The sequence below is a fragment of the Lissotriton helveticus genome, chromosome 5_1 (genome assembly GCF_964261635.1).
Source record: "Lissotriton helveticus chromosome 5_1, aLisHel1.1, whole genome shotgun sequence".
In the NCBI taxonomy this organism is placed as follows: Eukaryota; Metazoa; Chordata; class Amphibia; order Caudata; family Salamandridae; genus Lissotriton; species Lissotriton helveticus.
Genome location: NC_136065.1, coordinates 214,529,847 through 214,594,625, shown reverse-complemented (window position 1 = coordinate 214,594,625; position 64,779 = coordinate 214,529,847). Strand labels below are relative to the sequence as shown.

Sequence of the window (64,779 nt, the reverse complement as noted above, 5' to 3'; positions counted from 1 at the left end):
TTCGCCTTTGAGGGTATAATTACATTTCTAGAAGAAATCTTTCAAAGGGAAGGTAAACCATGCAAGATTTTGACTGATATTGGATCTCGATTCTGTTCAAGGTAGCGTGAAAACTTTCTGAAGCAGTATGGAACTACACATTAAAAAGCAACTACTTTTCATCCAGAATGTAATGAATTATTTAAAGGTTCAAGAAACCTTAAATTAAAGCATTCAGCTAGTGAGAGCTAAAGGTTTGGATTGGAAAAATCAAGTAAAGGAGAGAATAGCCGTGCATAGACTAACTCATCATCAAACCACGGGGAGCATGCCATTTGAACTCTTCAAAGGGAGAAGGCCTAATTGTCAGTTAGTTCCTAGGTGGATAGTTCAAACACAAATTGGGTGGATGTTTCACCTAATAGGGCATTGAGAGAAAGAGAATATCATTTTCAAAAGAAAAGCAAAGAGAACTAGGATGCACGGAAAATGGTTGAAGAAAGCCAATTTAAAGTTGGAGATTTTGTAAGAGTTAAAGCTTCAAAAAGTGCAGAAATTTAGTCTAAGTTTACATGTGAACTTATGGTGATAAAACTTTCCAGAAATGTTTGTAAAACAGAAGATGGGAGGATATGGAATTTTGGAAAAACATCCATATGGCAGGACAATGATTGCTTTTCTCTACCTCCTGGGGAAGAGCGGTGTAGTGACGGTCACAAGATTGGAAGTCATGGAGAGGAATTATTGGGGAGGAGAAGAACCAATTGTATTTAAATGGCTGTGGCTTTATGAATATATTTTTTCTGCATATTCTTGCTAGACAAATATTTCTATATGTTTCGCTTTACTAAGGAATGTCCCTTCTAATGTTTAAATACTAGGGTATATACGTATGTGGATGGAATGTGATGATGTGTTGGGCAGCGGATGAGTGTGGAAGAGAATTTGGCGATCAAGGCAACAGTTAGGGAGTACTGATGATGCAGGTCTGTGGATGGGCTGCATTAAATAAACCTACCTAAACTCTTCTGCATTGCAGTGTTACTTTTTCACAAAGGACTACTACCGTAACTCCAATTTCGCATATCTATATAGTCTGCTTGCATCCTGTAAATCTCAAAGTACTTTCAAAGTAGGCTCTGTATATCCCTGCCTATTCTCAAAATTGTAAACTGTGGCGTCTTAGATGGTGCCACCTATGTCACTTGTTTTGTCAGAATACTCAGCTTCTTCCAACCTGACAACACACAAAGCTGCATCCTCTGCGCATTTTTCAGATGTTTCCAAAACTAATGTTGGCGACTCCTCCGTGTCAGAGTAAGCTATTTATTTTCTGCTTCTTGTAATTGTCACAACGTTTAAACCCCGTAGGTTCTTTTGTTGTACATAAAAATTTATATTAAGCCAACTTTTTCTTTTTTTTTTAAAGAATAGCATAACACGTGGGTCTTAAGGGGGAATGGAAGCAGCCAAGTACTCTGGTGTGCCTACTTTTCTGATGGGCTTTTTGCAACAAAAGTACCACATTCTAGAATATTAGTAAATGAAAGTAAAAGTGGTGCTTTTTCGGGTCACAGCCTTTGAATCTGTAGAGGCAATAGACAATTCAAGAAATTGATTACCATAACATTGGTTCGTTTGCCTTAGAAACATCTAAATTTGTAGCTTATACCATCATGCTTCTGCTCTAAATGGAAAATAAAATAACTAATTGGACTCAGAATAAATGGGCACCATAGCACAGCGATTACGGAAGGGATTATATCATCAGTGGTTCCCAAACTTTTTCAACCTGCTGCTCCCTTGACCAATTGGCCATTGCCCGTGGCTCCCCACTGTTACTTTTTGGGGAGATTGGGGGGATATAAGCCGAGCCCCGAGAGTACTTACAATTTTCTCCCTGAAAATAATTGGGATGAATCTGATGAAGGTATTATAATCATATACGCAGGGTGTTTCGTATTACTAAGGTGGCGCCTCTAATAACATTCCTGGTTACACTTCTTTGCCCATGCCTTTTTAAGAGTACCCTCTCAAACTTTTTTATCCCACTTGCAGTGCTAGATTGCACCCCTATGCATGTAGGCCCCACTGCCAAAATGTTTCTGCGCTTGAAGAAAATGTGCATGCACTTCCATTTCAACCCACGTCATACGTGCCAACACACCTATCTCAGCAGGGTGCCTCACAATTTTTTAAACCACACACAGCTTTATTTTTGCTGTCTCCTAACTAAAATTACCTTCAAATCAATGCAAGCCAAATAAATTCCTCAGATTTTTTTTTAATGTACCTCTCTCTTGCTTCTAGATGTTGGCATTATGCCGTATATGGTGTTTTACTTTCCTGTGCTCAAGGAATCACATGACCGAGTATATTGAGCAGGACGAAGGCTGTATTGTATTAGCAAAATGTGGAAGAGAAATATGCTCCTATCCTGTGGGTTCTGCAAAGGACAGCGCATTTACAGCACTTTGAACTCCATAGGGACAGTAGGGGGCAAGCAGATTCTAACAAAGCGGAGCCAAATAGGACGATAGCGCCCAATATTAGAGGCTATCCTCGAGACATAAGGAAGTAGGCTGCAGTTCAGCATCTTAAAGTCTGCTACCACTGGACTAGAATATAGGAATTCCATTCGATTTCTAAACAAAATTTGAGCCATCAAAAGATCTTTTACAGAAGGATTATTAATATTGAGGTAACAAGATATGGAGAAAACCTTATGAATCTATTTGTCTTGATAAAGATGGGAGTATTTTGAAAAAAACATCGAAACGAGTCGACGCTACTCAGATGACATAATCTCTAAAGGGAATATGGTTGTGGTATTATACAAGTAAAAGTTTAACCACACCATACTTTCACTGATATAGATGATATGTCTGTGTAAATGACTAATTTAGGAGTCTGAAATTGTGTTTTGTCTTTCATTTGTGTCTATAGCTGTATGTTCTATGCGATGGTGCAATATATATTGTTGTGATTTTATGGAGCATATGTAATGTATCAATGTAATCTTTGTAATAATGTATTGTTTTTTATGTGATTTTAATTAAAGAAACATTTTGTACTGCTTCAGTTGATGTTAGATTTAAATTTTATTTAGCTTATGAGAGCTGAGGGATTTTATTCTACAAATGTTATGTTGTAAATGTGTTATTCGTTCTGCATGTAGCTATAGTATATATGTTACTCGGGTCTTTTCCAAAGGGAACTTGTCTTTAACTCAAGGAGAGAGCAGGCCTGTCTGGAAATGTGTGTGTTTTGAAAGAAATGTGTTCTGTAAGTACCTACGGTTCAAATACAAATGTCAATACTTAATAATACTTAGTGAGTTTAATATACAGGACAATTGTACTTTCCTGATAACTTGCATTGGTGTAAAATGCATCTGGAAAAAAAAAAAAACTATTAACGAGTCCAACAAAATAAATCAGGCATCTTCCGCTTAGTTTGGGAGTGTTGGAACGTGGGGATCCAGTGAAATATGGAGGTCATCTCCCTCGACATGCCATCAATTAAAAGCACTACATTTACAGCTTTAGGAATGTCACTTACAAATCATTTACATCATGTGTTTAAGTCTAATTATTTTAACTGAAACCAATAGACCCTTCAACATTAAATGCAATAAAGTGCTTGGTGCGTGGCTCCCCAGGCTAGGTATGGCGACTCCCCAGGGAGCCCCGGTGCACAGTTTGGGAACCATTGGATCACATAATACTGCCATAAATGTCACAGCGTGTGTATGGTAAAAATATTAACATGTCATTCAAGTATTTGTTTTCCTGTTTTCATCTCTGAGATTTTCATTCTCAGAAACAAATGGAGAATTAGCCTTAAATCAACAATTCTGTAATTTGCAGTATACACGTTTTTTATGTCATAGGTTACTTAAACCTTAAACATCTGCAAAGTACTCTTTGAACAGTTGAATTATTGAACACACAAGCGGTTCATTATTAAAAATAAATAAAGTACCAGAATTCAAACAAATTCCAGATAAGAAAAGAATAGACAAGGTCTCTGCACATGGAAAGGCGATGGAAGTACTCCTCCTAAATCTTAGTCCTTAGTGGAGATTTAGTGTGAGGAGAAAATACCATAATTACTGTCTTCTACCTCTGAACTAACCTTTTGTAGATAAACTTAAACAGCCTTTGGCATGTACAGGGCGTCAGTCTCCCACATTACAACTAACCCACTTCTCAGGGTGGGGACATTCCCACCAAGCCTATATGCCAAAATGTTCTTTTAATTATTTTTCTGCTCATAATTCTAATCCTCGTCCTCATCCTCTTCAGTGAGTAAGATTTTGGGGATGCCTTCTGGGACTTCGTTATTTGTCAAATCTCTTTTGAATGAAAGGGATAGATCAACAATTCTGTGTAGTGGATGGATTTCGGGTACTGGGTGTGAATGTGCTTCATTGCTGCACCGTGCATGGCAGGTACGGGCCCCTATGCCATTGTCACTACAGGCACTGTTGGATCTATCCAGTATTGATCTGCTTAATACTGTTCTATTGAAGCTGTTTGGTAGAGCACCACTCTGCAACTCGTCTACCTTTATATTGTTCATGTTCAGTTTGGTGAAAGAAGACACATCTACACTGTTGTCAGGGGTAAATTGCAGATTAAGCTTTGGAATGTAGATGGGTTTGTCATCCAAACCCTGATATGTCACCAATGACTCATGACTTTGTCTGATTAGCGAAAGGTCATAAGACTGTCCGAGTAGTTCGACTTTCTCTAGTAAACCATGAGACCTCTTTGGTGAATCACTGCAAGCATCGCTGATGTCTGTGTTTTCTCCATAATAATTGGACCCTGTTTTGCTTTTTGGATTCGCAGAAGCGGTAGTAATCGTAACACAGTTGGAGTTTGCAGATTGGGCTGTGAAATACTGTTGATCCTTGCTTAAGGTTAAACTTTCCTTGTTTTTATTGGTTTGTGTAGACTGTATCTGGTTCACACATGATGCTTCCAATGTGATCTTGATGGGCAGTGAATTACCTTCATTGCTCTGTCTGTCTGCCTCTATGGGTTCTTTCCTTGATGACAACAACTCGCAATTGTCTGAGTGTACTAGATTGCTTAGCATGGTCTCTGAAATGGGCTCATAGTCTTTACGGCCCTGCTCCTGTGCTCCTCTGGGTGTTATGCTGGAATGAGACTCCATAGTTCTTTGTTCCTCTGCTTGACTGGTAATTTTCTGTGTGCAGGGTTTTTCACATTGATCTTGCAGTTTAAGTATATCGTTGAACATAATCTGAGTGGATGATTCTTCCTCTTGCACTTCTATTTCTGCACACACATTTTGTGTTAAATGTTTCCCACCATCATCTTGCTTACAATGTTCCTCGTGTTTTACACCTAAAGCTGGATCTTCTACATAAGTGGTCATATTGTGGATGGATGGTGCCACGTCTGTATTTTGTTGTTCTTCAGCCTGAAGGAACTTTTTGTCATGGGAACTTTCTACAGACACACCTGCATTTGTCAAATGTTTTCCAGAAGATTGTTCTTGTGTTTGTTCTTTTGTCTTAGTAGGTACTTCCAATGAATGTAATTCCTCGGCTTGGCTCTTTTCACTAAGAACATTTGAGTCTGGATCTTGAGAGGTGGAATTACCCTGCAAGTATTGCTTCACATTGTTCTCCTGGGTGTGTGTGACATCCACTGAGGCCATCCTCTCTTCAGTGATTAATAAACTGCCCATCAGTTGAACCACTGATTCATGATTGCTCGACTTTCTGCGGTCACAGTCTATGTGCACAGGACTTCCTTCAGACAGCTGGGGTGAATGGCCAATATGTGGGGTTTGTATATTTCTGTGGAGTGACGAAAAGAAACTGCGTTAACATATAATGTACATTTTAAGTTAACATTATGATTCTAGTTGTACTCCCATTAAAGGAATCCGGCATGAACAATAAGGGAAGCTTTAGTTGTGTGGGAGGGCTCCTGAAGAAGGATACAGAAAAAATATTACACCAGAACTCAACAGTCATGAGAATGACAGTATCTTCACTACAGCATGTTTGCCTTCCCTTACCCTCCTTTTTCTTGTTGCCATCTTCTCTGTGTTCCTGTGCCAATGTCATGATGGCTTAGCCACGGACCAATAAATAACATTAGAACATGTTTTTTAAAAACAGCTTGGTCTACTTGCTCTCTTTCAATCTGCTGCAGGAGTCTTACTAGACACTGCTTGTTGGCTACAATTGTTAGACCAGCCAACATCTTCATTATTAACTGTCTTTCCCACTTCCAATCCACTCCAAGTTAGTAGGCTACACAAGTTCATCTCCACTGATAATGACAAACCCGTAGTAAATTATACAGAGTCAATTTATCAAGTGTGGTGACAGTGTAGCAAAACCCAACATGCCACTGTATGATTACGGACGAATTGGTAGCTGGGAGCTAGGTATTGTCATTACTTTGCAAGTATATGTATTACATTGCTTATGGTATGGTCCTGGAAATTCACGTGGTGTTGTGCCTGCCTCAAATCATATATATATATATATATTTATATATATATATATATATATATATATATATATATATATATATATTTTATATATATATATTTTACGTTGTGACCCCAAAAGTGCATTCGAAAGGCAGTGATCTTCTCGGGTGATACAATTCATCCGACAGGGTCACGCCTGTCAAGTATCCTTCCAATTGTTACCAAAGTAGTGCAAATGAAAATCACAGGCAGAGATAATTTTCCTTGGTTTATTTCATGAAATATTGTTGGGTGTTGTTTGATGAACTGTCTGTTATTTAATTAATTAAACCGAGCAGAATTATCTCCGCCCATGAGTGCGATTCTCTTTTGTGCTACTTTGGTAACAATTGGAGGGATCTCTATATATATGTATATTTCAGTTCTGTATTTTTGTTCATTTGAAATTAAGTCCAAATGTTTTCATTACTGTGTATCTGCTTTGCAGTACTTCTTTACAAGTCAGCCACTATGTAGAATTGTACGTACCCAGCTTTTAAAGGAAAGCTGTCATATGCCAATCGGACTTTCAAATATTAAATTAATATTAAACTAATTGTCCCTCTGCAACTCATTAACTTTATTTCTCACAATAGTTACAAGAAAGAGCCCCGGTCTGGCTTTGTATCGAGAAGCCCATTCATTTTTTGTATATCTAGTCCTCCTTCCCCATTGAGACATCCAATTCCCACCAGAGCAGGAGCACATTTTTGCCTCCTAGAAAAATAGTTGAAGATTGCGACCCAAGCACACTTGCGACCTATATCCTAACATGGCTACTTCCAAAACTTTAACTGCAATAAAAATTGCTTCCTCTCGGCATACAGTCCTACCAGCACCCACCTTTTTTCTCTGGGCACCTCAGTGTATTTTTCTGCAACCTGGTTTCCTGTTGGCAGGCTATCCCTCACAGTTCTCTGAACTACCACGCCTGCTGGCGGTTACAACCTTTCAGTGATACTGGGACTGCAACAACCACTTTTACTCGTTGGATCTGCTGAGATTATGCCTGAAGAGTCTGTGTTTTATACCCATAATTCCATCTGTATCCTTGCCTGGTTCTGAACGCTAATTCTCATAAATCAACTGGTGGGACTACATCGTTGGCTTCTGCAATACGTGAGCGGTACTGTACATTGTTAAAATAGAGAACAATTGAAAGAACTGGCTCAGCGTTTTCGGGTAGGAGGCTTGTTTACTGAACTTCCATTCAAGTTGTTTGACTTTATTGTCAAATCAAGCCTCTGCTCTAATGGAATTGCCACCTAGGTCTCATACTGCCCAAGTCTGATGTCGGCTCAGAGATCCTTGCATGACCTAACACTCCAGTTTTCAAACATCTTTTATCTGTGGTCTTAAAACGTTAGTGCATTCTGTGAGATTCCCTCTTATCCAAACAGTGGGGCATGGCAGCATGCTCAAAAATACCTTCTTTACCAAAGCCAGGAATTGACCCAAAATAGTTTCTGAAATGTATGCCTCACATAGTTGGAAACTGTATAGCCCATGATGCAGTGACTACGTCTTGAGCACAAATCTTATGGATGCGCGGTTATGTATGCATTCACATTACCTACAGTGCGAGTCATTTACACTGTGGTTTCTCCTTAGAGAAAAGAATGATGGTTAAAACATGCTTAAAACCTTTGGTTGATCATTAGACACGAGAAAACAAGATGTTAGCTTTGTGAGATGCACTTGGTTCTAGTAGTTTGCTTTCTGCCAGCATCTCCCTACCCCAGTGGTTCCCAAACTTTTTAGAACCACACCCCACTTTTTTAGAACAACAAACTGCCGTTTACAGACAGCACATTTTCCATTGATCTGGCCTCTAAATTTTTACAGACATACAGGTTTACTATATAACACACAAATGATCATTTTTGCTTTCCTAAGTGCTGAGTGCATAGTTAATGTACATGTATTTACATTTTGGTGTGTATTGCAAAAAACAACATCCTACATTGTCACATTATTCACTTTAAAAACTCTCACTTTGCAGTCAGAGAAAGGAAAGGAAACAGCAAACCTCATGTTCAAAGAATAAAGCAGCCTGACATTTAACCTTTGTGTTTGATTCACCTGCAAATGGGACAAGTAAAACACAGAATTTTAAGGCATCTTTATTTATTACTCTGACTTTCGTGGCCCACTTAACATCAGTTTACTACCCACCAGTGGGTCACGACACAGAGTTTGGGAAACACTGCTCTATTCTTTTGTAGAGCTTGTTCGAGCAGATTTCGGAGCATTTGGTATCCTCCTACGAGAAAGCATCATTTTCAGAATCTGTCACCATCCCAAATGATTGACAGATCAGCCCATGTTGAATCGGAAACACCAAAGACACTCATGGAGGGGCACCCTTGTTTACTGCATCAATGCAAGAACCATTCAGAGAATAGCCCTGACAGTGTTTTGATTTACCCTTTAACTTAGCCTTATCTATTTCATGCACGCAGTTCAATCACATAATTTCCTCTTACATACCATAACTACAACTTCAATCAGAACTGACTCATTGCATTCATTCCTCCTACAGACCTTCCGATGGCCTACTACTGCAGCATACAACCCACAAGCACTGCTCTCAGGGCTCCTAGCCCAACTTTGTCTTCGAAGTCCTTTCAGTTTCCAGCCTTTGATTTGTTGTGGGAAGTGGGATCTCAACACCAACGTTTCTGCCACTTGCTATACTGAATTATGCACATTTACTCTAACCTTTTAGTCCTTGGTGATGTTAGGTTTGCCAAAATATTACTTTTTTGCCAAAAATCTCAAGTGCAGCTAGAGGCCCCACCCTCTCAGGCTTTTGCACCCCAGGTCCTGAGACCCAGCACCCAGTCTACTACTCACCTTAGCCAACCAGACAAATCCTAGTATTAGCTGCAACAGACATATGCGGAGGGAGTTATCAGGAGACTCCCTTTCTAAAGCTAACCTTTCTCACTTTCGATTAGATACTGTTGCATCATTTGTAATGTCTTCCAAATAGTAAAAGAGAAGGCTTCCGTTGTCTTGGATAGGGGATTAAGGAAAGGCCCACAGCATTGCCTATATTGACATGGTACAGCAAAATGTGTTCATTGGTCTAGAAATGAGGACGCTTACAGATATGTTTGTGTGTCAGGGTGTGTAGAGCAGCTTCTTGAATCCCAAAAGAAAGTCAGCCTAATTTGGTTTTCGACTCTTGAGATGTAGTAACAGATTAGAGTGACTTGGGTTTGGGGTAGAATCGGAATTAATACCTGCAGCAGAGTGTTACCGTAACAACTGAAGCTTTACACTTTTCTAAGACTCCTTATGTTAAAAGGATAAATCTCCTTATGTTAAAGGAAAAAGGATAAATCCTTGACTTGACTTTGTCCTAAATACCAATGTACTTACACATATTTAAACATAATGTCACATGCACACAAAACAGTTCATGCCTCTTGCTGCAAAGTCAAACATGTCTTTACTTGCCAGTACAAAATCACTTATTTCCTCCCAGCCAAAAAATACATTATTCTGCATCCTAAGCCAAATGTTCTGCAAACCTGTGAATTGTAACGTGCCAGTACAGATACCTCACTGATTTAACAGAGGCTTTCTTTAAATAGTATGTCCCTTGCTATTGCTCGGCTTTCACCTCCTACCTAAAGCAGAACTTAGGGATGATCTTAACATTTATCTGGTGGTGCTGTGGCAGTAGCGTATTGAGCTGGCAAACTGCCTAATAAAATGACATCAAGAATGGTTCATCGTTGGACATCCTATACTTGGTGACCTATGCTTTGGAACAGAAACTTCTGAAAGAAGTGTATCCCGTGAATGCATGTTCAATCCAGGATGATTCAAACCCAGAAAAGTTGTTTTTTTTTACAGTGTCATACTTAGAAGGAGGGATTAGATTCAATACCTCTGTATCCTTGGTACTCATACTTTGTAATATGGAAGGGTTCACTTCGACACCTCAATCAGTAGAGTCAATATCTGTTTCTACCTTCGCTTTCTGTGACATATAGGCCAGATTGGCTCATTTATGTTTGCTGTGGATTGTATTCTGATACATGGTGGCATTCAATAAGAGCAGGACAGGTTTGAACATAGTCAGTGGAATGTTATCCTTGACACAAAGAGCTAGGACATAAAAAAATGGTCCAACGTCATGGACACCATTGAGGACTTTTTGATCTGTTTTGCCAGTTTAATAATGTTCAGCTGGAACAAGGGGAACATCCTCTTCAGAGGACATTCAGTAGCCCTTAGTGGTGACTGGTGATTAGGCAAATTAGAACGTGTGGATAATGAGTTAGGTATAAATTGAATGCCAAAAGCCATGGCGCCCTAAGTTGGAGAGGACCCTCTCCCACGAACGGTGATATTACATGTCAAATGTAAAGGCTGGTGTTCTAATCTCTTTCAAAGGAGAGCCACAAAGCTGAGCAGGCTGCACCGAGAAAACAAATCTGAAACACTTAATTGCTTCTCCAAGTCAGAAATATCTATGGGCTCTGAAAGAGAAGGCACTGGTTGAGTTGGATGATTTATTTGCTTGATAGGTACCCAGGTACTGGCACTTTATTTTCTCTTTAAATACCATTCATCCCCAAAGCAAGTTCTGTTACCAAACTATGTACTAGTTTGATTATTATTACCTCCTTCTGCTAAACATTATATGCATCAAGAACATGATGAGGTTTTCTGTTTTAGGATACTTGGTATAGCCACATCCTGGCCCCCGTGAACCAGTACATACAAAGTGGCATTGCGAGCCAGACTCAGCTTATGACTAGAGAAATTTGATCAGCAGCCCCTCAACCTCCTTGTGACCTCATCTACTTCAGCGTATTCTGATCCTGTTTGATAAGATATCTCATCATTTGCATACAGGGAATTAGGGTTCTAAATAGCTGCTTTCCCTCTGAGAAGCATTCTCTAGCATGCGCTCAGTGAGGTTCGCCATCATAAATGTAATGGGAAGTAGAGATCCCCATTACAGGGTAGGCCAACATCTGTCCCGTTCCAATAGGCATTACTGATTATAAACTGGCACAATAGTGAAACCCTCTGACCTAATTTCAATAGCTTTCCTCCCGTCCAGGGTCTCCTTCTGCACAGTTCCTGCTTCAGTAAAGATGAGAGATAGTGTCCCTCTGGTCTTGGGTGGACTCCAGTACAAAATGGGCAACAACTGAACAGCTGGTAGTTTTCAAAAAATGCTCTGAGTGGTTTGTTGGTGAAGAACTGCTTGCCGCTTCCAGTGCATTCCATTGATTATTGACTTTAATTCCTTGGTGTTAGAAGACACTTGCATAGGTTTTAAATGCAGTTGAAACAATGCATCTCTGTTGAATATTGAATAACTAGTTGAGGCGGGTGAAAGCCTACTGAAGCAGCCACCACAATCTCTGTCTGGGTGAAATGCAAGCAAACCCAATAATAACCTATGCTTAACCATCTGGCAGCTTTGCACGAAAGCAGTCAGGCTTAACTTATGGTCAATGTGTAAAATATTTATGCAGCAGTAATAAAGGGAAAACACAACACAAGGAAAATACCACACCAATAAAAAAAAATAGTTACTTTTATTTAATAATTTGACACCAAAATGACAAAATTCAATCCGCAGAAGCGGAGATATGCAATAAGATTTCAGGTAAGTATATCGGCAAAAAGCACAAAGCGCCACTCGTGGTTATCTGGTCATGCGAGACCGGTGAAAGTTACAAGTTCAGGCCCACCATGATGGAGCATGGGCCAGAAACAGGAACCAGGTTTCTCACCCTAAAAGTGTTCACTTCAAAGCCCAGCGTGAAGAGTTCTGTTTATGGTGGAAGGGGCTGCAAACAGCAGGTCAGTTGTCATGGGTGGTCATTGCTGGAGCTTCGTGTTGGCAGTCACCGGTACTTGTTGATCGATGTGCTGCGAAGAGTCAGGTTCACTGGAAGTTCACATTGTTGGGTGGCAAGATCATGGCATGCCCAGGCTGTTCACCAAGAGCCCAAAACCTCAGTAGTTCATCTGTTCTCGTGGTGAGAGTTCAACTGATGCCACACCAACGGTCCAAGACCTGAGGGACACCTCTTGGAGATCAGGAACTCACTCCAGCAGAGGCCAGCAGGGTACAGTGAGATAGAGTTACAGGTCTAGGTAGCAGGTCAGCAGTGCAAGGAGCCTCTGGAGCTTGTTATGTCCCTGCAGTCGAGAACAGGAGGACAGTCAGCTGACATTTGGAGTCACTTAAGCCTGGGATGAGCAGAGTGGCAGTCCTTCTGACAGAAAAGCAGCACAGCAGTCCTTCTTCTGTAATTACAAGTTCAAGAGTGTACTGAAGAGTGAGTCTGATGGTCCTGTTTTTTTTTTATACCTGATGCCTTCTTTGAGTTTCTAACAAATTCCATTTGAAGTCCTAGACGTTTCCTGCCTCCCTTACCTCAGCTCCAAGCTGGCTGGTGAACAATGCAGTGGTGACAGGTTTTTGTGTGCAGGCAGTGCACAGCCTATCCAGTAGCAAGCAAGGCTGTGCCCAGCTCCAGCCCCCTGTCCTGCCAGTTGATGGCCCATCCAGGCACACCGAATTCCTCTATTTTGTGGCTGTCGGGGAGAAATAAACAAAGTCCAACTGCCAACTACACCCAGTCATGTGACTCAGGAACAGGCTGCAAGTACCAAAACGTTAGGGCAGAAAAATGCCAAATTTCTAAAAGTGCCATTTTCAAATTGTAATTAAAAACACAACTTCAACATAACAGAGGATTTTTAACCCGTTTCTCAGACATCAACGCTGATAAGTTGACCTGTTTCCAATCAAATGTTATGATTATTAAATGTAATAAGGCAATATTATCCTATGGGAGAGGAAAACCTTGCAGTAGTGAAAAAAAACGAATTGAATTTTTCACTACCAGGACATCTAAAAATTAAAAGTGCATGTCCGACTTTTTAAATACACTGCACACTGTTCTGTGGGCTATTTATGGCCTACTCTAGGTTTTACTTATATGGATTGAAAAGGGAGGTTAGGCAGGTTGAAATGGCAGTTTAAAACTGCACACACAGACCGCACTAGCAGGCCTGAGACATGTTTAAAAAGGAAGGCTGCTTAAGTGGGTGGTGCAATCAGTGCTGCAGGTCCACCAGTAGCATATAATTTACAGGACCTGGGAACATGTTGTACCACTTTACTAGGTTCTTACAAGTAAATTAAATGTGACAATTGGGTGTAAACCAATTTGAGCACACGCACTTTAGCACTGGTTAGAAATGGTTATATGTGCAGAGACCTAAAAGGCAACACAAATGGGTTCCTAAAAGAGGAGGGTAAAGGCAAAAAAGCTTGAGGATGACCCTGCAGAAAAGGGTCAAGGTCAACAATCTATATAATTTAAAGTAACTCATAGAATATATATACCTTCCATTTTCAAATGTCTCAATACTACCCAGCTGTTCACTTAATATACAGGTCTCATATACATTTTTTTTATTCTCCAATAGGAACATATTGCTTAGAAACTCAGTAATTTCGATATGAAATTGAACCACCTTTTCATTTCCCACTAACTCCTGCATAATTGACCTACTGTTCCCCTTTCCTTCATCACAACAACCTCCTACATTCCTGCCACTTAAACTTCATATACAAGTGCAGCACAAAAACTGCTTCTAAATATCTAAACACATCACGCTGATCTTGAGAACGATTAACAACTTATCCTCGTACCTTTCATAAAGATCAAGGTTTATCGCAGGGTCTAGAAAGCCTTTAATACCAACAAGATAACCTAATTCCACCAGTAAGCTAATCAGAACCTCATAGACTCATTGGGCAGATGTTCCAATAGTACATCTGCGAAAAGTTGAGAAAGTGGTTGTAATTGTGGACCAACTTTATCCAAATGGCTTCTGATTTTGTAAAGTGAACAATGTTGTATTACATCTCATTGCAAAATCACCTCTCATAGCACTTTACAGAATGACCTTCCTAATGCCTTTTAAATAGGCATTTTGTAATTGTGGACCTCCTCTGATTGGTTACAAAAAGAGCGCCGGGTGCAGTGTGGGTGGAGTGCCTAGAGGTGTAGAAGTATATGCACAAATGTGCGGTGAATGTGTGGTGGAGGGTATTTAAAATGGGTAGCCAGTGGTGCTCCAGAGAAACCGTTTTAATCAGGGGAGCCCACTGGTCCCAGTTAAAACCAGATAATGAATGCCACTTCAGGAATAATGTCCAATAGTGGCTATGGATTTGAGGTCGACCTGTTTCTTGCCTGTTGTGTCAAAATGATCATGTGGCAATTCTTCAGGACCAATTCTGTATGTTCTATCTACACTGTGGTTAGATCACTGATAGTATCGTGGACACAACAAGTAAAACCTAACAGTGAAGAACCTTAAATTATGTAGACCAACCTAAAAAATAAAGCAAAAATGAATATTCATTAAGATAGGATCATCAACTAATTGTTCGTGATAGTCTCCTCTTAACTCCGTGCTGAGAGAGTGCGAGAAACATACTAGTGACTTTTGCAAAGTGAATTAACCAACATGAGGTGCAGTGGCACACATGCAGTAGAACCAACAATACAAATGCAAGCGGTGGAAAGGAACCACCGTGGTTTACATCTAGTGCCAACACTCACCCAATTAGGGCGAACAACTTGCTCCTTTGAGTCAATGGCAGAGGAACAACGCTATTTTTTTAGTGTCCTAAAGGAGTTTTGCAGTAAGAGAAATAAAATCATTAAAAGTACAGGAGTAGAAAGATATGAGCAGTAAGGATTTGCGATGTTTACTCTCCCTGTGGGGAAGAGAACACGGCACGCACCCCAGGCTCGTATGGAGCAGAGAGATCCGTAGTGTTGTAGTTCTATCTAGGACCCTAAATTCGATAGTCCTGATTTATGCCCTTATGTGGTTATAATCAATAATATCCTTATAAAGGCATAAGAATCATATCCATATTTAGTCATAGCCCATGCTGTCCAAATTAAGCAAGGCTACTTCCCCAGGCTACTAGCAAGTACAACGAGTTCTGTAAACAAACCAAACCTCCAGCAACCTGGGAATTCCCCATTGCTTTTGTTTTGATTTCGTCCTAGAACTCCTGTGAGCACTCTAAGAACGGCCAGTTCTTAGTGACATCTTTATTGACGTCTTATGTCCAACCTTACGTCAAAACCCGGCACCTTTCAGGTATAAATATACCAACGCTGCCTTAAGCAAATACACAGTGGTGGTTTTGGAGCAGAGCAGCTAGCTACTTGCCCGCGAGCCCAGCTGATGCGAGAGCCCACGGACGCTGCCCCTCCTCTTTGACGCACTGAGAGAGAAGCTGTCTTTTCTCCTGCCGAGAAATCCAGCTCCGGTCTTTCCAGATACCTTCGCGGGTTACTGGGATATCGAGTCCTGAGAGAGAGATACAAGACCTCCTGCTTTCTATTAACCCTGGTACGGAGCTGACTAAAACCTTAGAGAGAATTCTTGATTCAGATTCTTGGCAAAACCAACTTAACTTAAACTGCTACTTACTTACTCCTTCCCACGTATTAGGCTTAGGTCAGGTACACCGGGGTAGGCGTACTTAGAAGCACCAGTTGAGTACGTTAGTCAATGTATATAAGTATGTATATATTTGATCTATTTTAAAGTATCTTATGGCTAAGAAACCATATCAATGCTTTTACAGTATTATTTCTTAATCCTCCTTTTACTGTACGCACTTTACTTTACTATGAGTATTGCAATTGTGGCAATTCATTTCTCTTGCATGAGAAAGAAGACTGCTCAATAAATAACAACCTTTTATTGAAAACGCCCATCTCTCTTTTCTCTGCACTCTGGTGAAACTAAGTATGCACACTTGACTGAGTGAAATAGCTGTCTATTGTTTTCACACGACTCTAGAGATACACTCTTATTCTGAGGGAGCAAAGTTGTCATGTTATATGGTTGTCAGAAGCTAATCCCTTCTTGTCTATCCAGGGAGGTTAAACTCCTCCTCGTTTATTCGAGAAAGTTTCTAGTGACCTCTGAGCTAGCTGGCAAAAACTTAAGTCTAATATAGTCAGTAGAGACCTAGTCGACCTCAGTCCTACGTCTACACTGCTGAATATATTATTCCAATGCACAGAGCCTATTGGGAATATATGAACTACACTACATGGCGCCCAACGTTTGGTAAGGCGATAAATCTAATGCAAGACTTTAGAGTAACTCAGTCGTGCTTTTTCACACAGAACCCTTTTCCCGTAAATACTCCAAAAGACGTCTGGAGTGGGTAAAAGGTTAAAATCCGCCGGAGCTTAGTAGGAAGAGATTCCTATGTTTTGTTTTTGGTTTAGTCAACGTTTAAGGATACAGTGTTCCAAAATATTGTGCACCTAATCTTTGTTTCCTTGAAACTTGATCTGCAACAAAAACCTTTCTGTCAGTAAAAATGTCAGAAAGTGAAGACGAAAGGGAGGCAGCTAGAATAGCAGCTCAACTCCTAGCGGATGACACAAGTCTCCGAGACAATGCCCCGAATGCTATACTCATTCCGGTCAACATAAGAAAAACTATAACTCTCAAACTTATAGAAAACGGACTGACATCACGAGGTGGTATAGTCATATTCGTGATAGAGGCCCATGAATATCGGCAGACAGAGGTATTCTATTCATGGATAAACTTTCCAGCAGCAAATGCTGTCACACACGAGTTCCACTATTACAAAATAGAGGAACCTCCGGAAGAGTACACCCCTTTCGAGGAGGTGGAAATCCCACTAAATTACCAAGAGCACCTGCTCTGGTTTAATGGCGCCCTAAAACATAACAATCACATCACCAGGCTCGGTACACTAGGTAGACCAGGAGCAACGTGGCCGGTTCTAGCCAGCTACACCCCACATCCAGACATTGAAAAAATGTCAGTACCAGAACTTTTAGCACAGCTAAAACAACTGATTAAAATACATAGACAATTGGTCCAATATGTAATGTGGACTTCAACAGTCCAACCAGCAATTAACATTCCACAGCTGACCCCTCATCAGGGGAACACAAACAAAATAACACCACAGAATATACAATCCTGTCTTGGTAAAACACCCGCAAAACAGAAACAAATTCCATTTTGGTTAGTACAAAAAATCACTCAAATAGAGGCAGTGTTTCCAGATACTACCCCTACTGAGAAACACAGAATTCTGACTATCTGTCTTCCAATGGGGATCGCACCACATGTGGAGGACTGTGACACTTGGGGCACAGTCTTTGCTTCCATTTACACAAAAACACATGGTGTTCCGTCCATGGCGGTTATACCAGATGTGCTAAGACAGATTCAAAATGAATACGGTCCAGAACCTGCTTTAACTCTTGGTATGAAACTACTGAAAGACTTCAAGCAGGTCTCGGCTATATTATTAGCCAACATAAAAGGAGAAGCAGCATCTGTAGCGATCCGCCAGAAATTAAGAGAGACAGATATAGCAGACCAACCAATTGAACTTGCCAGAATCATAGAAAAATCCTATGAAGAACTAGGAAGAGATAGTTTGGGTGGGAAACCAGTAAAACCCCAACTAACTGAAAATCCTGAAAATATATTTATTAAAAATAATCTAAACACTCCAAAAAAGAGCTGGGATGGAAATAAACAATCCACTCCCAAAGAAAAAAGATTCCAGTCCAGAGGAAGGTCTCCTCAACGAAGAGAAAGATCTCCTGACTGAGGAAACAAGTCTCCCCAGAGGGAGCCCTCTGAGAAAAGATTCAACCTTAGAAATAGGGATAATTTGAAAAAACCTGATAGATATCAAGATATTGATACACGTCCCTCTCGATCTTTTCAGACTTCCTCACAGAAATCGGAAAGAAGAGGACAGTCAGAACACAGGGAAGAGCATGTCAAGTCCAAAGACAAAGAACCTGCTCATCAAAGTAAAAAATTACAATTTCCAAGAAAGAAGGTAGCCAGTATTAAAATAATTAAACATGCCGAGGATACTGAGGACACAACGGAAAAACGGAGAGTGGGCCCAGACAATGCTAGACAGTGCAGCAGAAGTGACAATAGCTCGCAAGATCCTGATGAATCTTCTGGAGACAGTTGACACGAATGAATACATTCAGGTGGAAACTGCAGAAACCAGAGTTAGCAAACCTCATAAAATATACGAGATAACATTACGTATAGAGGGAGATAAGACTAGGAAAGTAAGGGGTCTATTTTGGGATAACCTTTCCAAAGGCTATGACATCCTTTTAGCTGAGAAAGACTGGCCACCAGAGTTTGTCAGGGAGTGCCCTCATGGCGAAGAAATGATTATGCCTGCCTTCTCAAATCATATTCCAATGCATAGAAAATATACATATGCAAGAAAATGGGCAGTAGCCCAAGCTCCTGCATTATACAAAAATTATGTTGGACGGGATGAGGACTCTCCTCCTCACAAAATCCAGTTAAAATGTCAACCAACTGCACAAAGGCAGTACCCAATCAAACAAGAAGCTAAAAAGCAAGTCGGGGAGATGTTAGATCAACTTGAATACCAGGGGGTGATTGAAACATGCACCTCTCAATTGAACAATCCTTTGTTTCCTGTCTCCAAGCCAGATGATTCATATCGTCTAGTTTTGGACTACAGACACCTTAACTCATGTTGCAAAACATTTGCAGTACAAAACTCACAAAGTGCAGCACTTATGAATAACATCGTGCGCAAAAAATACAAAACGACATTAGACATCTCTAATGGATTCTTTTGTCAAAACATTGCACCTGAAAGCAGGTATTTGACCGCTTTCTCAATAATGGGGTCACAAGAAAATTTCTGTCGACTCCCACAGGGATTCAAGAATAGCCCAGAATTATTCTCAGCAAGAGTAACAGAGTTACTACAAATATATGATGATGAGGCATTATCTTATGTCGATGACATCTATCTCACAGATGATGACTTGGACACTCACTTGAAAAGAGTGAACACCATAATACTTGGGATCGCAGCTGAGGGTTACTCAACTTTAAAAAGTCACGAATTGCCCATCTAACTGTCCTGTTTTTAGGATATGAATTATCAAGTGAAGGCAAAAGCCTAGCAGACAACTTCTTAGAGAAGTGCGCTGTACTCCAAGCACCAAAAACGCTGAAGAACTTACAATCAATACTAGGTTTCCTGAATTTCGGAAGAACATACATTCTAAGTTATGCAGAGAGGGTCAAACCTCTCTATGAATTAATAAAACCTGATTTCAAACCAATCAATTGGACTCAGAAACACACAGAAATTTTAAGATCATTACAAACAGACATGTTAGCTAAAACTAAATTGCAAACACGCGAAAACACACGCAACCTTGTAATCCGAGTCATCCCAGGAAGATGCGGATTCACGTACCGGACCTCTAATGAGGGAGAAACGGTACCAATAGCTTACAAATCACACTTGTCCACACAAGCTGAAAAAACATTTAGTCTTACGGAAAACATTGTAAATGCGGTTCAAACTGCTGTAGCAAAAGAAAGAGCCCAAGCACAAGGCAAAAGGATAACTGTTGTAACAGCAGAATCAGCCTTTGAGGCATTAACAAGCCCACGCAATTTGACTAACGTGGCATTAGATCCAAAATGGATCGAATGGGTAAATTCTCTTGCTGTAGAAGACGTGAAATACTATTTTGACCCGAACATAAAAAAACTAGAAAATCTAGAATATGAAGAAGAATATCCTCTGCCAATCGACATTCTGCCTCTCGAACAATATTAATGTGTAATCTATATGGACAGATTTGCACAACATTACGATGTAGAGAAAAAATCCTACAACGCAGCGTGCGGAATTGTTAAAGGTCGCTGGCGCTTGGGTAAATTCAGACCATTAATTACCAAAGCTGAATCAAGCAGAAACTGTTCAACTCAGCGAGCTGAAATAAGATCTTTATAGATGGCGCTTGAAAATGCTGATCGCGAATTCCCGATACTTCTAATAATGACTTGCAGAACTGGGTTCAAAACGAATTGAAAGATGACACAGGTGCTACAATAAAGCATAAAAAGCTTTGGGAACAAGTAGTTATTTTGCAGAAAGAACTACAAAAGACTCACGTGATCCATACACTGAGTCATCAGCGTGGTGGCGTTCACGCTGCAGGGAATTCATTGGCTAACACAGCCACAGCGGAAGCAACTAATCCGGCTTCCGTAGCCACAAAAAAGCGTTCAGAAAAATACATAGACGGGGAAACCATGCTGGCAGTAAAAACGTCTTCAAAAGGCGACTGTGCAGCACTACCCGTGAACTATCCACTCAATTATACATACATAATTGATGCAAACTCCGTTCCTTTTGCTCGAATCCCTGGAGTGGGGGATAGAGTGATTCCAAACACGAACAGGAGAATCTTCTTGATTCAAGAAGCACATATGGGATTAGGTCTGAGGCACCAGGAGATCAAGACATCTCTGGAAGAATTACAATCAGAATACTGGTGGCCGGGGATGAGCCTGTATAACTACAAATTTGCAATGGGCTGTCAAAACTGCAACAGAGATCGTAGTGGCAAACCGGCCGGAGTATTGCCAGGACCCTTCTTTTAGAAAGCATCAGACTATCTATACGCAGAAATCCAATAGGAGAAATGCGTCCCATTTATGTTTAAGACTAGATTCACTTAAAAATGTAGACACCAGCACTCGGCTGACGCCAGAACTATTATAAAAGATTTGCGAGTCCATATCGGCACATACGCAATTGGCATGCTACATTCTGACCAGGGTCCTGCTTTTAGCTCTCGAGCTTATAAGGAGGCCATGACCAGCATGGGCATTGCATTGCGGTACTCTTGTCCCTTCCATCCTGAGGGAAATGGGATTGTGGAAAGAAAAAACCGGGACATAAAGCAATCTATAACGGCGAGGGTATTGGGTTCGGGTGATGGGTGGGTCCAACATTTAACAAGTGTCCAACGTAGTCTTAATAATCTGCCAAGAAATTCTCTGAAAGGTTTCAGTCCGTACAAACTATTGTTCGGGACTAGAATGCACATTCAGGACCTCGATAGTCGGACTTCAGAGGTAGAAGAAAAATGCTTTGATGTCAAAGATCGTTTGGCTATTTTACAGGACTTAAATGAAACAAGAAAAGACCTGAGCAACATAAAGTTAAAACAGCAGCCAACAGCCACTGAAGATAAACCACCTATCCCAGCAAGGCCTGCCTGGATTCCAAAGATTGGGGATCTGGTCAGAGAGAAGATTGCGGTGAAGAAGGAATTTGGGCCTTCTTACAGAAAAGCAGTACCTGTCTTAGCTATCAGCGAAACAAGATCAGTTGTACTACCGCCCCTTGCTGGTAAAAAGGAGAACCGAGTTGTATCCATCGACCTGGTAAAACCACAATCATGTGGCCAATAATAAGTAGTAGGCCCAGTGGACTCCCAAGAAGTAGCAGAGTACCAAAACTTGCTACAATACAAGAGGTTCAAACTGAGAGACTAATCACATTCGATAAACCTGCAGTGAATAAAAAAGGACTATGCAACAATGCCATGGAACTTGTGCCTCTTGAAACCCAAATTGCAACAGTTCGTCAAGAAACACCAGTCTACAACGATGTAGCCTCAGACTATGATAATAAAACAAAGAAAAATCCAAAAGCAAATGAAAATTCGGAAGCAATTCCAATAATTGACAGAACTGCATCTGGCTACTTCATCAATTTCGATGACTTTTCTGAGGATCCAAGCGAGTCTGAAGAACAGCCAACAACAAAAACTTTTAAAGACAAAGTAACAGAACTCTTTCATCAACTCAAAGAAACCTATCTGATTTCTCCATGGATTGAATTTTGGATTGTGTTAGGTGTACTTTTCCTCCTGCTTTGGCTCATCATGGTTCTTTGTTTAGGAAGATTTATTGAGGGAAAATACAGTACAATGGACACAGCAAGTCAGAACATCAACTTGGTCCTAAAGCCACACAAGTCATCTCACATCGAGAAAAGAGAACTATCATCAGTGAATGTCACAGCCAATCCAATACCCGGTGGGGTAGCTTGGGACAAAACGTATTACGAAATCTATGGCCCGGTTGAGCTCTTGAAATATCCACATCAGTTAAAGATTTCATTAAGTGACTTTGTAAAACCGAGTACATTCTCTGATGATTGGGACTTTGAAAGTATTAATGATATGATGTCAGATTTAGTAATGTCAGCAAAATTTACAGAACATGATTATTTACAGGGTTCATCAAATTATGAAGAAATGTATTGCTACAACCACTTTGCACATCACTATTTGCACAAATCTGCTCAACCTAGAAATGTTTTTAATTATAATCAATAGGAACATTGTGCAACTCCACCGAAAGGTAGTTCAACAACATTTTTCGGGAAATTCCCGTACTTCTCAGGATTTAACACAAGTGATGCAGAAACGTTTTATTTCAAAATGTTAAATAAGACAGGAATGAAAACGATGCTGACAAATACTAAATTGATTTATTCAGAAACATTTAATGAAAAAATGATTACATTTGGTTTTGATTTCTGGAAAAACAACATTGAAACAAAAACCATCTTGGGGTACCAAAGAATGGCAGGTACAAGGTTTAGAAGCATTATTTAGAGCCTGCATGATCCCAGAACAAATTATATTCTTGAATGACACCATTCAACAGACAACCTGTCTTGGCCTAGCCAAAATTAAAGACTTAAACAAACCGTCTATTCCAAAGCTAACACCTGACAGTAATAGCACTACAGATGTTGAGATAGACGTATCCCATATTTTTAACCAAAACAGAACACATCCTGAATGGAAAAAATGGTTGATCTGGCCCACAGACACAATAACTGTCAAGATAGATTCCTGAACAAAACACAGGGGTTAAAAATGACCAGGCCAGACCCAAGATACTCCCAGAGACAACATCCAGGGATAGTCACAACATACAGTGTTGGGAAACTCTGCCTCGAATGGCTACAGAAATCCACACTGGCTGAAATTAAGCAACACTTGACTTTACTTAAAGACGGTGCTGACTTGCGTGATTTCATTATGGGACCACGCAAACAGCATCAAAAACGTTTCATAGCAGCCGGTATATACGCTACTTACAACGAAGCTTGAAAAGTGATGCAAATTAAAACAGCAGAAAAAATACAAGAAATTGATCGTATTAATTTGGAAAAAATCATTTTCTGTTGTGGACAATGGGTTAATGACTCTGTCCTCCAGAATATATTCACTGGACAGTATTGTATCCTCTACTATTGATATCATAGAGCTGGACTTACTAATGTTACAACACGGTCAGTCCCAATTACGTTCTATTGTACAGCTTGGCTGGACGTTGCAAAATCTGCGTTCAGGCTACGTGCCATGGCGTTTAATCAACACAACGTCATTATTCTCTATCTTTAACCTTACTGATACACAAATCAGTTTGGCACAAAAAGGAGCAGACTATACGATTCTGAGCATTGAAAAACTTGAGAGATTACCATTGACAATGTCAGAAAGACATGTCATTGAATGGATAATACATGGAATAATCACATTTCCGATAACAACTTTCCAATTTAAATACTGTCAAGAGTATATACCAGCGGGCCAGTATGAAAGGGTTGGGTAAAGGGTACATTAAGTCATCGTGGAAATTACCTTATACACACACATGTTACAGTGAAAAGAAACAGAATGTATTTCTTAGTGGAAAAAATTGTAAACAATCACTAAGCAGTATACTTCTGTGTCAAGGTATTGACCTGCATGGGGCCTGTGAGGGGACTTCAAATAACCTTTCATGTCACCAGCACGGCACACCTGCACCACAAATAGAGCCATTCTTTAGACGACTTTCTAACGGGAGTTACATTCTAATAGTGGACCACAGCTGTTGTGGCATGGTGCTAGGAAAAGCCTATCTCGTGAGCATGAGTTCCATGGTCACTTGCTGTATGCAAGTATTGTATCCACACCGCACTCCAGATACGGAGGCAACAATTTGGCCTTCTTTGAATATCTCTTCTATTCGAATTGATACTTTAAGCAGAATAAAGTCTGTCCTTTTACAGACAACTGTGCCCTTAACGTCATCAAAAGAAACTTATGATCTGCAAGTTGCAAGGACAACGGCAGAGATACACACCCTTTTATCAACAAATTGCCCTGTGCATTTCGTAGAAATGCTAAGCCAAATCCTAAATATGTCTGATACCAGTGGTATCCCACATATATTTAAGACAATTTTTTCGGGACTGTTAGCACCCTTTGAAACAGTTCTGGGCATTTTTCCTAATTTTGTCCATTCTGTCTTTGGTGGCCTACCACTTCTGTTGGGACTCGTAGCAGGCATTTTATTTTTGATCCTTCTGCTCCGATATGGCAAGCCAAATCACAGACAAGACCCCAGCAACGATGGAAGAAACGATCCTAGCTATACGCTATCGGGACCGCATAACTAAAGTCCTTGGATTAGCCCGGCTAAGAGATCTGAATATGACCTCGTTTCTTTCATTCAGACCCATCTGGCAGAATTGCATCTTACCTGTGCTTCGATGTATGCTATGCGGAGAAGAATGCGTGTTGGACGTCTGTCTTACACTACCATCAGTAGTACCAATCGATACAGATACTTTGCTAAGTCCGATAACGGCTCATGCATCGTGTTGTCCCCAGCGGCTACCCATTCTGATGACGGCATTCGTTGAGACTTCACCACTACGATTAGGGGGTAGTGAAGTACGAGATGAGAGCAACATCACCCAGGTATGACCTTCTGTGAGCATTGCTGATCCTGACATCGATGATAGCAATCATTCTCACGACTGCACTGTTGCGGCATTTTCAAACTTGGTCGAACTTTCACCTGAAGTTGTAGACCAATTTTTTGAGAGTCTGTCTGAAATGATGTTCTCCCCTGAGCAGAAAGAATAACTTTTTTAAGCAACGAGCACACAGCGTTCCCTGAACTCTGAATTCAGCCTTCAGCTTTGATTAACAAAAGCTACTGAAAATATTTGGAACTATTTTTTCCCCTGAAGCGAAATTATTTTTTTTTCGCTTCCAAAATATTTACCTTTTTCTGGCACATGTACTCTGCTTAAAGTAGAACTATTCTTAGAGAACAGAGCTTCTATTTTAGGAACTCTAGAGACAATATATTACCTCAGCCTCTAGCACATGTACAGCATTTTGTATTAATATATAATGGAATGGTCTCGACATTCTTTTCTGTATTAAGAGCCATTTCATGTGTAATTTTCGCAAATCATTCGCCTGATAATTATATGCAATCCTTTCTTCTGAATGATAACACTGCTTGAAAAGCGTACAGCACTAATACTCACTTTCGTGTATTCCCATATACCATTTCAATATGCAAATGTATGTATTTTGGGGTGGGTTGGAAAACATATGCATCATTATATGTTTACTATTGCTTAGTTTTAAGCAATGAGGGACATTAGATCGTGGAGTGGGTGTTGTAGTTCTATCTAGGACCCTAAATTCGATAGTCCTGATTTATGCCCTTATGTGGTTATAATCAATAATATCCTTATAAAGGCATAAGAATCATATCCATATTTAGTCATAGCCCATGCTGTCCAAATTAAGCAAGGCTACTTCCCCAGGCTCCTAGCAAGTACAACGAGTTCTGTAAACAAACCAAACCTCCAGCAACCTGGGAATTCCCCATTGCTTTTGTTTTGATTTCGTCCTAGAACTCCTGTGAGCACTCTAAGAACGGCCAGTTCTTAGTGACATCTTTATTGACGTCTTATGTCCAACCTTACGTCAAAACCCGGCACCTTTCAGGTATAAATATACCAACGCTGCCTTAAGCAAACACACGGTGGTGGTTTTGGAGCAGAGCAGCTATCTACTTGCCCGAGAGCCCAGCTGATGCGAGAGCCCACGGACGCTGCCCCTCCTCTTTGACGCACTGAGAGAGACGCTGTCTTTTCTCCTGCCGAGAAATCCAGCTCCGGTGTTTCCAGATACCTTCGCGGGTTACTGGGATATCAAGTCCTGAGAGAGAGATACAAGACCGCCTGCTTTCTATTAACCCAGGTACGAAGCGGACTAAAACCTTAGAGAGAATTCTTGATTCAGATTCTTGGCAAAACCAACTTAACTTAAACTGCTACTTACTTACTCCTTCCCACGTATTAGGCTTAGGTCAGGTACACCGGGGTAGGCGTATTTAGAAGCACCAGTTGAGTACGTTAGTCAATGTATATAAGTATGTATATATTTTATATATTTTTAAGTATCTTATGGCTAAGAAACCATATCAGTGCTTTTACAGTATTATTTCTTAATCCTCCTTTTACTGTACGCACTTTACTATGAGTATTGCAATTGTGGCAATTCATTTCTCTTGCATGAGAAAGAAGACTGCTCAATAAATAACAACCTTTTATTGAAAACGCCCGTCTCTCTTTTCTCTGCACTCTGGTGAAACTAAGTATGCACACTTGACTGAGTGAAATAGCTGTCTATTGTTTTCACACGACTCTAGAGATACACTCTTATTCTGAGGGAGCAAAGTTGTCATGTTATATGGTTGTCAGAAGCTAATCCCTTCTTGTCTATCCAGGGAGGTTAAACTCCTCGTTTATTCGAAAAAGTTTCTAGTGACCTCTGAGCTAGCTGGCAAAAACTTAAGTCTAATATAGTCAGTAGAGACCTAGTCGACCTCAGTCCTACGTCTACACCGCTGAATAAATTATTCCAATGCGCAGAGCCTATTGGGAATATAGGAACTACACTACAGTAGTAGTATTAGCAGTGTACTTACAGTTTAGCAGTTGTTAAAACAGCCTCGGCCTACCCCGTCCTCCACCAAGACAGGAGTGAGGCGGGGCAGGCTCGGGCACTTTATATACTATGCATGATGAGACGTGCAGTATCCGGTTAAAATCAATTGACGTTAGGTGTTTTCTCGTGTGCCTGTGAGGGTGTGGCGAGAAATAGTAAAATCAATCGCCATGTTGGGTGTGGGGAAATTATCCCTGATCGCAGGGGTAGATGATGTAAAGCCCCCGTGTGTGTTGAAGTAATACCCAAAAATATTTTTTTATCATGAAATGAGACTTGAGTGCCCAACCTGGGTTAATGTTCAGTAATCAGCCGTTAATATCTTTTATTGTAGAATGTGACATGGAAGTGCAAACGGAATTGATGCTCAGTATTGTGCCGTGAGATTCCAGTAGGTCGATAGATGTTGAATGCAGTGACGATCTGCCGACACCATATTACATGACTGAGGTACATGGTAGTGAAGATATCCAGTTGTGTGAGAAACTAACTCTACACTTCTTAGTAGCTCCAGGGCAGTCAGGTAGATATTTTTTGTTTCATGTGTGTTCATAATCCCCCCACCCAAAAGGTTGCGGCAGGTGACAGCGGAGCTATGTTGTGTGAACCTGTTAGTAGATGTTGTGCGTCTGTCCGTTGAGAATGCTCCCAACACCCCAAATAATGTACAGGCCTCTGTTGCTCCCTAGATAGGTTGGTGGTGCGTATATATATATATATATATATATATAGATATATATAGATATATATATATATATATATATATATATGTATGTTTATATCAGCACATACACACACACTGTTTCCACCCGCAAGAAATGTAACACCTTCACCTAGACGATCTGCTGCTTCCAACCACAGCTGAGCCACTTCTAGTATCGGGTACTTGAGGAAGACCAGTAAAAAACATGAGAGGGGGTCCAGTAACCACATCTCACCCGCCTCTTCTCATGTTTCGTCAAGACATTCCAGCCTGCTCCCACTTTAGGTTTATCCTGAACACATGTCACACAAAAAATGTCAAACACTAATGTCAAATCAACATAGGTCCTACAGATTCTCTAGACTGCTTAAACATATCAAAAGGGAAACCCTCAGTCAAAAAGGACTTAACAAGCAAAGTCAAGCAACAAAGGATCGAAGTGCAGCCCTCTAACACTCTTGAAGCAGTTCACAAAATCAATATCATGATATCATGGAGGAAGTAAAGTAATTAAACCCCAACATGACATCTACCGCAACAAAATTACATATACACCATATAAAATCCGTTAACATAAAGATGAGGTTAAACAACAAGTTAAGAATTGATAGGCACGCTCAGGAATTAAAATTTCAAAAGCATCTCCGTATACAACTTCAGGAAGAAATAGAATGAACAATTAACCAAAGAAAGGAATTACATCAAACTATTGTTTGCAAAGTCCTTGTCAAAGTTGTTAGACTTCCAAACAGATGAGCTTTAAAACATCAGAAAAGCATACCGCCTCAGCCCATAATCATGTCCACAAAAATCCCAAACCAATGGGTATAACTGGGGACTTTCTTGAATTCACACAAGCAATCTTCGCACTGCAAGCTACAAGGAATAGGAAATTATTTAGAGATCGACAATAAATCTATATCCCTCAAGACCTTGTAAAAACTATAGCGGTAAAGACAAAAATGCCTTATTATGATACCCACCATGAAGCACTAGAAGATGAAGTATAATGCATTTTGATCTTTTTCTGTCACCATCCGACCTTGCATATGAGGATAGACTACTTCTGCTTTACAAAGACCCTGCTCAACACTATGACAGACAAGGAGTTCAAACTAATTCTCCCTCTCTCACCACGTGTTCACATCTATCACTTTTAAGGCACTAGATGTGGTCGACAGTGTCCAAAACTACTACTTCGCTGGATAAAGTTTAACTGGTACAACAACTTAAAAGTTTCACATGGAGTACCTTGAAACAAATGATTCTCCAGGCGTATACCACTGACGATTACTTGAGATGCATACAAAGTGATGCTGTGAGGAGAAGGTATTGCACTGGTAAAAAAGATAAAGACAAGTGCTGAAATGATCTTAAGAATTTTTGAAAGACATTAAAAGATCAGAAAATGAGTTCATTCAACCTAATCATCCTGTTATGTATATTATGTCAAAACACACAAGGTGATGGACGGAATGTTGCACATTGGCAAAACATTCAGCCCCAGTCACAAATCTGGGTTTAATCCATCGTTATTTTGCTCACCACGCCACCCCAGTTCAGACATGACCATATGCAAATCAGTCTTAACACGGTGCCTCATGGGAACAGTCCAGACCGAACTGCCAAGCCATGTCTTCCCTGGACCGGAATCAAGCATCCTAGGACCGGTTTCTGACTATCAGCCGTCTTCAGACAGGATAGCTTGACTCCAGTGGCGTAGTGAGCACGGAACCCACGTCTGGGCATACCCTTCCCACATAGGGTGAACAGCAAAACACACAAGGTGATGGACGGAATGTTGCACATTGGCAAAACATTCACCCCCAGTCACAGATCTGGGTTTAATCCATCGGTATTTTGCCCACCACGCCACCCCAGTTCAGACATGGCCATATGCAAATCAGTCTCGACCCTGTGCCTCATGGGAATAGTCCAGACCAAACTGCCAAGCCATGTCTTCCCTGGACCGGAATCAAGCATCCTAGGACCGGTTTCTGGCTATCAGCCGTCTTCAACCAGGATAGCTTGACTCCAGTGGCGTAGTGAGCATGGGACCCACGTCTGGGCATACCCTTCCCACATAGGTCCAGGAAAGGCATGGCTTGGCAGGAGAAAGCTATGCTGAAGATTAAGAAACAGCAGGAAGCAAAACCAAGGATCGGATCTCCTCAACATAGGAGTCCAGCAGGGGTAGATATAATTTGAGGCACTGTGACAAAATTACAAGCCAGATCGCAATAAGTATTCTGATAGCAATTCTTTTTCAGAATCTAGGTCCAATAAAAGGGAGGAAAGAAGTGGACAGACTGAGTTTGCCGAAAGGATGAGTACATGAAACCAAAAAGCGAATCAGGGTGTGAAGCTGAGGTTAGTGTAACTGTGCGCAAAGAACCGAGAGGCTTGAGCTCAAAGACTCCCTGTAAGAAAAAGAAAGTGGCATATCCAGCAGAAACCATACCCTGCAAATCTACCACACAGCATAAATGCTGTATTCTGGCTTCATTTATCAGATGCTTATGACCTCACTCTTGCAGAGGGTGACTGGCCTTCGGTTTTTGTAAAGGATGTACTTCAAGGTAAGAAGGCGTTATTGCAGGAAATTTCCTCCACAGTACCTGAAGAACTCAGGAAAAATCATGCATGTGAATGTTAAAATAGAATTGATTAATTTAGTGAGGAAACAATATAAAAGGACTCTGGATATTTCCAAAATGTTGCCATAATGGAGTGCCTAAATCCATCCCCTTTTTTTCTCTGCGGTTTTCAATACAAGTAACTGAGATTACCCATGGGGTATAAGAATAGCCCTAGGCTTTTTGCAGCAATAATTATTGAGAAAAATGCAAGAAGATCCTGAAGTATTGTCATATATCGATGATACATACATTATTGATGAGGACTTGACTAAACACCTGGCTAGGGTCAATAGAATACTGACTGTGCTAGCTTGAGGCAGGTATAAAATTAACTTAAAGAAATGTATAAATTGCATATTTAAATGTTTTTTCTTGGTTATCAATTATCTAATGAGGCAAAAGTTTTGAACCTGACTTCCTACAGAAGTGTGCTACTTTGCAACCTCTGAATACATTGAGAAAATTACAAGCTCTAATAAGGTTTCTCAACTTCGTTACTGCTGATTTGTCACATTATGCTGAGCAAGTGAAGCCTGTGTACGAGCTAATGGCTCCCACATTTTCAGGAAAACATCAGACAAAAACACAGCTATCTTATGTGAACAACAAGAAGATATTTTAGAGACAAGAGGCTCATTACGATGGTGGAAAAACAGCCACCGCCGAGGCAGCGGTGGCGATCGTTCCACCATAGCCATGAGATTTACCCCCTGCCACATTATGATGGCGGTGGGTATCGCGGCGAACGGAAAGTTCAACCGCTGCTTTTCCGCCTGTAGCAATCATCACGAATGCCTGGTGGAGCAGTCAGCATGCTCACAATGGCGGCGGAGCCTAGCAGGCTCCACTGGCACAATTATGATGCTGGCGGAAGCCAGCCTTTCTGTGGCAGTTGAACTACCATTCAAAGGCTGGCGGAGAATGCCTTCAGGGCCTGTTGCGTGCCCCCCTTGTGTTGGGGGGTGGTGTGGGTGCACTGGGGGGGTACCCATGGTACCCCCCTTACATTTCACTGCATCAAGTGGCAGGCACAGTGTAGTGCCTGCCACGTAGTGCAGTGAAATGCACAACATGCTCTTTTTAACATCGCGGCGGTGCTGCTGTAAGCAGCCACGCCACAATGTTAAAGGTGCAGAATCCGACCGCAGTGGTGACGGTCCCATCATAATTGTATATGCGGGACCGCTGCGCGCATGGCGGTCAGACCCAATCACTGCTACGGTGGCGGGCGGACCAAGTCCACTCGCCATCGTAATGAGCCCCTAAATATTTACAGACTCAAAATGATAACAAAACTTAGTTATTAGAGTAAATCCTAGTACCTCAGCCTACAATTACATAGTTTGCAATGAGAGATAGACAACTCCCAAAGAGTGCAAGCCCATCTGTATTATATATGGTGTGACCCTACACTGAGACAAGTGTTCATTATTTCAGAGCTCAATCGAGTTCTTTGGGTATGTCTTTAGTCAGGATGGATTTCAGGTAGATCCACGGAAATTTCATGCCATACAGCAAACACCAGCGCCAACCACAGTATTGGAGGTACAAAGCTTCCTTCGGATGGCCACGTACTACGGGCGATTTATACTTCACCTCGCCACCATAGCCTGGGCCCCTGCGAGTCCTCACCAAGAAAGATGCTGCGTGGAATGGGGCCAAAAGAAGGTGGAGGAGATTCAGAAAGTCAAGAAAGCACTACTTGTAGAGACCACCATGGAGTACTTCGACGCTGCCCGAACCCCCGAGCTGTTGGTAGACGCCAGCCCTGTAGGCTTAGGTGCAGTCATCACGCAGGAAGAGGAACCAGGTAAATGGGCACCCCTCGCATTCGCGAGCAAAGCTCTCACGCCCACTGAAATGCGCTACTCCCAGATTGAATGGGAAGCGCTGGCCATTAAATGGGTATGCAATCATTTTCATCTATACATCAGTGGGCACCCATTTTGAGTCATGACGGATCATCAACCATTAGTCCCACTGTTCAGAGGCACGGCCCCACACCCATCGCTGAGGATTGAATGGTGGGCGATACAACTGCAACACTACCAAATGGAAATTGTGTACAGACCTGGAGTGAAGAATCCTGCAGATTTCCTCTCCCGTCACCTGCCAAACCACGGTGGGAAAGACACCAACAATGATACCCAGTAAGAAAAATATGTCAACATGATCTCCCAATGGTCATGTCCCCGCCCCCTCACCATAGAGGAAATCAAGGTGGCAACCACAGATTACCCCGTTCTGGCTAACGTGATGGACTCCCTACACAAAGTGTGACTCACTGGTTAGAGCAGGCAGACCCTGAAGCAGAGGTCAGACCCGGGACCAGGGTTCAATTCCCGACGCGGCAGGGTCTCGAGCTCAAATGTCCACGGACTCGATAATTCTCGCTTCGGTGCCTGACCTAATCATGGGTTCACACTCTGCAACTCTGGGCATTAAGCTTGCTTAATCTCCACAACGGCCCCCTGCGGCGGGATGCCTGGCTTTCACCTTGGGGATGCCCTGTAGGGGCTATCTCACAGGGAAAAGCCAGGACGGGTTCCCAAGGCAAAGCGCTTAGAGACCCCTGGGTTATAAGCGCTATATAAATCCAAACATACATACATACATACATACATACATACAAAGGGTCGTGGCAGCACTTCCTGCGTGATGCCAACAACTGGTACGCATCAGACAAGGAACATCTCTGGAAGTTATGGAGGGTGCGGGACGAATTGAGCCAGACAGCTAAAGGTCTATTACTAAGATGATCCCGGATCGTGATCCCGTTCAGTCTCAATGAAGGACCAACTACCCTTGCACACGTAGGTCACCAAGGAACAGTGCGGATGAAGTTACGCATGAGGGAGAAGGTGTGGTTCCCTACGTTGGAAGCAGCAGTGAACACCTTAGTACAGAACAGTTGCTCCTGCCAACTCACAAGCAACCATAAACAGCTGGTGCTGGTAATAACAGTGGAACCTGCCACTAAGCCATTGTCAAGAGTCAGCCTGGATTTTAGGAGATTCCTGGACAGACGAGTGACCGTTCACAGCTACTCCAAGTACCCCGTGGTTGTGGTAATAGAGTCCACGTCATTCACTCACCTATTACCGGTCCTGGAAAGGGCCTTTGCGTTGTTCGGCCTCCCACACGAACTCAAAACAGAATATGGTCCCCCATTCAACGGAGTAGAGTTCAAGGACCTGCTCATGTCATTGGACATACGACACCATCGGATCACCCTTCAATGGCCAAAAGACAATGGCGAAGCCTAGCGCTTCATGCATACGCTAAATCAAATCCTGTGTATCGCCGTGGCAGAACAAGACAACCCGGAGACACCGTTACAACGATTCCTGCGAGAATACCGCAGCACCCCGCATTGCACAGCCCAAAGGTCCCCCTGGTCCTTAATGCTCGCCGAACACAGACGAGACACCATCCCCGTGGCCGAGGGCTGGGACCAGCTACCCTATGATCCAGCAAAAACACAAGGTTGGCGCACCCGGAATAACAAGTAAGCCAGCCGACGGAGGGGAGCTAAGCCTCGCGGCATCGCACCGGGAAATTCGGTCCTCTTTGAAAATTCAAGACGGCCTATGAACCAGGCTCTTGTATTGTGAAAAGAGTGAACGTAACAGCGATCACTGCTAGAGGCGGCACCGAGAAGTCTGACAATCGGGACCAGAAGAGGTCATAAGGATACCAGGCTCGAAGACAACTGAATCGGAGAAACTTCTCATCTGGGCTTGAGGGGATCCTGCCCCGCAGGTTCTCCTGGGTCTTTGCCAGTCCTGGCTAAAGAGAAGAGGGTGCCAACTGTCCTGTCACCTCAGAGGTCTCACTCAAGTAGTCATCGCACCGACGACGTTACGACCTGAGACCGAATCCAAGACCCAATCAGAGACTTAAGGATTTTGTTTGTTAAATGGTTGTTGACTTACATTTTGCATACTGATTTGGGAAGGGATGTAATGACCCCCATCCCGTGAGAGTGGAACATGGGGATCCAGTCTGGAAGGGCTTGCAAATATTGTAAATCCCTCTGGCCAGGCGTGGTCAGAGGTTATAAATAAACGGACTAGGGTCGCCCGGGACCTTCGGCCCATAACTGTTAAAGTGTGTGCATGTACCTCATTTAGCGCTCCCCTGCTGGGCCTGTTAACGCCGCTATAGTAAACTCGAATGAACTGATTTAGGAATTTCTTTAATCCAACATGGCTAAACAGTTCTCGTGAATTTCGTATATTGAGACTACTTTTCAATGCAATACTGCATGTTTAGCCTTTTCTTTGCTGCTAGTACAACTTACAATGGTTTGCAGATGTCAGAATGACAAGATCAGTAAAGTACAATCTACAAAGATTTTACACTAGAACAGCCATGTCATTCTGAATGTGACCTTTTGTGGGAGCTGACATATTCCTGTGACCTGTTAGCTCAGTTGGTTATAGTGTGGTGCTAATAACATCTAGGTTATAGGTTCGATTCCCCTATATGTCAATTATTTATTTTACTTTTCTAAATGTTGAGTTTTCAAATTTTCACAAGTACTTATTTTACTTTTTAATTGTTTTTGATAGATTTATTGTTTAAATTCGAGGTAAACCACAGCGTACGAAGCATCTTCAAAGGCAATCGTCTGACTTGTTAATCATTTAAATTCCTTGGTAAACGATGGGTGTATTTGGGTGTGTGCATTGGAGAAGTAACAATTAGGCAAGTCATGCAGGCATTGGGTGGATGGATGGGTGAATGTGAGCTTGTGGTTCATTGGATGAGTAAATGCACACCAGTCAGTACACCTTTTTGGTGAGTCAGAATCACCCTAATTTTAATGATATTCACCCTCCTAAAAAGCAACATGCCTCCATATAGTACTGTAATATCACACTCTTTACAAACCTGCATCACCTGCCAAAAAATATGTTTCTCTACTTACGTCACCATTACAAGTTTAGGGCAAAATTCTGATCCTTCTACAAAGGTATTCCAAAGGGTTTGGAATATGGGAAAGTTGTCAGAACCTTGCAGTTTTACCCTGAAAGATTGTGACAGATCGAGCCTGCCTATGTGTCTTTTGCTGATGATATAAGCAGAAGTCAGGAAAAAAGAAAACTTGCATTCCTTCCTTTTATTTCTTTGAGTTCAGCTGCCCTCCTGGCCCCTATCCTCATTTCCAAAACTTTATATTGTGCTTTTATATGAACTTTCAGCATCTGCAAGGTGCTGCTAGGTTTTTCCTTTCTCTAGAAATGTCTTTTGTGTGCATTTCTGTTTTTAGGTCTCGCCTGGCGTTAGCAGCACAAATGCGCTGCCCTTGCCTTGCGAGGCCTTTTGGAATCAATACCGATTCCAATGTCCACGCGGACGGACAGAAGATGTGCACACGTACGGGTCACAGCACCCTGTCCAGTTTTAGCCCCACCCACCTGGACTGTAGGCATCACGGGTGGCGTGACCCTTTAGGCACTTTTTTAGGGGAGAAAGCCCGATGTAAAGGCGCCACTCAACAAACTGGCAAACTGTATTTTTCAATGTTTGATGCTTTTAATAAGCTGCTGCGCTGCTTACTAAAAGCATCAACCCATGTGCTTCCCGCCCATCTACTATATGTTGGTCTCTCTCGCTCATTGCTTCTACCACCTGCATCCACCCTCGGTGTTTCTTTCTTTCTCCTGTCCTCCTTGCTGTTGCCCCCACCTGCACCTTCTATGTTGGTTCCAGCACCTGTGTCCTTTGACTTGCATGCCCCAGCTATGTCCTTATTGCTCACCCCCATCCGCATCTCTAAAAAAGCAAAGCACTTGCATGCTACTTATTTTTCTTTTCTTTTGGTCATGCTGTCTCATGCCCCTCGGCTCTCACTGCCATTTCCCGCCCTGGCTCTGAGAAGGAAAGCTGATTTTTTTCACCCTCCCTACTTGAAATAAAGTAGCCAATCTGCATACTCACAGCAGCTGTGAAATACACCATTCATGCAGGGAAACATTAAAAATGCAATAGGCCTCGCCTTTCATTAAGTTAAAGCCATTTGGTTTGCTATTCAATACCATTAGCAAAGCAAATAGCTTTAACTTAATCAAAGACGAGACCTATTGCATTTTCAACGCTTGTTTAATATACAGCTCCAAGACAAGTGTCCACCACCTTGGAACAGTAATGTTAAAGCCAAAACGGCGACCAATGCATCATGCCTTAAGCATACATTCCTTAATGATACATGCACATGTATACATTATGCTGTGATGGGCATTTTGACTCTTCATACGCAACAAGCACTGGAAAAAACAGAAGTTTGATGTTTTCCTTTGAAAGGCAAGACTGATTGGCTTTGCCAATGCTTGTTTAAGTTAGTGAGCTTTGCCTCCTGGAGGCTTGCAAACCTTCAAAAGGTGTCAAGCTGGAAGACTTGGAACTCCCCTACTATACACACAAATTGCAGAGTCAGTTTCGCCACCACTGCTAAGCAAGTCTACGCTTTTTCCATTAATAGGCAATGTATAGCTGCTTGGTCAGATAAACTGTTAAGCACCATTGCTAACCTACGAGAATTCTTATCTTTAATTGGTAATTTTCTAGCTTAATAATCACAGGACAAAAAAATCCCCTTTAGACTTGACATGGATTCAAGAGATCATCAGATGTTTAAGAAGGCAACCCACAATACCTTAGGCTGCCCTGTGTTTCCTGTGGGCTCAGAGTTAAACATGACGGCTGTGAAACTGTTTCATGGGGCTTCTGTGTTGTGCTGGTGAGTAACTGTTTCTTCACAGGATTTCTCCGGCAAGGAGAGCCTAATTTGTGGGTCACACCTGGCCAAGAAACATTAAAACATGTTAGAAAAAGGAAACATTTGGCGTATGCTAGATTGTTCCTAGAAATAACAATTATTTTGGAGGGGGTAAGGAAGAATACATAGGCTTTTACACTTGATTTTGAATAAAGAGGGTCGTGCTCATGTGTTTTTCTCATGAATGTTGCTCTCTGAATTTATACTACCAAACTCAGGCAATATGCATCCTACGCGTGATACACATGAGGCAATAAAATCAGGGGGAACAGAATTAGAACAGGAGATAGGATTGAACGGGAGGGTTCATTGGAAGTCAGTGTAGTATCCATTAGTCCCCCTTTCCAGAAGGTTATGATTAAATAGAATCGCGGTACTTCTGGAATCATCTTGAAAGCGAATAAGAAATTCCAAAGTCTGCGAGCTTCACAAACTTACATTTACAGATTAATTAAATTCCATTTCTTGCTCAATATCTCAAAAATGAACATTCCTATAACGCAGAACTAGGATTATAAGTATATGTGCTGTTTGCACTTTAGAAACTAGTTCATTCATTCATTCAAGGATGAAACTTGAGTCAATAGAACAGATCGAGTCCAGCAGCAGACATAGATGACTTGATTTTGACAAACCAAGTTCTGCCGGGCAAAAGAGACCCAATTTGGTACCTTACTGCCTATTTCCATTATAATACACATCATGTTTAATAGTGTCTCATGGTCAACAGATTTCAGGATAAAGGAAGATTCATTACACTGCACTGCCATGGTTGCAACTAGGTCTGAAAATTGGTTACTAAATGGGTTGTCAGTGCAGGATGGTCTGTAAATGAGAACAAACACAAATATTTTGGCCCATGTATATTTTTTTGCGTAATAAATTGATGATATCACACCCCCATTTTGCTAGATCTGTCTTGGTTTATGAATCTGTAGGATGAGTTTAATAGCCATGTTTCTAGAACAATAAGGAGTCTCCTTGTGTTTAGTGAGCAGAACCGCTCTATGGTCATGTTTGGTTGTGCAGATTGGGCATTGTTCAAGCTAACAGCACGGGTATCGTTTTTCCAGTGCATCTGAGGGCTTACAATGGGTTTCATATACATGGCATTGTATCGATTATCACCTTATGATCCTTGGTAGGTGTTCAGCTTGTGCCTAGAGACTTACAGGTCCAAAACACACATGGTTATTACAGGAGAGGTGTAAGTAAATTATGGATTCTGAATACTTTTTCGCATGTATTATTGAAAATTAAACTTGGAAACAAAACTATGGGAGACTGGGTTGTTAATAACAGAGCAACAGAGAGTAGATAGAAAACAGTTTAAGCACCGGAAGGATTTAGGAGAAAGGGTAAAAGTGTCTCTCAACTAAGTAGTTAAAGGTGCTCAATAATGTGGTAGGGTTTGCATGCCATTGTGATCCCATTGTGATGCATGGGTTTGCTAGTCTTGTTTGGTTGAATCTCCTGTGCACAGGTGAGTAAGGGGAGGTTCTGTTCCATAATGGCTCCCTGGTAGGGCTTATTGTGCAGAACAAGCATTTGAATCAATACCCTTTACCATACATTCGGGAACTGCAACATATACAGTATGTAGTGTAGGAATATGTATCCCTAAGTAGCAACACAATATTGGAAAATGAGTCTGAAGGTAAAGAGACATTTTCAATAATGCAACAGAAACACTTAGGGAATACTTTGTGTCATTAACATAACACGTTAAAGTGTCTATGATGCAAACGGGCATGGAAAGAAGAGGCTTGCTGTGCTCACCCCATTAAAAGCCTCATGCAACATGAATAGAATACAAATGGCCATTGGTGACCAATCACAGACCTTATTAAAGATGCATACACATTACTAAAAGTATGTTTTGAAGGCACTTCGTGTTTTACTCACTCGTGATGGGAAACTGGTGTGGCGTCCCTCCAAGGCCATTTGAAATCTCTTGGTCCAACACTTTTAATCTGTAGCATAAGGAAAATATAATTTAAATACTGAAGTAAGTATGTGTTGAATGCCCCAAACCTCAATTTTGCTCCCAACATAAAACACTGCCATATCTAATCACCCACTCAGTAAGTTGTGCCACTAACTGTGCTGAACTGCTGCCAAATCAGACAGGTTCAGTGCAATTACTTTACAGAGTTTTACAAGTTAAGGATATTAATGGCAAACTAGATGATACAGATAGATTGGTGTCATTTCTCACCTCTGGATTGATACTCATTGTTTTCCATCTGGTGGTGTTAATTTCCCTTTTTTAGGTCCTCCTCATCCTAGTTGGTTCTAGGACAGTTTTAGTGGCACCGGAAAATCGCAGGGACAGTGGGAGTAGTACAAGATGCACCTTAAAATCATATGGAATGTGGGGGTGGTACAAGATACCCTTTGAATCTAATGACATTCCTTAAAGTGGCATCAGAAAAATGTTGAGGCCATGTCTGGCCTGTGTAAGTTTTAAAGTCATACACAACTAGAAAAGGTCCTGTGTCAGATGAATAATAGGGCAGCAGGCCTGACCATAGGGCTACAGAGGACAACCGAGAAGAAACAATGGTTATTGGTCAGTGTGTACCCTCAACAGTGACCATGTAGGATGTGTCGAGCCAGTAGATCCCGTTGATCCATGAAATATTGATATTGCAAGTTATGGTGCTCTTACCTGCCATTTTGCCTCAGCCTATTTTGCTCGACAATCTGGGTTTCAAGGTCAAGTTTGGTTATAAGAAGATACAGCAATGTTATTTATTGTGAAGTAGACCCCTATGTGCTTGAACATGAACAAAGAAGCCACATTGAACTACCCGCCAGCTACTGAACACCACTGTTTCAATCAACTGTGTGGAAGGAGTGTAGTGCATGTAATAGGTGCCAAGAAAACCAAACAATTCTTTGGAATGCAAAACTAGATACCCTTTTCGGATACAGATTTCTTTTATAGGAGAAAATAAACTTTCCTAATTGTCATTTACGTAGCACACGCATAGACCTGTGGTGGATTAGATATCCGGAACATGTTCTGCATCTTTAAAATATATTCTGTGAAATTATCTTTCTTCGACAGAATTTCATGTCAAAGCTTACTGGCCTTCCGGGCCGCCGGACAGTGGTCCGGTCCCTTCCAGCAATACCTGGATCGCTTTATTTTCACTGTGAGGGCGCAGTGTGGCCGAGCCGTCTGCATCCACGGAGACTGCTGCTCTCTGCTGACCGAGCCTCCTGCTGACACCCTGGACCTTGCATCCTCAGCATCTCCCTGGTGTGGATACAGATGAAATGGTAAACAACCTGCCCTCTCATTGGCTGTAGTCCAAGGCCCATGACCAATTGGAGTTATCAGAAATCCTTCGCTCCGTCAGGCTATACATAACACCATTTCACAAGCCTAAATAAATGAATGTGTGAATGCAGAAATATCATGACTATGTGACAATTTCATAAGGAAAAAAATAAAGTATATTGTGTTGAAAGATCTATTTGTGCTGTTTTTGTAAGGGTCAAGGGTACAAGTCATGGGTTAGAACCTAGTGGAGTTGAATAAACACCAGCCAGTCGGCATAAAGTTTGCATAGTGAAATAGTAACGCCCCCCCTGACATCAAGATGTAAATAACACAGATGCATGACTGGAATTCAGAAAATAATAAGCCCCAGTGAGAGTCTGGAGATATCATAGGTGCACTCTGGAGCGCTCCCACCAGGGAAAGGCATCAATTTATCAATCACAATTAGGACAATATAAACGAGTGAAAAAACAGACTAGGCTTTCTTTAAAAAAAATACAATCCACAACTGCAAAGGGCAACAAAATGTATTTGCTAATACCATCACCCAGTTCATTGTAACAAAAGATGAACACATACAGGGGGATATTTACAATAAAATGTCAGAGCGGAATGTTACTCCAAAATTGGTAACGCTGCGCTCCGAAAATTTTTAAACACAAGGATGCACCGTATTTGCAAACATAGGGCACCCCCTGTGCAGGCACACTTGTGACATGTTGCAAGGGTTCCTGCGCTGCAGGGGCGACTGTTTATGTGCATGAAGGGACACTTTCCTGCATATAAACAATCTTTCAAGGCAATTTGCTATTTCTATGTGTGTGCTGCATGCAGCACACATGTAATGAGCAAAATATTAGGAGAAATTAAAAATGGCTTCTCGTATCGCCTGTTTAAGGCCAGGTTTTATCTGGTCTTCGTTTTTAGGCACTGCCCCATCCTTGTAAATATAAAGCAGCATTAAAAAGCAATGGGTGTTCCGGCAGAACGCCCAAAACAACACCCATTCCACTCCCCTTTCACGTTAAGTGAAGCGTGAAAAGGGGCCTTAACCGCATGCGCGCTAGCGGTTTTCCCGCAGTGCGCGGCGGTTTTAAAAAACCCGCGTTACATGACGAGCTGAGCTCGTCATGAGCGTACGAGAGGCGTAACTCATGACGAGCTCAGCTCGTCATCAGCGTCGAAGGGGTTAAAGCCGCATTTTTTTTTTTTTTTGAGAGTTTTATATAGCGCGAACTTGAACCGAACCGAATCAGTTATCAGAGCGCTTTACATAGCACCAGTTACGTTACATGAGTAAATAAGGAGAAGGGGATATCGCTGCCAGAACCTCACTAAAAGTGGCATTCTCGTGACATTATTCCCTTGTAAATATGTTCCTCAGCCTATTCTGGAGACATACATGAAAGGGCAGTGGGCCTTTAAAACAAAATAGTGAAGCAGGTAATCTGTAGCTGCTTGCACTGAAAAGACCATGCGGTTATAGGCAGGTGAATCATTATAAGCTGATTATCTTATGGTTGTGATACAGACATTTATAGAATGTCAACTTCCCCATGACGCATATAAGGGGCTCGGAAAAAGTGTTGGTTTTCTTTCAATGCAGACTGAGCGGTGAAGGTCTAATGTCCATGCGGGCCTCCGTCCCTGCATTTGGAGACATTCGCTATCAGTCAAAAAACGAATCACATCTCATGTGTGTTACTGCAGCAGCAATCTTAGCGACTCCTTGGGCAAGATGGTTTTGTGCTGCGACTCATTTGTACATCAGTCACAGCACACAACTTGAGTCCGGTCCCCAAGCGTTTGTGCGCAAACTACAACCTCTGTGAGACCCAACCTTAGTCCTTCGGGTCTCACATCGTTCTATGGCAGCACCTTTGTAATTGCACCTTTAAGTGTAATACAGAGGGGCTTACTCCAGGTCCAGTTAACTTAGAAGACGCATTTGTGTCGGTGGTAGGAAAGTTATCCTTGAGGGGTGAACGGGAGGAGATATAGTAAGTTATACAAAATACATGTGTCCAGGAGCAGCAAGTTTGATGCATTGAAGTACAAGTGAGACATTGTTTTGAATACACTGGATTGAGGTATCGGCGACAGTCAGACCGCGGTGAGAGCGCACTTTACTATTAGGCTGGCTCAAAATCGCCTTTGGGCATTTTGTGTACATTATGAGTGCAGATGTGTTTTCAATTAAAGAAGTAAGTGGCACAGTTCACTGATGTATGTTGGAGTAAGGATGTGTTGAAAGCACAAAAAAAATTCACCATGAGAGCAAGGTGTGCACTGACATAAAGACACAATGTTGTGGAACAGCCAATGTTTCAGGCATAATTCCACAGCATCATATAACATGCTTTGCACAGGGCGGGTGACATTGTGAGTTGAGGCAAGTGCATAAGGCACAAGGAATCTTCATTATAAAGTAAATTCCAGGGTAGCTAGCCTGTGTCTGGACAGTCTAGAAAGCCCAACTTAAATGTGAAATAGAACAACCTTGCGCTTTGGTTGCTCAGCAGAGGTTGTGTAAGCTTTCTTTGAAGAGGTGATGTCTGCTGAGAGGGTACTTTACCTGGAAGAGAAATTCATATTATTGTAGACCAAAGGGCTTTCCCTGGCATTTGTCAGTTTCTCGAATGTGCTCCATAGCCTACTTTTGAGAATAAGCATTTCAACAAAGCAGGGCAGTGCGGCAGTCAATGCGTCACGTCCTCCAGGAGCTAGAGGAACTACTGTAGGATATTAACCTCTTGTGGCTTCCATGGTCTACCATTTCCGAATCACTGCAGGCATTAAGGATTTATTTTGTCTACCCCGTATCCTACCAAAAGACATTTCATCTTGTCCTAGGGTTGCAGAAAGCTTCTTAGGAACAGATATGTCATTGAATCAAAACGGAGATTAACGTGTTACTAAAGCAGTCTTCCAGTTCAGGGAGGACCTGGCCTGGCAGTTAGGGGTGGACTATTCCTGTTGATGCAGGGTCAAGACTGATTTGCATTTTGCAGGGTCCAAATAGAGTTGACATGTTGGATGAAAAACTGTGGATTGGGATACAGCCAGTGACCGAGATTAATGGAAGCATTCGATCCAGCACCTTGTTTTTGATGCCCTAAGTGTGACATCCCATGCTCACTGTGCCACTGGAACCAAGTTATACCTTGCTAATGAAACCTAATCAGGGTGAAACCGGTACTCGGGTGGTTGTGTTCCAATTAAGGGACATCGGCGGCTCCTCTGCTGTGGCGGAGGAGCATCACCTCCCACCAGCACTTTCAAAAATGTGAAAAGTAAAAATGATAATAAAACAATTTTCAAACCCACTTTATTATCGTTTTATTTTCCTTGTGCCGAGTCTTGAGGGCGGGCCAGGGTGGTGACAGTCTTGAGAGGGGAGTAGTGGGCACTACCTCCACTGCGCATGTGGGTTTAGCCAGCCGTCTGAGCCTAGCCAAACCCACATGCGCAGTGAAGCTCTCTCCAATCCCAACTGCATTGCTGGGGTTGGAGAGAGAAGGTACAGGCTCCCAGTCTATCCTTGAGCACAAATCATCGACGCTCAGGCCAATCCTGAAGCTGCTCTCATTAATGAGAGCAGCTTCAGGATTGGCGACAGGGAAGGCTGGGAGGCTGTGCCTGCCTGCAGTGGAGAGGAGAGGAGAGGAGCGGAAGAGCGAGACACTATGCTGGAGGGTGGCAGGTATGTTTTAAAATAAAAATATTCTATTTGTCTCTGATGTCCCCCATTGGCAAATAGCAGTGCTTCTCCCAGTCTACTTTAGCAAAGTGATCCCAATTAGCGTTGCCAGTGCTTGTTTTAATTGTGTTGGCATAAGCAGCTCCATGCCAGCACTCTTTTGTGTCACTAAACTTTATACAGTTGTGCTATTTTAGTAATTAAGTAAAACTGTAGGACTAAACAGTAACTATACATGATGCTATCATGAATTGACCCGTGAAACTTGTTTGTTTGTTTTGTTGTGTCGTAGCATAAGATTGTGTGTCTCAGGAGCACTGTACTGGTCTTGGTGCTGTTCCTTTGATGATACAATGTCTTTGTAGACAGTCACTGGAATGTAAAGGGATGCAGTATTTATGGTGACATAATATCCATCTATCCACTGTTGGTCACCACTTGGGACACAATAGGCTAGTGTCTTGGGAACAAGTAGCCAAGTTCTGTGATTGAGAAGTATGACACTATACCACCACGATGAGATAGATAGAGGGATGGATTAGGTGTTCTCATAAGGAGCTGCAGAAGATGCAAGAACTAGTAGCTTTTTGGCCACCTGGGAGCTACCCAAGTCACCTTGCACTTACTTTTTTCTATACTCGAATCAATTTGGAAATTGAAGGCAATATAGGGAATGTGTGCAGGATTTTTCACTGGTTTAGTTGGAACGAATCTTCGCGAAAGGATGGATCATTGCTCACCCAGAATGGAGACAGATTTTCCTGCACATTCTCTTGGAATGCATTAAATGTATCATTGATCACCGTAATTTGTGAACAGGGAAATGAATATTTCATGCAGATGCCCATAGGATTCTGTCCACGGACATGCTCTGGGGAAAACCACTCTTTCCCTGCAGGTATGCAAAATTGCGCATGCAATTTCAAGGGGGCAAAGGTGTCAAAAGGACACCCTGTGGAACCTCTGAAATTGACCTATGCACACATGTTGCGCCCACACATGCCACAAGGGCCTACAACTTTGAAAAATGCACTTTTTTTCAAAGTGGTAATTTGCACCCCTTATTAGCGAAATCGCTATTTGCGATTTCATCATTGTTGGAACCTAAATATGTCAGGTCACCTAGGGTAGCCTGGCCTAGGGTAAGACACTATCACTAGAGGCACATGTGTGAAGGTTGCAAACCACCCAGCAGTAAACCAATGTAATTTCACTCAAAAAGGACGCTACACCAATGTTTGGAAAAATATGGATTGCTTTATAAAAATAATTAGGTTCTTCTGTATATCTCTTTTCTTTTTACACCAAAATTTCTCCTTATTCCTTCTCACTTTGCTTAACAGATAACATTTACAATTTCATTTCACATTCCATTGGTCAGTTTCATTACAGTTCAATATGGCTTCCTTTACATTTACTTAACAGTGCTACACATTTAATGAAGAAGGAAAGAGTTAAAGAGACCAATCTATGCTGTATTCTCATTGAACAATGGCCTCCTAGAAGTATTTCCAGGAGCTCACACCAATGATTTCCTTGACTTTTAACTCCCACACCGTTTCAGGGCTACTGGATAAGTAATATATCCTGCACTACATTCCTTGTGCAGGGAGACTACCACTCCGTCTCCAAACAGGTACTGTCCTCTCTTAGCAACTCCCAGAGGACTTATTACTGAGGCAGTATTCCCCTCTACCCCCGTTTATCTGGCGCCTTCTGCTCTGAACTCGTGTAACCACCCACAGCGGCTTCCTCCTATTAAAACAGGCAACCCACTGTTACCACGAAGGGAAACCTCTGACCATGCATCAACGGAGAGGTGTAGTTCACTCGGCCGATACCGGCCAACTGGGTTACTCAGGGGCACCCCTTCACTCACTGGCTGCTGCTGACTTACTCACAGCCCTTATTCAGCAGGGCTGCCGGTGTGCTTGGGGCGGATCCCACTCTTCCAGTCACCCGACAATCCTCTTTCACCTTTTCCCCCCTTTCCGCCACCTTACTTGGCTGATTTGACACAGGGATGGGGCAAAGTCCCTCCTGGTTCGTACTCTGGCTGGTCCTCTACCGGACTACGGGTTCTCCGCACTTGCTAGAAGGACGAAGGAAGGCCAGACGGGGGCTGCCGGTGAAGTACTCTCCCGCGCTGCTGCCGTCGTTCCTTCGTTGTCGGCGCTTCCGCTCCTGCGTGTCGGAGTAGTGTCTCTGTCTGGCAACGCCTCCGAAGCCCGGGGTTCCAGGACACTCCCCGGCCTGCTCACGTACAGCGCCACTCCTCACACAAGGCCGGTATCACGGAGCCTGCGCAAGACTAAGCGCTCCTCTGCTCATGCGCGCCGCCTGCCACTACCACAGTCAACACAGGACCCTGTGACTCGCTTGAATCTCCCTCAGATCAATCGGTAAGGGGATCTGGCGAGGGGGCAAGAAGCAGGGAAGGAGCTTCTTTCAGACAGCGTCACTTAAAGCAGGGGTTGCAGGATTCACAAGGGCCAGTCAGTGTTCCACCAATGCCTCCAGCTACCAAGCCTTAGCAAGAATGTTTGGTCAGGGATGAACGGGGGAACGTCTCCTTGGAGAGGCTGCCTATTCCACCGACAAACTAACTTTCCTAGCGCGTCCACCTCCTCTCACCACCGCCTCCCTCCTCTAGCTCAACAGTCTACACAAAATGGCTTCCTGACCCCAACCCTTATATAGCCTATCCTTACAGGGTCCAGTAAGGTCCAGAAGGTTCTGGAAGGCCTAATACTAACCTATGGGGCACTCTAGGGGACTGACAGTTGTGGCAGTTAGAAGCCACCATTTTGTTGAACTAAGGAAATTCCTGTCGGGAAGGGCACCTAAACTGAGGTGAATGATTATGAGGGTAAAAGAGCACCTATCCCCTTGACCAACACCTTGAAAAATCTAGTGGACACAAAAATAATTACAGGCATGAGGGGCAAAAAGGGGACAAAATAAATAATACATTGGAGGGACTACGCAAAAAGTCAGACAGGTCTAACACGCGTCCCCCCCCAGCTGAAAGTGGGGAGAGCTACCCAATCCCTTGGGAGTCCTCTTCACTAAGGCGGAAATACCTGGAAAGACCGTCTGCATTGGCGTGGTCCACTCCAGGTCGATGTTCCACCCGGAAGTCCATTCCCTGTAGGGAGATGGACCACCTCAACAGCTTGGGATTCTCCCCCTTCATCTGCATTAGCCAACGAAGGGGGCGGTGGTCAGTCTGAACCAGGAAGTGCGAGTCAAACAGGTATGGCCGCAGCTTCTTCAGAGCCCACACCACCGCAAAAGCTTCCCTCTCAATTGCACTCCACTTCTGTTCCCGGGTAAGCAGTCTCCTGGATAGGAAGACTACAGGCTGATCCAGGCCCTCTTCATTCAGTTGCGATAACACTGCCCCAATGCCATGTTCTGATGCATCTGTCTGGACAATGAATTCCTTGGAGAAGTCTGGGGCCCTCAGGACCGGTGCTGCACACATTGCCTGCTTCAGTTTCTCAAAAGCTTGCTGACAAGCTTTCGTCCAAACTACCCGTCGAGGTTGTTTCTTGGAGGTGAGCTCTGTGAGGGGCGCTACCATAGTGCCATACCCCTTCACAAAGCGACGGTAGTATCCTGTGAGGCCTAGGAAAGCTCGGACCTCAGTCTGTGTCTTGGGGGGTTCCCAGGCCATGATTGCCTCAATCTTTGCCTGCAGGGGCTGCACTGTCCCCCTACCCACCAAGTGTCCAAGGTACACAACCGACCCCTGCCCAATCTGGCATTTGCTGGCTTTGATTGTCAATCCAGCTTGTTTCAGGGCCTGGAGAACTGCTTGCAAATGTTGCAAATGGTCCTCCCAACTGCTACTGAAGACAGCAATGTCATCCAGGTAAGCAGCGGAGAAACCCTCCATTCCAGAGAGGACCTGATTCACCAGCCGCTGAAATGTGGCAGGGGCATTTTTGAGCCCAAAGGGCATCACGCAAAATTGGAAGTGTCCCTCAGGCGTGGAGAAGGCTGACCTTTCCTTTGCTCCATCTGTCAAGGAGATCTGCCAGTACCCTGAAGTGAGGTCAAAGGTACTTAGGTATTGGGCAGCTCCTAGCCGGTCAATTAATTCATCCGCCCTAGGGATCGGATGAGCATCAGTCTTTGTAACTGAGTTCAGTCCCCGGTAATCCACACAGAACCTCAGTTCTGGCGTGGTGCCTGGTGGAGCGGCTTTTGGCACTAGCACCACCGGACTGGACCAAGGGCTGTTGGAAGGTTCTATAACTCCCAGCTCTAGCATCTTGGCAACCTCTCCATGGATGCTAGCCTTCACCTTGTCGGACAGCCGGTAGGTCTTCGACTTCACTGGTGGGCTGTCCCCTGTGTCCACATCATGGGTACACAGGTGAGTCCTTCCCGGGACAAGGGAGAACAACGTAGAGTACTGCTCCAGTATCTGGCGGCAGTCCTCCCGCTGTTCAGGAGTTAGAGTGGGAGAGAGAATCACTCCCTCCACTGACCCATCCTTCTCTTGAGACGAGAACAAGTCTGGGAGAGGTTCGCTTTCCGCATCCTCTTCCCCATCAGTCAACATCATTAAAATGACCTCTGGCCTCTCATGGTGGGGTTTGAGTCGGTTGGCATGCAGCACCCGTAGGGGCTGTCGAGGGGTCTTAAGGTCCACCAGGTATGTGGCCTTACCCTTCTTCTCCAACACTTCAAATGGGCCTGTCCAGCGATCCTGGAGGGCACTAAGCTCTCCAGGCTCCATCACCCACACTTTCTGGCCAGGCTCCAATTCCACCTGGTGAGCATTGTGGTCATACCACTCTTTCATGACTGCCTGGCTGGCCTCCAAGTTGTCAGCAGCTTGCTTCCACAACTTCGCCATTTGGCTCCTGAAGGCCAGCATGTAGCTCACCACATCCTGGGGGGGTTTCCTGGGAGACTTCTCCCAACCATCCTTCACCAGGCTGAGAGGACCGCGTACAGGGTGCCCATACAGAAGTTCAAAGGGGCTGAAGCCCACTCCCTTCTGTGGCACTTCCCTGTAGGAGAATAGCAAACAGGGTAGGAGGACGTCCCATTTCCTCCGCAGGCTTTCGGGCAGACTTCTGATCATGCCCTTCAAGGTTTTGTTGAACCTCTCAACCAGTCCATTCGACTGGGGGTGATAAGGAGTGGTGAACCGGTAGGTCACTCCACACTCCTTCCACATTGCCCGCATGTAAGCTGACATAAAGTTGGTCCCCCTGTCAGACACAACTTCTTTGGGGAAACCCACTCGGGTAAAGATCCCCTTTAGGGCCCTAGCCACCACAGGTGCAGTGACAGTCCTCAGAGGGATTGCCTCTGGGTACCGTGTGGCATGATCCACCAGAACCAGGATAAACCTGTGACCAGCTGTTGTTGGTGGATCCAATGGCCCTACAATGTCGATGCCCAACCTTTCAAAGGGGGTGCTAACGACAGGAAGTGGTTCCAGAGGAGCTTTCAGCTTCACCCCTGTTTTCCCACTGGCCTGGCAGGATACACATGTCCGACAGTAGGTGTTGGACGCCACTTTCATCTGAGGCCAGTAAAAGTGGAGGACAAGCCGAGCAAAGGTCTTGTCCTGACCTAAGTGTCCTGCCAAGGGTATAGCATGAGCCAATTCCAGCAGAAAGGCTTGGTATTGTTGCGTGACTACCAAGGCCCTTGATGAACCAGGTACGGGTACCTTGGGTTCACTGTAGAGGAGTCCATCCTCCCAGTAAATGTGGTAGTGTCCCGTAACATCACCTGCTGCCTGGGCTTCAGCCTGTCGCCTCAGTCCCTCAAGGGTAGGGCACTCCCCCTGCCCCTTACAGAATTCCTCTCTGGTAGGCCCTCCCTCCACATGCCACTCAGCAGGGATGGGTAGGTCCTCCAGCGAGTCTACTTCCCCCTCCACGGACTCCTGGTCCACCACCGCAGGTGGCCGATCTGTCACATGGGGTGTAGAAGCCGAAGCAGGCTCTTCCTGACTTCGGGTCTGTCCCTTTTTGGCAGCGGGTTGGGCCATTGTTCCAGGCTCCAACCCAGGCGAACTCCCTCTCCGGGCAGTCGCAGACCTTGTGCTCACACAGGCCCAGTCAGGTGTACCCAGCATCGCGGTGTGCGTCCGGTATTCCACCTCTCTCCAAGCGTTGTGCTCCATATCATTCCCCAGCAGACAATCAACTGGCACGGCAGGGCTTACGGCAACTCGAAGTGAACCTGCAACCCCTTCCCACTCAAAGGGAACCTCAGCCACTGGATAGTGGCCCATTCTGCCATCAGCCATCGCGGCGGGGTGGAGTACATTGGGAACCACCTGCTCTGGAGACACCAGTTGACTTCTCACCATAGTCATACTGGCTCCTGTATCTCTCAGAGCCTCCCCTCTCTGGCCATTGATGGTGATCCACTGCCCATACTTAACAGTATTTGGGGGCACCTGGATCTTAGGAACCATCTCCCGTTCTCCCAGGGACACTAAGGTGACACCCGCCCACTCACCCCCCTTATCTAAGGGCAACTCCTCCCCGAGCGCTACACTAGCTACTCCCGGTGGTTTTCCTCCGGTGGGAGGGGGTGGTCTCTTTGGGCATCTGACATCTCCCTTATAATGTCCAACACCACCTTACTCAAAGCAGTGGAGAACCCTTGGCTGCTGGCTTTGGCCAGGATTAGGGTTTCTGGGCGGGTTTGCCCTAGGGGTGAAACCTGTTCCCTTTCCCTGGAAATTGTTTTGGGGACCTTTAGAGAACTCCCTCTTTTTATCTCCCCCCTCCTTCTTCTGGGGGGCGCCCTGTCCAGCCTTTTGGGAATCCCCTCCAGTCCCCTTTGAGGACACCCGGGTACTTGCCCAGATGTCCGCCTCCTCTGCAAGCTTCCGGGGATTGGTCAGCTTGCTGTCCACCAGGTGTTGGCATAGCTCGGGAAAGCATTTCTCTAGGAGGTGCTCTTTCAAAAATAGATCATACAACCCCTCATAATCCCTCACCTCACTGCCCTTTACCCAGCCCTCCAATGCCTTTCTTGCATAATCAAGGAAGTCCACCCAGTTCTGGGTGCTTAACTTGTGGCTCCCCCTGAACTTCTGGTGATACCTTTCCGGGGTAAGCCCAAACTTCCTGACCAATGGTGGGGTAGTTGGTCTGCTCCTCTGATTCCAAGGCCAGCAAGGTGTCCCGACCAGTGGGAGGCATGTACTTATACAACCCACCCCCCCAGTGCTTCTCCTGGATCCCATGGGCTCTTAAGGAGACCTCATAGGCTGCCAACCACTTGGCGATGTCATCCCCCTGACTATAGCTGGCAATTATATCCTTAGGCAGGTAGGGTCTGGACTCCCTGGTTGGTTCTGTGGTTTCGCTGCCACCATTTGGAATTGGAAAGAGTCCCCGTTGCAGGGCCTGGAGTTCTAACTCTTTTAGTTTGAATTCATGAGCCATTCTCCGCTCTTCCTTCTCCTGTTCTAACCTCCTCCCCTCCCTCTTTTCTTCCAACTCCATTTTTGCTATTTCCCACCTTAACAGTCTATCCTCTCTCCTGTCAGCTAACTCGGTTTCTGACAACCCTCTCGATGACACACTGCTGCCCTCCCGTGAGGTTGCCTTGGGGTTGATTGACATCTCACCCACCCCCGGGGAACATTCCGCAGTCCTATCAATGACAGTACCTCTGTCCGATTCCTCCTCTTCCACCGTTCCCTCCTCATTGCGTGCTTCCACCCAAGCCCTCAAACTGGTCTGGAGTTCCCCCTTCTTGGCACCACGCTTAAAGAACACTCCCAATTGTTGACAGAAATCTTTTAGCTGAGCCACCGAATAGGTGTCTAGTTTTTCTAGTGCAAACTCCATTTTACCACAGGCAATTCAAAGCTACACACACAAGAAGAATAGAGTTGCAAGGCAACCTGAAGCTACCTCCACCCCACCACCAGGAACAAATTTGAAAAAAACAAAAATAAGAATTAGGAGGGCCGCTAGGAGAAAACTCCTGGTGTAGGCTAGTGAATTACGCTCAATTACTACAGAGTAGTTGCAACCACAGTCAGGATCCCACCGCTAGACACCAACTTGTTGGAACCTAAATATGTCAGGTCACCTAGGGTAGCCTGGCCTAGGGTAAGACACTATCACTAGAGGCACATGTGTGAAGGTTGCAAACCACCCAGCAGTAAACCAACGTAATTTCACTCAAAAAGGACGCTACAGCAATGTTTGGAAAAATATGGATTGCTTTATAAAAATAATTAGGTTCTTCTGTATATCTCTTTTCTTTTTACACCAAAATTTCTCCTTATTCCTTCTCACTTTGCTTAACAGATAACATTTACAATTTCATTTCACATTCCATTGGTCAGTTTCATTACAGTTCAATATGGCTTCCTTTACATTTACTTAACAGTGCTACACATTTAATGAAGAAGGAAAGAGTTAAAGAGACCAATCTATGCTGTATTCTCATTGAACAATGGCCTCCTAGAAGTATTTCCAGGAGCTCACACCAATGATTTCCTTGACTTTTAACTCCCACACCGTTTCAGGGCTACTGGATAAGTAATATATCCTGCACTACATTCCTTGTGCAGGGAGACTACCACTCCGTCTCCAAACAGGTACTGTCCTCTCTTAGCAACTCCCAGAGGACTTATTACTGAGGCAGTATTCCCCTCTACCCCCGTTTATCTGGCGCCTTCTGCTCTGAACTCGTGTAACCACCCACAGCGGCTTCCTCCTATTAAAACAGGCAACCCACTGTTACCACGAAGGGAAACCTCTGACCCTGCATCAACGGAGAGGTGTAGTTCACTCGGCCGATACCGGCCAACTGGGTTACTCAGGGGCACCCCTTCACTCACTGGCTGCTGCTGACTTACTCACAGCCCTTATTCAGCAGGGCTGCCGGTGTGCTTGGGGCGGATCCCACTCTTCCAGTCACCCGACAATCCTCTTTCACCTTTTCCCCCCTTTCCGCCACCTTACTTGGCTGATTTGACACAGGGATGAGGCAAAGTCCCTCCTGGTTCGTACTCTGGCTGGTCCTCTACCGGACTACGGGTTCTCCGCACTTGCTAGAAGGACGAAGGAAGGCCAGACGGGGGCTGCCGGTGAAGTACTCTCCCGCGCTGCTGCCGTCGTTCCTTCGTTGTCGGCGCTTCCGCTCCTGCGCGTCGGAGTAGTGTCTCTGTCTGGCAACGCCTCCGAAGCCCGGGGTTCCAGAACACTCCCCGGCCTGCTCACGTACAGCGCCACTCCTCACACAAGGCCGGTATCACGGAGCCTGCGCAAGACTAAGCGCTCCTCTGCTCATGCGCGCCGCCTGCCACTACCACAGTCAACGCAGGACCCTGTGACTCGCTTGAATCTCCCTCAGATCAATCGGTAAGGGGATCTGGCGAGGGGGCAAGAAGCAGGGAAGGAGCTTCTTTCAGACAGCGTCACTTAAAGCAGGGGTTGCAGGATTCACAAGGGCCAGTCAGTGTTCCACCAATGCCTCCAGCTACCAAGCCTTAGCAAGAGGGTTTGGTCAGGGATGAACGAGGGAACGTCTCCTTGGAGAGGCTGCCTATTCCACCGACAAACTAACTTCTCCTAGCGCGTCCACCTCCTCTCACCACCGCCTCCCTCCTCTAGCTCAACAGTCTACACAAAATGGCTTCCTGACCCCTACCCTTATATAGCCTATCCTTACAGGGTCCAGTAAGGTCCAGAAGGTTCTGGAAGGCCTAATACTAACCTATGGGGCACTCTAGGGGACTGACAGTTGTGGCAGTTAGAAGCCACCATTTTGTTGAACTAAGGAAATTCCTGTCAGGAAGGGCACCTAAACTGAGGTGAATGATTATGAGGGTAAAAGAGCACCTATCCCCTTGACCAACACCTTGAAAAATCTAGTGGACACAAAAATAATTAAAGGCATGAGGGGCAAAAAGGGGACAAAATAAATAATACATTGGAGGGACTACGCAAAAAGTCAGACAGGTCTAACAATCATGCATTGCATTTAAGGAATCGCAATTTGCGATTCCTTGAATGCAATCGCAATTTTAAAAAATCACAATAAAATGTGATTTCTTAAATTGCGAGAGCTTTCAGTTTTATGTATCGCAGAGGCCTTTTTGCGGGCGCAAACGGATGATTTTTGCGAATTGCACCGTTTGCGCTCCCAAGAAAGGTTGATGCAAGTGCCTGATAGGCTGCTCTAAGATATTCTGTATCTCTGTGTAGTGAGTGGTTGAGTTCTAGTAACACCTGCTCAGCTGTGGAACCCCATTAGGGCTTCTGACAAATGGGACCATTACTACATCAACATATGCATAATATTTTAAAATCACGCTAAAACATGTTTATGGTGCTTTTAGCCAGACACTCGGATCCCAGTTATGAATTTTTCACATTACTACTTGCAATGTGTGTAAGTTATTTAAGATGTGACCTGCAAATCACTCCCTTGAATATATTAAAAGTCACACTTTCCACTGCTCACAAATACTACAAATCTTGCTATGTTTATTGCAGGTTTTTAAAACTGGAGGATTGTTGTGCTTACGTCGTGGTTCTGCTGTGTGCTCAAAGGCCCCAGGACAGTGGCACGTCTTTCACGTTCTCTGGTGGCCTTGTGAACACTGGAGGGGGCACTGGCACAGGTGGTTTTCACAGTAGCTGGTAAGGATCTATAGTGGAAAGGAAAATACGCAGGCTTAGTCCATTAAACAACGTAATCTATTCAACCATCACCTGCATCATTTATTTGACATGGGTGCAGCATTACGTCACATCTTAAGTATGAGTGTCTTTATTTAAAATCCAGTTGTAAAATGTGCCCTTGTGGAAAAATACAACTGGGGGGCACTACCAACCAGAATATAAGATCCTTAAGTATTTGCCCGGCGGTGTCTCCTCTTGAACCCACAAAGAAGTTAAACTGTTGAAGAGGCAGGCGCTGGAGACTGGAAGGCAGGAAACAAGGTTTTTATTTTCTCCGGAGGAGAACACAACGAAACGGACAGAAGGTATCGTTCTGAGGTGCTCTAACTGCATCCCCGAGGCCTGGCCTCTTATACACAAGTTTATCTCTTTATTACATGTAACACATTCTCGTTGATACTTTGATGTACGGAAAGACATCCTCAGAATCCCCCCTTTCCCAGCCCGTTCCCACGCAAGGTTACAGTGGAAGTCCCCGCCCCGTTCACAACAGGTGATGGTCATCGCGCAGCTGGGTATTCCGCCGATCCACGGAGGGTGTGGGTTTCGATCGGATCTTGTGGGATGGGGGGGGGGCTTTGATCATCTCGGGGGTCCTTTGAGGAGGGAAGCTTTCTATTGTACGGGGAGGGGTAAGGGATTGGTATCGGCAGAGCTGGGTGTCGGCCTGGGAACGGGGAAGACAAACGGGCACACGGGGAAATGGGGTTTGCATCAAAGGGCCGGGGATCATAAATGGGAAGAAGGGAGGTGTCGCGCTGGGAACAGGACAAGGGTCTGGGGCAGAGCAGCGCTGAAGAGGGGTTTTATGATTCGCGGCAGGTGCAGGCAGGGGGTTGTCAGTATGCGGGGGATGCCGGCGAAGTTAGGAATGGGAGAGAGGCGCGCTGACTCTCGGTGGGAGCAGGGAAGCCATGGTGTTCAAAATGGCGGCTGTTTTACGCGCACAAAAAGGTTAAGGAGAGCAAGAGGGCGCCGATAATGTTGACGGTTTCAGCCTAACTTTCAACAGTCCTCCCTTTTCAACATATCTAGCCAACTTGCTTACTCAATGTCAATTTTCATCAAATTCCTAACTTCGGTATCATACAATGCTCTCATATGTTCGCTTCCAATGTCCACAGTTTTGGGAAAAATACAACTCGCACATAAGGAACACATAGGTGGCAAACATTGAATTCCTAAGCATAGGCCACATATTACAACTACGGGAATCAGGATAATGGTGAGCAGTCTCCAGCCCCAGCTTTTGACGGTGTCCCAGAACCAACCACCAAGCGAGCATTCTTCTTGCTCTTGGTGAACTTCCGAAGAGAGTCTGTGAAGATGTTCGATGGCTTTGTACACTGAGGGTGAGTTGTCCGGTATGTATGTACAACAGCTGGCCCCAATAATGCGACATGCTCCTCCACGGTCCGCCAGAACCACATCTAGAACGAGGCGGTTCTGCAGAGCCACCAAACGGACCGCTTGGAGCTCGGCAGTGTTGTTGGCAAAGATGCCCGCTGTGATGTTCATGGTTGTCTCGACTGCCTGAGTCAAATGTCGGATGGCACGGCTGTTTGCCATCGGGCCCCAGAGGGGGACGAGTCCTTTCATAGCATCGAGGAACTGTGCCCCTGTTGAGTCGGCTTGCTCAACGTCTTTGGCTCGTCTTTGTCTGTGGTGATTCGCTGGGGCCACATAAGTTGGAGGAAGGACGAAGGAGATGTAGCAAGTGCCCCCCCAGCCTTTGGGGAGCCAGGTGTAGGCCTTCGTGCCACAGATGAAATACATGTTTGGGGATGACACAAAGGAAGGTGGATCCGTGGAGTCCAAAGTTCTGGTAAAGCGGCAAGCGCTGCGACCCACCAGCTGTGTCCCAAGTCCTTCTACACACATGTGGCCTGTGACGTTGATGACCGTCAGGGCCACAGTCAGAGTGGCAGCCGTTCGTTTCCGCAGATAGGAGAAGGTGGGTCTGGTTGGATTGTTGAACACCTGCATTTCGATTCGTTCTTTGGCCGGGATGTCCATTTGGGTCGAGTCGCTGGGGGTCAGCGGGCAGAAGTGTGTCTTTGTCTTGTTTCGCCCGGCCCCATGAGGAGAATGTGCTGCAGTTCTGCTGGAGGTGGCATTGTTCGTATAGCTCTCTTGCAAGAGGATCAGCCAGGCAAGGCAGGAGCCGTGGACGGAGAAGGGTGAAGGGATGAATGGTATTGAATGTCCAGTGGCATGGGGTAGCAACCCACAGATCCAGCAGTTGGTGGCGTTGGTGGCAAGATTGTGCTGGTGAAGTAGTTGCACGAAAGAGTTGTTCCAAAACTCCTTTCGCCTCTCTCTTAGTTGAGGAGAGAGCGAAATTAGATAATGTTCCTTCATGGTGGTAGGCTGAGCAGTGGTTAGGAAGGTTTCGTGAGCAGGTGCGTGTTCTTCCATAATCCAGAGCGTAGTCATGAGGAGAAAACAGAGGAGAATTACGATGAAGAGTGCAATTGTCTTTGAGCTATGGAGCCTGTCTATTCTCGGATTTCTGTAGTGGGTATTTCCTGCCGTCTCCGTCGGCTTCTTATTTGGCGCTTCCATCATCTTCTTATCTGGCGCTTCCATCATCTTCGTCTTCAAGGTGCTCGGTAGTGGGCAGGACCACAGACTTAGTTTTAGCTTCTCTCCAGGTAACCCGTGGTAGTTTGGGTCACCGTTCTGAGATCCTTTAACCTAGTCCGTGGCCTACTTAGCCGAAGCTCCCTCCTTTCGACGCAGGAAATACCCTTCTCGAGATGGCACAGTGGGGTCAGGATGTTTTGAAAGTTCAAGTGTCTCTGTATCAGGGTAGCAGTTCAACGATGGTCGGTCCTGGTTCAGGAGCTCTTCTTGGGTGTTGACGGTGTCTGTCGTGGCCAGGGCTGGAGAGACCTTTTTGCAGTGATGGGCGTGCAGCCAGTGTTTCTTCCCCTCCACTCGAAGTGCGGTCCGAGTGGTGATCAGCACTTGCCAGGGGCCCGTCCACCGGGGTTCCAAACTCTTTGATCGCTGAAAATTTCGGATCAGCACGAAGTCCCCCGGCTGGATGGCGTGACCCGGACCCCTGGAAGCATCGGGGATGGCCTGCTGCACCTGCTGATGAAGGACAGACAAAGTTTCAGTCAATTTGTACAGATAATCAGACATTAGGACATCCGGAACGTCATGAATGGAAGTTGGTTTCGGGGCCGACCAGATGCTCATGGGTCGACCGAAGACAACTTCATAAGGGGTTAAGTGATGTCGGGTGGGGGTGGAGCGCATCGATAGCAATGCCAGTGGGAGGGCGTCTGGCCATTTCAGGCCCGTCGTAGCCACTATTTTGGCCAGTTTAAGCTTGAGTGTGGCATTGTCGTTCGACAAGCCCAGCAGATTGAGGGTGGAAGACTGCGTGGAATTTCTGTTTGATACCCAGCCCATTTAGGATGAGCTGGATAACGTTGGCTACAAAGTGGGGGCCATTATCACTCCATAAAACACGACAGAGGCCATAACGGGGGAAAAACTCCTTTAACAGGACCTTTGCAGTGGCCATAGCGGTGTTGTCACGGGTTGGATATGCTTCCACCCATTTGCTAAATGCGCACACCACGACAAGTACATATTTCAGGCCTTGGCATCTGTCTAGCTGGATGTAGTCCATCTGTAGGACTTCAAATGGGTGGTTTGGGACCCCAAATCCCCCCCGGGGTACTACAGTTCCCTTCCCGGGGTTGTGTTGCAGGCATATTAAGCATTGTTGGACCAGGCGTTTGGCGGAATCTGGGATCTTGTCGTTGTGCCAAACCCTGGAGACAAGTTCGATCATGGGGGCTGATCCTATGTGGGCAGGGGAGTGTGCCATGGTTAATATGGGAATCAAGTATGAATCAGGTAGCAGCCATCTGTTCGCATCTTTTGTCCGCCAGCAGCCTTCATCGTCTTTCAATCCCACCCGTGCCCATTCAGTCAATTCGTGTTGTGTGCTAGCCGTTTGTATGTCTCTAATTGTGTCCTTGGCGTCAGTCCAGTTTTCTGCTTGTGACCTGGTCACGTACATATGTGTTGTCGTTCTATTTTCAGCTGTCGTTCGGGCGGTGATGTCGGCTAGTGCATTTCCCTGCCCAATAATGTCTGTCACCTTCTTGTGTGCCTGGCATTTGATAACAGCAAGTTTGTTGGGGAGGAGGACAGCTTCGATTAAGGCGGAGACTAAATCCCCGTGCAAAATGGGTGTGCCGTGTGAGGTCAAGTATCCTCTCTCCCTCCAGAGGAGCCCAAAATGGTGAACCACCCCGAAGGCATACTGGCTGTCGGTGTAAATGTTCGCCGTGGTTCCTGTTGCCAGGATGCAGGCTCTCGTCAAAGCAATCAGTTCCGCGGCCTGGGCAGATCGTTGGGTGATGCGGGCTGTTTCTACTACAGTTCGAGCCGTGGTGACTGCATAGGCAGCGGAAGTGGTACCATCGGAGAGTTTGATGCAAGAACCGTCCACCCACAACTCCCCGTCGGGGTCAGGGAAAGCTGTGTCTCTGAGATCGACCCTACTCCTGGTCTGTTCGTCAGTAAGAGTCACGCAGTCATGTACGGGGTGCACATTGGGATCGTTCTCTGGCAAGGGTAACAGAGTTGCTGGGTTCAGTGTGGTGCATCTTTTCAGGGTGATATGGGGGGCAAGCAAGGTCAGTTCGTATCCAGTCAGTCGTGCACTCGTCAGGTGTTGCGTCTTGGTTTGGTTCAGGAGGGTGTCGACTGCATGGGGTACCAGTACCGTGAGGGAATTCGAGAGTACAATCCCCTCACTCTGTCGGATAGAGACTGCAGCAGCAGCTACAGCTCAAAGGCAGGCAGGCAAGGCTCTGGCGACAGGGTCAAGAGTGGCAGAGAAGTAAGCGCACGGTCGTTGCTTAGGACCGATGGCCTGGGTCAGGACAGATAAAGCGCACCCCTCCCTTTCGTGAGTGTAAAGGGAGAAGGGCTTTCTGTAATCAGGGGTACCCAGGACAGGGGCTGAGCAAAGGGCATCTCGTAGTTCCGTGAAGGAAGTTTGACACTCAGGAGTCCAAGGGAGTGGGAAAGGGACGTCTTTGTTTAGGAGAGAGAGCAGTGGTTTTACAACGAGGCTGAAGTTTGGCAACCATTGTCGGCAGAAGGAGGTGAGGCCTAATAGGGAGCGAACCTGCTTCTGGGTTTTAGGGACAGGGGTGTCTAGAATGGTCTGGATTCGATCAGGGGTGAGTTTCCTTCCATCTTTGGACAGAAGGTGGCCCAGGTAAGTGACCTGGGGTAGGCAGAATTGCAACTTCTTCTTGGAGACCTTGTGGCCATTTTCCGCAAGGAAGTGCAAGAGTTGAATGGTGGCGGTAACCGCTAGAGGGGTGGTGTCGGCTGCCAAAAGGATGTCATCGACATATTGTACCAACACCACCCCGTCGGGTAACCGGACTTGGTCTAGTTGCCTTTTGAGGGCCTGGCTGTAGATGCTAGGGCTCTCCGTGTAGCCTTGAGGGGCTCGGCAAAACCTATATGAGCGGGATTTTAGGGTAAAGCCGAAGAGATATCGGCTGTCTGGGTGGATGGGGATGGAGAAGAATGCGTTCTTGAGGTCGATGACGGAAAAGGTGGTGGCAGTGGATGGAATCAAGGTCAGGATGGTGGTGATGTCTGAGACCACAGGGTACTGGGGTACCACCACTTTGTTGATCTCTCGGAGGTCGATGATGAAACGGTATGCTTTCTCATCTCCCTCTCCCTGCTTCTTGATAATGGGCAAGATAGGGCTGTTGCAAACGTTGCTAACCACTTCCTCTACCACTCCTGCGTCTATCAGTGACTGGATAATCATTACCAATGCCTTCTCGCCCTCTGGCGATATCCGATATTGTGGGAGTTTTGGGAGTGTTGCGTCTGGTCGGACAGTAATGTGCACTGGGTCAATTAACATACGCCCTACGTCCGAATCCGCTTTGGCCCACAGATACGGAGGTAGAGTGTCAAGCAGGGACGCGTCGACGTCGGTGATGGAAAACATGTGTCGGGGGGAACAATGTCTAAGCAGAACGGGGTTGTCGTAAAGAAACACTCGAACTCCATCTTGAGAACACCTAATCGTCGCTCGGAAGTGTTTCAGTAAGTCAAGTCCCATAATGGCGTCAGGGCTATTGGAGGAAAGCAAGAACGTGGTGTCGGTGGTGTTGTTTTCTACGTCAAAGAGAATCGGGGCAGACAAAGGGTTGGTGGAGGGCGTTCCATCGAAACCTGTCGATGTTATGAGTGAGCCAGACAAGGGTGCCCTTGGAATCAGTCGTTTAGATAACGCACTACGTGTTGCGCCAGTGTCTACCAGAAATGGAGACTTGGTACCCAGGACCTTAGCAGTGACATAAGGGCCCTGCTGGTCAACATAGAGCTCGACTGGATCCCTCCCTCGCCCTTGGCTGTCCTATGCAAAGGTGTGAGTGTCGTCATAGTCAGATTGTTGATATTGGTTCTGTCTGGGTCGATCGAACGTATTTGGTCTGCTTGATCTGTCATTAGTCGCGTCATTTGGGGGCCCTCGTTGTGGTCCCTTAGGTCTCGGTCCGTTTGCTACATCCCTGGGGTCTCTGTTCCTGATCATTTCCAGGAGAACTGGGCACTGGGATTTCCAATGGCCAGTCCCTTTGCAGAAAGCGCACTGGTCATCTCTAAGGTCTGTGCGTCCACTGTAGGGAGTCAGAGTGCGGTCCTGGGGAAATGCAGTCTTAGGGACGTTTGTCTGGTAGTTTCCCCGGTATTGGTCTCGTCCTATAGTCACCCCTTGCAGTTTGGCAATCATCACCCTCTCTTTCAAGTCTTTCTTCTTTTTCTCTGTCGCCCTATCGTTTTCATTTTTCTGATGCTCATAATATTGGGCCATTTGGAGAATCGCCGTAGGTTTGGAGGCTGCCCAACTACTCTCGCTGGCCTGTAGTTTCTGGGAGATGTCCAATGATAGGCCCTTAACATAATTCTGGACAAACAGATGGTGTCCGGTTGCAGTGGTCATGTCCTGGCCGCTGTAATCGGAGAACACCGTTTCAAACCGGGAGAAGTATTCCGATACATCCTCCTGGGGTTTTTGGCGACAGGCTGTTACTATCGACCAGTCCACTTTCTTTTCTGGGATTAGGGTTTTTAATTTCTCTACGATTTTATCTGGGAGGTCTAGAATGGATTTCAACGGCTTTTGTCCTGGTCCCCGTTGTTTGTTCAAGTCATCGAGTTGTGACCAGGTGTGTCCGAACAGCTCAAGGTGGTCGACTTTCCGGATTTGCTTCCACACATCAGCTGGCAGACATAACCCGAAGAACAAGTCGATGTCAGCCAGGGTCATGATCGTTGAACCCAGGGCTGTACCTAATTCAGTATAGAAGGCAGTGGGATTTTTACGTAGGTCGGGTAGAGATTTCCGGAATGTCAGTATCTCTTGCCGGTCCCATGGCTGGTAGACCCAGTTGTATACTACCCTTCCCTTTGCATCTTGGTTGTTTGCATCATCGTGAGTCCCTGTACCTCGAGGGGGAACCCAGTAAGGGGCAGCCTCACGTATCGGCATCATGGTGTTAGATTGCTCGGTTGGTGGTTCGGTCACTACGGGGGCTGCGGATTTAGCTCCTGGCTTTCGTTCAGTGAGGTGGCGGAAAACCTCAAGCGTACGCGTAAGGAGGTCCGACACATCACACTCGCCCTCATCCCCGATATCGACCTTCCGGTACAGAGTCCTTAGGCTCTCGGGACCTTTGTCTCGATATCGGTCCTCGTATGCATTCAAGACATGATAACACAGTCGTACGGTAAAATGTCGTCTGTGACTCCCTGTATACGAGCTGAACATATCTGTGATGTACTCTTCATCATCCTTCCTTTCTACCAGTGTCCTCGCTATTTTGTCGATCCCCGCTCGCTCATCCTTGTCTAGTCTGTTTGTTCTTGCAGGGCCAGCCCCTCGAGTCTCATGGTCATCCAACGTTGTTGTTGATGCGGGTTTTAATACATGGGGTTCGGCTGGCACAGAGGCTATTGGGGCCGACGCTGTGGCGGTACCTTCGCTTGTACCTGGGGGTGGCGCGTGCTGCGCCAAGGGTTGAGAAGGGGCATATGGAGGGGGCATGTAGATGATAGGAGGACCTAACAGCAGGTCCTCATTGGCTTGTCGTTTCGAGGGTAAGTCAGGGTAGAGCATGGAGGGGGTTCTAACCGAACACTGGCTTGGCGTTTCCCTTTCTAGTTTCTGTTTAACTTTCTCTCTTTCCTCTATCTCCTTTTTTAGTTTCTGAGCAGCTAGGTGGGCTGCTTTTTGCAGCTCTTTTTCCAACCTACTCTCAGTTTTCTTTTTACGCTGTTCAGTTTCTTTTCGCCACATGCCGAAGCTGTCAAGCATAGTAGGTGTTGTCTTGTTTTTACCCAGGGCGGTTTCTAGCGTTTTTATTTTATCATCATCGAAGGATCCTATCAGGGGCCATTGACTTTCTTGACCCTTTTTTGTATATTTATGCCATAGTTTACTATAGGCTATAGCGGTCAATCCATGCTTCATGAACATGTCCTTATTAGGGGTGCCTTCCAGCGGGGCTGGATGGTCCATCTCTAATAGGCGGTCCGGGCTAAACAGGCTACTCATCAGTGGGGAGAAGACAGACATGACGGCTCGTAACGAGGGACTAAAAAGTCAGCACTGCCTATCTTATCACTAGGTGCAAAGACTAGACAGAATATTTCTATTCTACGTTGTTTGCAGGCAGTGAATACCTCATGGATCACAATAACCAAAGACCAATAAATAACAATGGGGAGAATGAGTAGGTCCGCAAAGATCTGCGTTACCTACCTTTTTCACTATCTGCAAAAAGGGTGGTCTCTTCCCTGTTTGCAGACAGGGAATCTCCAGGAAACAATAGTTTTGCGAACAACAGTTCAGTTTCAAGCAATTATTGGGTGGGGGAGAAAAAAATAAGCACGGCTGCTACCCTACCTATCCTCCACTGCTTGCAAAGAGAGAGCCCGTTGTTTCTCCGTTTGCAGACAGTGAATCCCTCATAGATCAAGATAACAAAAGACCGATAAATAACAATGGGGAGAATGAGTAGGTCCGCAAAGATCTGCGTTACCTACCCTTTTCACTATCTGCAAAAAGGGTGGTCTCTTCCCTGTTTGCAGACAGGGAATCTCCAGGAAACAATAGTTTGTGAACAACAGTTCAGTTTCAGGTGATTATTGAGTGGGGGAGAAAAATAAGTACGGTTGTCTGCCCTACCTATCCTCCACTGCTTGCAAAGAGAGAGCCTGTTGTTTCTCCGTATGCAGACAGTGAATCTCCAAATAAACAAAAAGAGCAATACTAGTATTTAACAACAAGCAATCAAGCAATTTTTTCGCAACTTGTCGTGGTAACACGACCTTACCCGGACCGCATGGACAGTTTCCTGACTTCCGAATCCAGCGCCCGATCGTCCTCTCTTCTTCGTTATCCTCGCGGCACTCCTGATGGTTCCCAGTCAGGACCGTAGATCACTCGAGAGAGGTCTGTTCGGAACCAGTGAAGTTCGGATGATCGGCTGTCAGACGAGGGTCTATCGGACAGACGCGTTCCCGATCGTTGCAGTCGTTCACTTTGTCGTCAGGACCTCTCCCACTGGATCCATGGGTCGCTGATGGGCCCCACG

General features: G+C 44.6%; 1 protein-coding gene across 1 annotated transcript; it reads right to left on the bottom strand.

Annotated features, from left to right (window-relative positions):
* Window positions 1-4,188: 4,188 nt before the first annotated feature.
* Window positions 4,189-40,663, bottom strand: LOC144753056 (uncharacterized). The gene is made up of 4 exons (XM_078640853.1): window positions 40,566-40,663; window positions 39,331-39,398; window positions 37,303-37,447; window positions 4,189-5,815 (listed from the first exon to the last, which is right to left on the bottom strand). The coding sequence occupies exons 1-4, from the start codon at window positions 40,616-40,618 to the stop codon at window positions 4,261-4,263; spliced, it is 1,821 nt and encodes a 606-aa protein (XP_078496979.1). The 5' UTR covers window positions 40,619-40,663; the 3' UTR covers window positions 4,189-4,260.
* Window positions 40,664-64,779: the final 24,116 nt, after the last annotated feature.

Coding starts and splice junctions, on each gene's coding strand:
- LOC144753056 (XM_078640853.1), bottom strand. CDS start 40,618: ATGCAGACGGCTCGGCCACACTGCGCCCTCACAGTGAAAATAAAGCGA. Junction 39,399..40,565: donor GTGAAAATAAAGCGATCCAG/GTATTGCTGGAA, acceptor CTTATGCTACAG/ATTAAAAGTGTTGGACCAAG. Junction 37,448..39,330: donor ACACCAGTTTCCCATCACGA/GTGAGTAAAACA, acceptor TTTCTTGGCCAG/GTGTGACCCACAAATTAGGC.